Source organism: Vicugna pacos, chromosome X (genome assembly GCF_048564905.1).
Source record: "Vicugna pacos chromosome X, VicPac4, whole genome shotgun sequence".
Classification (NCBI taxonomy): Eukaryota; Metazoa; Chordata; class Mammalia; order Artiodactyla; family Camelidae; genus Vicugna; species Vicugna pacos.
Genome location: NC_133023.1, coordinates 39,634,818 through 39,697,998, shown reverse-complemented (window position 1 = coordinate 39,697,998; position 63,181 = coordinate 39,634,818). Strand labels below are relative to the sequence as shown.

The 63,181-nt window shown below is 48.5% G+C and overlaps 4 protein-coding genes and 2 non-coding genes across 19 annotated transcripts; 5 read left to right on the top strand and 1 right to left on the bottom strand.

The window, feature by feature from the left end:
* The first annotated feature begins 14,645 nt into the window (after positions 1-14,645).
* WDR45 (WD repeat domain 45) lies at positions 14,646-19,884 on the top strand. 2 transcript variants are annotated; one of them, XM_006213474.4, is made up of 11 exons: positions 14,646-14,776; positions 16,195-16,266; positions 16,395-16,469; positions 16,559-16,663; positions 17,524-17,632; positions 17,756-17,850; positions 18,360-18,439; positions 18,552-18,760; positions 18,840-18,941; positions 19,025-19,170; positions 19,423-19,884. In XM_006213474.4, exons 2-11 carry the CDS (start codon positions 16,212-16,214, stop codon positions 19,530-19,532), a joined length of 1,086 nt encoding a protein of 361 aa, XP_006213536.1. In that variant the 5' UTR covers positions 14,646-14,776; positions 16,195-16,211; the 3' UTR covers positions 19,533-19,884. The 2 variants fall into 2 exon arrangements, with proteins under 2 accessions (XP_006213536.1, XP_006213537.1); XM_006213475.4 differs by having other exon boundaries at positions 14,648-14,776; positions 17,527-17,632.
* Positions 19,885-20,075: 191 nt separating this feature from the next.
* On the top strand, positions 20,076-23,175 carry PRAF2 (PRA1 domain family member 2). Its single transcript, XM_006213473.4, has 3 exons — positions 20,076-20,542; positions 21,712-21,929; positions 22,347-23,175. The coding sequence occupies exons 1-3, from the start codon at positions 20,364-20,366 to the stop codon at positions 22,484-22,486; spliced, it is 537 nt and encodes a 178-aa protein (XP_006213535.1). The 5' UTR covers positions 20,076-20,363; the 3' UTR covers positions 22,487-23,175.
* A 498-nt stretch (positions 23,176-23,673) lies between these two features.
* CCDC120 (coiled-coil domain containing 120) lies at positions 23,674-38,151 on the bottom strand. Of its 12 annotated transcripts, none has more exons than XM_072956007.1 (11): positions 37,842-37,937; positions 30,516-30,665; positions 30,309-30,399; positions 30,032-30,165; positions 29,222-29,362; positions 28,585-28,879; positions 28,206-28,268; positions 27,741-27,915; positions 27,511-27,609; positions 25,300-26,214; positions 23,674-24,800 (listed from the first exon to the last, which is right to left on the bottom strand). In XM_072956007.1, the coding sequence occupies exons 3-11, from the start codon at positions 30,355-30,357 to the stop codon at positions 24,686-24,688; spliced, it is 1,986 nt and encodes a 661-aa protein (XP_072812108.1). In that variant the 5' UTR covers positions 30,358-30,399; positions 30,516-30,665; positions 37,842-37,937; the 3' UTR covers positions 23,674-24,685. The 12 variants fall into 12 exon arrangements, with proteins under 12 accessions (XP_072812108.1, XP_072812103.1, XP_072812106.1 ...); XM_072956002.1 differs by lacking the exon at positions 23,674-24,800 and adding an exon at positions 33,929-34,093 and having other exon boundaries at positions 24,988-26,214; positions 37,842-38,151; XM_072956005.1 differs by lacking the exon at positions 23,674-24,800 and adding an exon at positions 33,929-34,093 and having other exon boundaries at positions 24,988-26,214; positions 30,345-30,399; positions 37,842-38,151.
* An 8,879-nt stretch (positions 38,152-47,030) lies between these two features.
* On the top strand, positions 47,031-58,198 carry TFE3 (transcription factor binding to IGHM enhancer 3). 2 transcript variants are annotated; one of them, XM_006213468.3, is made up of 10 exons: positions 47,031-47,390; positions 49,659-49,772; positions 50,832-51,070; positions 51,738-51,983; positions 52,064-52,165; positions 53,643-53,760; positions 54,243-54,299; positions 54,467-54,542; positions 55,678-55,825; positions 56,343-58,198. In XM_006213468.3, exons 3-10 carry the CDS (start codon positions 50,852-50,854, stop codon positions 56,784-56,786), a joined length of 1,410 nt encoding a protein of 469 aa, XP_006213530.1. In that variant the 5' UTR covers positions 47,031-47,390; positions 49,659-49,772; positions 50,832-50,851; the 3' UTR covers positions 56,787-58,198. The 2 variants fall into 2 exon arrangements, with proteins under 2 accessions (XP_006213530.1, XP_006213529.1); XM_006213467.3 differs by having other exon boundaries at positions 47,032-47,390; positions 50,767-51,070.
* On the top strand, positions 55,122-55,194 carry TRNAP-AGG (transfer RNA proline (anticodon AGG)). The gene has a single exon. It is a non-coding gene; the product is annotated as a tRNA-Pro (tRNA).
* A 1,951-nt stretch (positions 58,199-60,149) lies between the features above and the next one.
* Positions 60,150-60,224, top strand: TRNAV-CAC (transfer RNA valine (anticodon CAC)). Its single transcript has one exon. It is a non-coding gene; the product is annotated as a tRNA-Val (tRNA).
* The last annotated feature ends 2,957 nt before the right edge of the window (positions 60,225-63,181 follow it).

Below are 63,181 nucleotides of genomic sequence, written 5' to 3'. Positions count from 1 at the left end.
CTCCAGTTCTTAAGTCATCATTGTGACTGCACACACTGCCCTAGAACTGCAGGCTGACGTGTATTTTTTTTAATTTAAGTATAGTTGATTTACAGTGTTTCAGGAGTACAGCAAAGTGATTCAGTTCCATATATATATATATATATATACACATATATATGTACATATATATATACACACATATGTAAATCTCTTCTTTTTCAGATTCTTTTCCATTATAGGTTATTACAAGATATTGTATAGCTCCCTGTGCTATACAGTAAGCTGAGTTGTATTTTTAATCTTGGGAAAGGTTGGGAGTTCTAGAGGTTCCCAGTTTGGCATGTCCAGGAGTCAGTTTCCTGTGCTGTCATGTGTGAAGCCTAGTCAAGAAGGCCTCCTCCTAGGGTTGGGTATTAGCTCAGTGGTAGAGTGTGTGCTTAGCTTAGCATGCATGAAGTCCTGGGTTCAGTCCACAGTACCTGCATTTTAAAAAAAAAAAGAAGGCCAGGGAGTGGGGTGGGAAGGGATAAACTAGGAGTTCAAGATTTGCAGATATATATATTTTATATATATGGTATATATAAAATAGATAAACAAGTTTATACTGTATAGCGCAGGGAACTATGTTCAATATCTTGTAGCTTACAGTGAAAAAGAATATGAAAATGAATATATGTATATCCATGTATGACATTGTGCTGTACACCAGGAATTGACACAACATTGTAAACTGACTGTACCTCTGTGAAAAAAAAGAAGGCCTCCTCCTTTCTCCAAATCATAATAAATTTCTTGGTAGTATCCTTGAGAAGGATATAAAGCTCCCCAGGGAAAGGCATTGTCCCTCTGGGTCTGCCCTGCAACGTGGCATCACCTGGCAGTTTCAGACAATCCCTCCATCTCCTCCATGTGCCGTGACACTTAAAATAGATCTTGCACCAGATTCCAATCTCCTAGAGTTAATGTTTCTCCTGAGCCTGCCTTTGGAAATGGGACCTGAAGTTCTTGAATATGGCCCGGTGTCCAGAACACCTAGCCCATGGCAGAACGCCTGGTCCCCCAGAGCAGATCATCAGATTTTTTTGTGTTTCCTCAGAGAGGATCCCTCCTGATCCCTCAGTTTGAGAACAGAGCTCCTTAAGTTCTGGAAAATGTAGACAGCATCAGGAGGCTTTCCCAATCTGTGCTTTGTTCATTGTGCACAAAGACTTGGTCCTAAAGACCCTTTGAGTCTGCGCAGCTTTCTCGGCTGTTACCCCTTGGGCAACGGTTACTGCAGCAACAGCTTCTGTGAGCCCATGAACTCTCCATGGACCGCTCACAAGCCGAGGACCATGACCCATACCGTTTATCCAGACTGGCTTCTTCCACATCATAGGGACTGAGCAAGATGTGGGTGCAAAAGCATCTGTCTCTTCTGCCAAGTCTCCAGAAGCTTCCCTGGCAGGGTGCTGCCTCTGTTTAAAAAACTATCCAGACACTGAGCCAGGAATTTGTGGCATCAGACTCGAGAAGCAGCTTCTTTCTTTGCCTTTCAGAGAGAAGTGGGTGATGGGGACTACTGCCTGGGGCTGACCTTGATGGCGGGTATATACAGGTAGGCTCTCATTTCTGACATTTCTTCCTCAGCTGGAGGATGCTCCCCTCCATTCCCACACTGGGGCCTTTTAACTCCCATGTTTGTAGCATCACACAGTGAGGTGAAGTGTGCAACAACTTGGAAAGCTATGTGAGGGGGACTGCGTCCTCACCAGGTGCCCCTATGGTTCCAATTCATTCAGCAAGGATCTCTGGAGCCCCTACTGTATGCCAAGTACTGTTCTGCAGGCTAGGGATACAGTAAAGCATACATCATTCATTCAACAATTATTGAGTCCCTACTTGATGCCAGGCATGATTTTCTAGCTACTGGAGATAAAACCATGAACAGAACAAAGATCCATGCCCTTGTGGAGCTGATATTCCAGTGGGGCTGAGAGATAATAAGCAATAAGCAAAAGAAGTAAATTATCCAGTATGTTAGAAGGTGCTAAGAACCATGCGGGGGGAGGGCGGGAGAAAGTACAGCAGGGTAAAGGGGATCCAGAATGGGCAGTATTCATAGGAAGGTTTTACTGAAAAGGTGACATTTGAGCCAAGATATGAAGGAAGTAAGGGAGAGTCATGCACTATCTGAAAAATGGTCCAGGTGGGGGAAACAATGCAAAGGCCCTGTGGTGGCACCATTGCTGGTGTGTTTGAGGAATAGTGAGGCCAGTGTGGCTGTATGGGGGTGAATGAAAGAGAGGGGAGCTAGGAGGTCGGGTCCGAGAGGTACTGTAGTGCTTCGAGGGCCACACTCACTGTTCTGACAGAAGTGAGAATCCTAAGAAGCCTCCATGCAGCCACGGCCAAAGACTGATGCCCCACTTCCCCCACCCCTACACAGCCACACTAAATACACCTGCACTTCAAGTGCCTTGGTCGGTCTGGCTGATTTCCACTGTCCAGAACTGATTCTTCCAGTGGGGCTGCTGGAACTTCCTGGAAGGCTTACTTCTCCATCAGTGCCAGTGGGGTACCTTCCTCAAACTTGGGAAGCAACCTCCTTCCCAGGTCTCAGAGGGATCCTCAGCACCTGACGTCCACGTACCCCCGATCTTTCACCGCTTACCTGGAAGAGTTATTGCCTGAAGATCACCAGACACCACCAGCTACAGAGGAGAGGCACTAAATGTATCCGGTTTCCCCACGGCATCTCACAAGAGGACGAAATGCCACAACTTTGCTCACTAATCTTTTGGTTGTACTGATTTTCCTCATAACCTCATCCCATCCTTGTCTTCAAAAGTTCTTTAAGTCATTAGGGAACTGCAAATTAAAACAACGAGATACCACTACACACTATGACAATGGCAAAAATCCAACAAACTGACAACACCAAATTCTGGTGAGGACGCAGTGTAACAGGAACTTTCATTCATTGCAGGTGGGAAGGCAAAATGGTACAGCCACTCTGGAAGACAGTCTGGCTGTTTCTTACAAAACTAAACATACTCTTACCATATGATCCAGCAATCACGCTCCAAAAGAGCTGAAAACATGTCCACACAAAAACCCGCACATGGATGTTTACAGCAGCTTTATTCATAATTGCAGAAACTTAGAAGCAACCACGATTGTCCTACAGCAGGTGACTGGATAAATAAACTGGTACATCCAGATAGGGGAATATTATTCAGTGCTCAAAAGAAATGAGCTATCAAGCCACGAAAAGATATGGAGGAATCTTAAAGGCATGTTACTAAGTGAAAGAAGCCAATCTGAAAAAGCTACATACTGGATGATTCCAACTCTATGACATTCTGGAAAGGGAAGTACTATGGAGACAGTTAAAAGTGGTTGCCAGGAGTTAGAGGTTGATGGAGGGACGAAAAGGCAGAGAACAGAGGATTTTACAACAATGAAACTATTTTGTAGGGGGTGGGAATAGGTCAGTGGTAGAACATCTTCTTAGCAGGCATGAGGCCCTGAGATCAATCTCAAGTACCTACATTAAAAAAATGAAATTTTTTGTTTTCTTTTTGTTTTTTCTGTGTGTATATGTATATATTTTTAATTGAAGTATAGTCAGTTTACAATGTGTCAATTTCTGGTGTACAGCATAATGCTTCAGTCAGACATGAACATACATATATATTCGTTCTCATATTCTTTTTCACCATAAATTACTGCAAGATATTGAATATAGTTCCCTGTGCTATACAATATGAACTTGCTTATGAAACTATTTTGTATGTGACTCTGACTGGATATATGTCATTATACATTTGTAAAAACCCATAGGATGCAACACTAAGCATGAACCCTAATGTAAACTATGGACTTTGAACGACAATGATATGCTGTTGTCAAATGAGTGTAGGTTCATTGATTGTAACGAATGTACCACTGGTGGTGCGGGATGCCAATAGTGGGGGAAGATGTGCATGGAGGTGGGGGCAAGGATATATTTTCCACTCAATTTTGCTATGAATCTAAAACTGCTTTTAAAAAAGAAGGCTGATTCTTTTAAAAAGCACTTTAAGAATCTTTATGAAAATTAGAGCTCCATCACCCCTTTTGCTTTGCCATATTCTATTAGTAGATTGTTTTTAAAAAGCAATTCTTTACATATTCTGGGTATAGATACTTTATCAGATAAATGATTTGCAAGTATTTTGTCCCAGTCTGTGGCTTGTCTTTTCATTCTCTTAACAATGTCTTTCGAAAAGCAGAAATATTCAATTTTGATGAAGTCAGATTTTTTAGTTTGTTCTTTTTGGATTGTCCTTTTGATGTCACATCTAAGAAATCTGTGCCTAATCCCAGATTACAAAGGTTTTCTAGAAGTTTTAGAGTTTTAGATTATATGTTTAGATTTTTGATTCATTTTGAATTAATTTTTGTGTATGGTGGGAGGTATGGAGACAGGCTCATTCTTTTAAGTACGGATATCCAACTGTTCCAGCAACATTTGTTGAAAAGACTGTCCTTCCTCCACTGCATTGCTTCGTGCCTTTTTCAAAAATCAGTTATCCACCACAAAGAAAAGAAAAAAATCAGTTGTCCACATATGTATGGATTGACTTATGGACTCTATTCTGTTCTATTGATATATTTGTCTATCTGTATATCTATCTGTATGTTTTAATGATAACTGTAGCTTTATAATGATTCTTGAAATCAGGATTAGCCCTGCAACTTTGTTGGTCTTTTGCACAGTTTCTTTCTCTTTTGCAGAGAAAAAAAAAGATAAATCTTTTGTCAGATTTATCCCTGAGTATTTCATATTTCCTGATATTATTGGACATATTTTTAAATTTAAATTTCTAATTTTTCATTGCTAATATATAGAAATACAATTGATTTTTGTACATTGCTCTTGTATCCTGCAACCTTGCTAAACTAACAATTTTATTAGCTTTTTTAAAATAGATTCCATTGGTTTTTCTATTAGATAATCATGTTTCTGCAAATAAAGACATGTTTCTTTCTTTCTTTCCAACCCAGATGCCTTTTATTTCTTCTTGCCTTTTCTGCACTGACTAGAATCTTCAGCACAATATAAAATAGCAGTGGTGAGAGTAGATATCTGTCTTATTCCTGATTTTAGGGGGAAAGCATTCAGTCTTTCACCAGCCATTAAGTACAATTTTAGCTGTAGCATTTTTTTTCCCTCTCCAACATACTTGTAATTTATTAAACAAATATTTATTACCAAGCAGGTTCAACACATGCTAATCATAAACCCGTTTCTAAATTCGGCAAAATCCCAGCTTCCTGTCCTTCTAGGGACTCTGGCCATACCTTGAATCAAGGGCTCCCTTGAGGAGGTTACACTCCAGAGGAAGGGTTCTATTACTTTGTAGTATCAGGTCACCAGTGACTCTCAAAGTATGGATCCCAGACCAGCAGCATCAGCATCACCTGGAAACAGTAGAAATGCAAACTCTCAGGGCCCTCCTGGACCTAATGAATTTGAAATTCTGAGGGTGGTAACCAGCACTCTGTTATAATGAACCCCCAGGGGCTGATGAGGTGAACACCAGTTATGAACTGCTCTTCCAAAGAAAATGGCAGAGGTAGGTCTGTTTCAGGGTCAAACCTTGGGCAATACCTCTAAGGACAAAGGCCATAGTCACAACTAGACTCTCATGTCTGTTAGTGCAAAATGGAGGCTTCCAAAACATTTTAGCCAATCCATGTATCTTTTTTTTTCTTTCAAGGAGTTTTATTTTTTAATCTTATTGTGGTAAGAACACTCAACATGAGATCTATGCTCTTAACAAATTTTAAGTATACATTATTGTTGACTATAGGTATAATGTTGTATAGCAAATCTCTAGAGTTTACTGAACCTTAATACCTGTTGATTAATAACTCCCCATTTCCCTCTCCCCCAGCCCCTGTTAACCACCATTCTACTCTTTGATTTTAAGAGTTTGACTTTTTAAGACACCTCATACAAGTGGAATCATGCAGTACTCGTCTTTCTGTGTCCTGCTTACTTCACTTAGCAAAATGTCTTTGAGGTCCATTCATGCTGTTGCATATGGCAGTATTTCCTTCCTTTTAGGGCTAAATAGTATCCCATTGTATATGCATACTACATTTTCTTTATCCATTCATCTGTCAATGGACCTTTAGGTTGTTTCCATGTCTTAGCTATTGTGACTAGTACTGAAATGAACATAGGAGTGTTTATATCTCTGTTAGATCCTGATTTCAATTCCTTTGGATATATATCCAGAAGTGGGATTGCTGGATCATACAGTAGTTCTCTTTTTAATTTTTTGAGAAATCTCCATCATGTTTTCTGCAGAAGCTGCACCCACCATTTTGCATTCCCACCAACAGTGAGCAAGGGTTCCAGTGTCTCCACATCCTCACTCACATTTGTCTTTTGGTTTTTTGATAACAGTCATCTTGACAGGTGTGAGGTGATATTTCATTGTGGCTTCCACTTGCATTTCCTTCATAATGAGTGGCAATGAGTGTTTATAATACACCTGTTACACAGATGTTCTTTATCACATTGACAAAGTTATTTTCTATTCCTACTTTCCTGAGAGTTTTATCAGGAAATCATGCTTAATTTTATCACCTTCCTTTTCTGCATCTCTTGAGGTGATCACATGTTTTTCCCTTTTGTTGTTTGTTAGTATGGGAAATTGCACTGATTAATTTTTGAATGGTAAAGAAAGCAACCCTGCATTCCTGGGATAAACTCCACATGGTCATGATGTATTATCTTTTTAATACATTGTTGGAATCAATTTGCTAAAATTATGTTTAGAATTTTTGTATCTATATTCCCAAGGGAATTGGTCTTTATTTTCTCTTTCTGTAATATCTATCTAGTTTTGGTATCAGAGTAACGCTAGTCCCATAGAATGGGCTGGGAATTATTCAAATTTTTGCAAGAATTTAGGTAGAGTTGATATTATTTTCTTTTTTTAACATTTTTTATTGATTTATAATCATTTTACAATGTTGTGTCAGATTCCAGTGTTCAGCACAATTTTTCAGTCATACATGGACATATACACACTCATTGTCGCATTTTTTTCTCTGTGAGCTACCATAACATTTTGTGTATATTTCCCTGTGCTATACAGTATAATCTTGTTTATCTATTCTACAATTTTGAAATCCCAGTCTATCCCTTCCCACCCTCCACCCCCCTGAGTTGATATTATTTTCATCTTAAATGCTTGCTAGAATTCACCACTGAAAACATCTGGGCCTGGAGTTTTCTTTGTAGGAAGAATTTTAACTATAAAGTTAATTTCTTTACTAGATATAGGGCTACTCAGGTTTCTATTTCTTTTTTTTAAATTGTGGTAAATACACATAACATAAAGTTTACCATCTTAACAATGCAAAAATCCTCACCAAAATATTAGCAAATAGAATCAAAACAGCACATGATCAAGTGGGTGGGACACAAGGGTAGATCTACACATGCAAATCAATCAGTGTAATACAACACATCAACAAGAGAAAGGACAAAAACCACATGATCATCTCAATAGATGCAGAAAAAGCATTTGATAAAATTCAACACCCATTTATGATAAAAAAAAAACTCTCAATAAAGTGGGTATACAAGGAACATATCTCAACATAATCAAAGCTATATATGACAAACCTACAGACAGCATAGTACTCAACGGTGAAAAACTCAAAAGCTTCCCACTAAAATCTGGGACAAGACAAGGATGCCCACTATCACCACTCCTATTCAACATAGTCCTGGAAGTCCTAGCCACAGCAACCAGGCAAGAGAGAGAAATAAAAGGGATCCAAATTGGAAAAGAAGAGGTTAAAGTGTCACTCTATGCAGATGACATGATACTATATATAGAAAACCCTAAAAGGTCCACACAAAAACTACTAGAACTAATCGAAGAATTCAGCAAGGTAGCAGGTTACAAAATTAACATTCAAAAATCAGTTGCATTTCTTTACACTAATGATTAATCAACAGAAAAAGAAATTAAAGAAACAATCCCCTTTAAAATAGCACCCAAAGTAATAAAATATCTGGGAATAAATCTAACCAAGGAGGTGAAAGAATTATACACAGAAAACTATAAACCATTGATGAAGGAAATTAAAGAAGACTTTAAAAAATGGAAGGATATCCCATGCTCCTGGATTGGAAGAATCAATATTGTTAACAATTTTAAGTGTACAGTTAAGTGGAATTAAGTACAGTCACATTGTTGTGCAGCCATCACCACCATCCATCCCCAGAACTCTCTTCATTTTGCAAAATTGAAATTCTGTACCCATTAAACAATTACTCCCCATTATTTCCTCTCCCCAGCGCCTGCCAACTATTTCTTCTTGAATGAGATTTAGTAATTTGTGTCTTTGAAGGAATTTATACATTTCAACAAAGTTGTGGAACTTATTGGCATAAAGTTATTCATAATATTCCTTTATCCTTTTTAGTATCTGTAGTGATGTCTTCTCTCTCATTCCTGATATTGGTAAGTTATGTCTTCTCCCTTTTTTTTTTCCTTATGTCTTCATGTTTATCAGTTTTATTGATCTCAATAACACAGCTTCTGGCTTCATAATATTCTCCATTGTTTTTCTGTTTTGTATTTTCATTGATTTCCACTTTTATCTTTATTTTTTCACTTAATCTGCTTATCCTAGGTTTACTTTGTCCTTCTTTTTCTAGTTTCTTATGATGGAAGTTGATGTAATCGATTTTAGACCTTTCTTATTTAGTCCTCTCTATTTTTGTAATATAGGCATTTAATGTGATAAATTCACCCTGAAATACTGGTTAGTGGCATTCCACAAATACTAATATTTTGAGTTTTCATTTTCATTCAGGACAAAATGTTTTCTAATTTCCATTCTGACTTTTTTGATCCTTGAATTATTTTGAAGTGTGTTATTTAGTTAGTTTCCAAATATTTGGAGATTTTCCAGAAACTTTGCTTTTATTGATTTCTAATTCAGTTTCACAATGGAAAAGAATATTAAAAAGAATATATGTGTACGTATATATATAACTGAGTCACTTTGCTGTACACCAGAAAGTAATACAACATTGTAAATCAACTATATTTCAATAAAATTTAAAAGAAAAAAAGAATGACAATTGTCCAGGCCTCACACCCATTAGGATAGCTACAAAAAAAAAAAAAAAAAAGAACTGTTGGTTGGGATGTAGAGAAAATTGGAACCCTTGTGCACTATTGATAGGAATATAAAATGGTGCAGCTGCTATGGAAAACAATATGGCAGTTTCCCCCCAAAATTAAAAAAACAGAATTACCATATGATTTGACAATTTCACTTTTGGAAAAATATCCAAAAGAATTAAAAGCGCAGCATCAAAGAGATTTTGCACACCCATGTTCATAACAGCATTATTCTTAATAGCCAAAAGGTGGAAAAAGTCCAAGTGGCCATCGAGGAATGAATTGATATGCAAAATGTGGTATATTCATACGATGAAATATTACTCAACCTTTAAAAGGAAGGAAATTCTGACACATGCTGCAACACGGATGAACCTTGAGGATGTTATGCTAAGTGAAATAAGACAGTCATAAGAAATCAAATACTGTATGATTCTACTTACGTGAATTATCAAGAGGAGTCAAATTCATAGAAACATAAAGTAGAATGGTGATTGCCAGGGGCTGGGGGAGGGGGGAAATTGGGAGTTGTTGTTTAATGGGTATAGAGTTTTAGTTTTACAAGATGAAAAAGTTCTGGAGATCTGTTTTACAACAATGTGAATATTTTGACACTGCTGAACTATACATTTAAAAATGGTTAAGATGGTAAATTTTATGTTACATGTGATAAAATACAATTTTATTACAATTAAAAGTACATGAATATCTATGTGCCTGGAATTCTGGTTCATCTGCATACCCAGTGCCTGCATATAATGGGTACTCCTCATCTTTCCCTCTCAGCAACATTTGGCTTCCTTCTTCTTAAAATTTAAAATTTAAAATTTATTTATTTATTTATTGACGTATAGTCGGTTTACAATGTCATGTCAATTTCTGATGTACAGCATAGTGATTCAGTTATACATACACATATATATTGATTTTCATATTCTTTTTTATTGTAGGCTATTACAAGATATTGAATATAGTTCCCTGTGCTCTACGGTAGGACCTTATTTGACTCCCTTCTTGAAATGCTTTTTCACTTGACTTCCAGAAATCTCTTGGTTCTGCTCCTGCCTCACTGGCTGCTCCTACTCAGTTTTGTTTCGCCAGTTCCTCCTCTTTCCCCTGAGTTTTGTACCTTGGAATGCCCCAGGGCTTAGGCCTCTAACCTCCTCATCTACATTCACTGCCTAGGTGATCTCCTCTAGTCTTATGGCTTTAAATGACTTTGAGTCTGATGCCTCCTGAATTTGTCATCTTCAGCCTGTACCTCACTCCTAATCTTTAGTCATATCCAATCACCTACACAACATCTCTATATGGTATTTCATAAGCATTTCAGACTTTACAAAACCAATACAAAATTCCCAGTTTCCTTTCTTAATCTGCTCCTCCAGCTGACTCTCAACTTAATTAAAACCTTCAGAGTCTATCCTCCTCACACCCTATATCCAACCCATCAATATATCCCTTCAGCTCCACCTTCAAAATAATTCCAGAAGACATCTTATCTCTTCCACTGCCCAGTGTCCAAGGCACCAAAAACTATTGCCTAATTTACTGCAAATAGCCTCCTAACTGCCCTCCTTGCTTCCCCTTTCCCTGCTCCCCTCTTGGTCTACACATAGAAGCCAGTGTTTTTTTGTTTTTTGTTTTTTTGGAAAGGCGAGACTGGTCATGTCTCCTCTGCTCCAAACCCTCCATATGGCTTCCTATCTCACTCAGAATGGGAGCCAAAGCATTTTATTTTATTTATTTTTTAAAAATTATTGGAGGTATTGGGGACTGAACCCAGGGCCTCCTGCATGCTAAGCACGTGCTCTACCCCTGAGATACACCCTCCCCACCCCCAAGCCAAAGCATTTTAAATGGCCTACAAGACCCTGCATAATCTGCCCTCACTCCATACCTCTGTGACTCACCTGAGAAGCTGCATTGATATCCTGGCTCTTCCTTCTGCCCAGAATGCTTTTCCCCCAAATTTCCACAAGGCTCATTCCCTCACTCCTTCAGGGTTTTTTGTTTATTTGTTTGTTTGTTTGTTTTGGTGGAAGGAGTAATTAGGTTTATTCATTTATTTTTTTAATGGAGGTACTGGGGATTGAACCCAGACCTCATGCATACGCCCTCTTCAGGTTTCTGCTCCAATGTCACCTTATTACAATTTTTTCTGACCATTAAAATCTGACCAATAAAATCGCAACCCCTCCCTTTATCCCAACTCTTTCTACCTCCTAATCCATTTTATTTCATATATAATATATATTCATTCATCACCTTTCTCCTCCAAGGACAAGGATATTGTTCTGTTTACTGTTCTGTTCCCCAACACTTAGTACAGTGTGCCTGGTGTGTTGCAGGCACTCGGTAAATGTTGGGTAACTGAATGAATGAATGTTCAATAATTAGTTGTTAAATGAAGATTAGGATGCTACCTTTCAAAACATCAGAGCAAAACTTCAACTATTTCTCAATCCACAAACAATCCATTTTCCAGGATGCATTAGAGAAAGACTGATTCATTGAGTCACATCCACAAAAGGTGAAATGTTCCTAGAAGAAATTCTAATACTATAATTGGCCCACCTGGGTCTGAGTAGAGTTGTTTTTGGCTTCAAGATTTATGTTTTGAGAAAGATTCTGACTGAGATATGGATACTTACAACTCATTCCCACAATTCCAAGTTTGGATTTCTTCAGCTGGTTACTTGGTCATTAGAACTTGGTCCTTTTTGATTTGGACACCCTTCCTCAGAACAACTTTGTATGACACGCATGTGCCTCATTCTTCATTCTCTGACTGGCCTACTAATATACAGCATTAAGTAAATAACCAGACCACTGGCTTAAAAAGCAAATTAAAAAGAATTTAAAAACTTAGAAACCCATCTTAATTCAAATAAGATGTTAAATCCTGTTTGCTCCAGGAAAAAAGGTGAGGTAAATCTCCCCATTGTGGTGATGAGGGTGGGGTGGTACTTCTATAAACAGAAGTTTTCACAGCACCAGGGACTTACACAGTATTGAAAGTCAATTACACATCAAAAGCCAACAAACAAACTCATAGAAAAAGAGATCAGATTTGTGTTTGACCAGAGGTGGGGGTTTCGGGGAGGGGGAATTAGATGAAGGCAGTCAAAAGGTACAAATTTCCAGGTATAACATAAATACGTGCCAGGGATGTAATGTAGAGCATGATAAATATAACACTGCTGTATGTTATATATAAAAATTGAGAGTAAATTCTAAGAGTTCTCATCACAAGGAAAAAATGCTCTCTATTTCTTTAATTTTGTATCTGTTTGTGGGGTTTTTTTGGGGGGGTAATTATGTTTATTTTTTTAAGTGGAGGTATTGGGGATTGAACCCGGGACCTCGTACATGCTAAGCACACACTCTACCACTGAGCTATACCTTCCCCCCTTTTTGTATCTAATTGAGATGATGGATCTTCACTAAACTTATTGTGATAATTATTTCAGGATGTATGTAAGACAAATCACTAACCCATACACCTTAAACTTATACAGTGCTGTAAGTTGATTATATCTCAATAAAACTGGAAGAAAAAAACAAACAAAAAAGATCTTCTCTGTATCATTAGTTTGGAGCAATTTTATTACAATATGCCTTTGTGTATTTTTCATCTTGTGCTGGTATTCAATGAGCTTTTTGGATTTGTGAAGTTATATGTTTCATTAATTTTGGAAAGTTTAGGACTTTATTTCTTCATGTACTTTTTCTATCCCCCCTCCTCTCCTTTGGGGATTTTATTTCCCTGCGTGTTAGGTCATGTGAAATTGTCCCACAGCTTGCTTATACTCTTTATTTTTATTTTTTCGGAATCTTTTTCCTCTGTTTCATTTTCTTTAGTTTCTATTGCTATGACATCAAGTCATTAATGTTTTTCTTCTGCCGTGTTTAGTCATTAATCCATCCGATGTATTTTTCATGTTTAAAATTCAATTTGGGATGGACCTAGAGATTATCATACTAAGTGAAGTAAGACAGAGAGACAAGTATCATATGATATCACTTACATGTGGAATCTAAAAAAATGATATAAATGAACTTGTTTACAAAACAGAAACAGACTTACAGACATAGAAAACAAACTATGGTTACCAAAGGGGAAAAGGGGAGGGGGAAGGACAAATGAGGACTCTGGGATTAGCAGATACAGACTATTACATATAAAACAAACAACAGTGACCTACTGTATTGCACAGGGAACCTATATTCAATATCTTGTAATAATCTATGATGAAGAATGATAGGTGGAGGAGTAGCCAGAGATATAGGAGGAAACCAAGAGAATGAGAGCAAGAAACTGGAATAATGCTGGGTGGTCACAGGAAGGGGTAGAAAAATGACTGCTGATTTGGGAAGATTATTACTCATCAGTGATCTGGTTAAGAGCAGTCTCAGAGACATGGGAGCGACAGAAGCCAAACTGAATTAAGTTAAAATATGCTCTGGGATGTGAGGAAGTAGAGACTGAAGGAAACCAGAGGAGTGGCTTTGCTGAGGAGCATAGCAACGGAGTCACGCCTAGGGCAGTATATGGGGCCAAAATCCACAAGTAAATATGTCCACGGATTTTGACAACACAGTACATGAAACGACCCAAATGGCCATCAGTAGGGGAATAGCTGAACATTTCTGCATTTATTCCACGGAATACCGGGAATCAATAAAAAAGGATGAGTTAAACAGACGTCCATTATATATTAATAACTTTTTAAAGCATCAAAACAATACTTGGGAAAAAGGATAGGTGGGTTGTACCAATGTCAATATTCTCAGTGTAATATTTTACTATACAACATGTTACCTTTAGGGGGAAGCATTAAAGTACATGGGATTTTCTCTGCATTATGTCTCAAATCTACATGTGAATCCACATCTCAAAATTTAAAAGCTGAGTTAAAAATATTTCCACTGTGTACATAATTGGGATCTTTCCCGTCCCCCACAGTGAATCTCTAGATACCTCTTGCCATCAAAAAACATTATTCATTTTGTAAATAAAACAAGGCGGGGCTGGGTGGGGACTCCTATCGTGTCTTCCCCTGGCTAAGGGGAGAGACTTCGCTTTGGAGGTCTCCAGGCTCGCCCCCGCCTCAAGGCTCCCTGGTCACCCGTGCCTAGAAATCTGGGAAGATTATAAATAGCTACTAGGGGTGGCCCTTCTAGCCCACCTCGGAGGTCCAAGTCTTGTTAGCCCAGAAGGTAACGCCTCTAGCTCTCCGAACAGGACCGAGTTGAGGAATTCTCGGCCCTCCCTTTTCCGCTCAGCAAGGGGAAGGCTGTCTCTCGCCCACTCGTCCTTGGTTCCCTCAGTCATGCCCTTCCGGAGCGTCCCCCGCTCCCCGCGCCCTCCTGGGAAGACGTCACGGTCGCTCGCTTTCCTCCAACAACCCAGAAGCTGGGCTAGAAGGGCCGCGGCCGTGTTTTCCGGCCAGGGTGAGCCATTTCCGGTCACAGACTCCCTCCCCCGGAAGTGAGGACTGATGTAAACACCGGAGCCGGGCGTCAAGGCCCGGGAGGTCACAAAACCGGGCCGCAGGCGGCACCGAGAGCTGGGGCCAGGATTGGGGACACGCGGAGGTCAGGTCAGTGCAGGCGGCAGGGACCTGGGACATAGTCCCAGAACTGATTGGGGTCTGGGGTAGGGAGGGAGGGGTCTTTTGAGCAGGGTGTCTTGGTGGATGGTGGATATCTAGGTATCTGGGTATCTAGGACAGGGCTCTTGAGTAGGTGCTGGCGTTGGAAAGTGTATAATGAGCGTGGTCTTGGACGTAAGCGGGGAGCGGTGTGTGAGGCATCCCGGGGCAGGGTTCTTGGGTGGAACAGATCTTTGGAATGGGGGCGGATCCCAAAAAAAAGGGATCTTGGAAGGTGGGGCTGTCCAAAGAATGGATCTCTGGGGGACGAGGAGGTCCAGTGGAAGTGGTACAGAGGGAAAGGAGGTTTGGAGGATGGAAAGGGTGTGCCCGGGCAAAGTTTTGGGGGAGATGAAGGTTTGAAGGGAGTTTGGGGGCTCCAGGGCAGGCGACTTGGGGGGTGGTTGAGTTGTCCCAGGTAGGGGATTGGGGAAGTCTGTATCCTGGGCAAGGATCTTGAGGAGGTAGAGGTGACCTGGGGCAGGGTCTTGGGGAGAGGATAGGGGGTCTGGAGGAGGAATCTTAGGGGGATGCAGTTACTGGGGGTAGGTCCAAGCCCACCCATTGTCAGAGTCAGGGACAGCAGAATGCACGCATGGAAAGGAATTTGGAGTTATGAGGGAATCCTGAGGTAGGAGGGTCTTTAGGTCATAAGGGGATCTGGGGGAATGTCCAAGTTGGCTGTGGTTGGGCAGAAGTTAGCATGTCATGAGGAGTCCTCCGGAGGTAGGAATAGGATCCTGAAAGTGTTTGGGGAAGCCTGTGAGGAAGAAAGGTGTGGGAGGGCTCTGGAGAGGGCTCCTCATGAGGACATGAGGAGGGGAGTTCCTTTGGGTGGTGCACCAACCGTAGCAGGTGTCAGGGCCAGGTCAGGGAGGTGCAGGAAAAGGTAGATGTCCTAACCCCCTTTCCCCATTTACTGAGAGGCAGAGTTAGGTGCTAGGTTCAGGTGTGAAGATGAGAAGTGGGTAGGGAGTGGTTCCAGGCAATGTCAGGCACTTGGGGCCAGGATTGGCTGGGGATACAGAAGAGATATCACTGGGATAGCCGCTACCCCATTATTTCCTGATGAGCAGTCAGTCAGGGCCAGGGATTAAGGAGGGGGGCCGGGCCAGGTCAGGATAGGCCCAGAGAGCTGGGGTCAACCAAGTATGAGAAAATGAGGATGTTCCTGGCCATGCTCTTTGGGGTCTTGGGAGCTTAGAGCGGAGACCCCAGGGTTCTCCCCCTGGTTTTGTCTTTGCAGTTCTACTGGGGTTGGATAGCAGAGTGGGAGGGGGAAGAAGAAATCAGTTGGGGACAGGAATTCTAGGACTCAGAAAACAGACCCCAGGACTCTTCCCAACCCTACCCCAATTTGTGTCCAGGGAAGCAATCCTGGACCATGACTCAGCAGCCACTTCGAGGAGTGACCAGTCTGCGTTTCAACCAAGACCAAAGTGAGAGGGGCTTGTGCCTGTGGCCTTTTGGGAGGGAGGGAGGGAGAGAATGGCCAGAGGTGGGTGTTAAGCCCCTAGCTTCCCACGTAGGCATCCTTTGAGGCAGCCCGGATTCTTCCCATCCCCAGGCTGCTTTTGCTGCGCCATGGAGACAGGTGTGCGCATCTACAACGTGGAACCATTGATGGAGAAGGGGCATCTGGGTGAGCTGTTGGTGGGGAAGGGGCAGCGGGAAGCAGGGATGGGCTGGGCATTGACACCCATTCCTACTGACACCCTGGTCCTTGTCCAGACCATGAGCAGGTGGGCAGCATGGGCCTGGTGGAAATGCTGCACCGCTCCAACCTGCTGGCCCTGGTGGGCGGTGGTAGCAGCCCCAAGTTCTCAGAGATCTCAGGTAAGTGTCCTCACCCCATCCCACCCTTGGCCCAGATTCCCCAGAATCCTGGCCTCCTGGAGGCACTGGCCAATGAAGATGTCAGAGTATCTCAGAGTCACACAGTGAGGCCTACAGCTTATAAGTCATGGATTCTATCACTTGAGGAGCTTGGTGTTTTGTCTTCATTTAACAAACACTTGTTGAATGCCTCCTGTATGCCATGTCCTTACCTTTGGAGCGCTTGCTGTGAACCTGGTGCTGTTCTAACTGCTTTACGTGTATTAACTAATTTAGTCCTCACAGTAACTCTGTGTGGGAGGAAGTATCATTATCCCCATTTTTACAGATGAAGAAACTGAGGCCCAGAGAGGTTAGGTGACTAATCCAAGGTCACACAACCAACAGGTTTTAAAATCTTGGAGCTGTCTCCTCAATGCTCTCTTGCTTTGAGTCTCAAGCACCATCTTGTTTTAAAGGGTTTTTATTGATCCCACTGGGCAAGAGATGCCCTAGGATTCCTCACAGAAATCTTCTGGGGTTATGGACTGGGGCCCCAGAAGCAGAAATAGTTACTGATGGAAATTTACAGGCCTGGGTGAGTCCCTGCTTGCTTGCTGATGGGCTGTGAGGTCCTTGGCCAGATACTCAACCCCTTCGTTCCTCAGCTTCCTCATCTGTAAATGGATATAGCAGTTCGAGAACGTGTTCCTGCAGGAATCACATCCACAAGTGCTCATGCTGTGTGAGGGTCACATTGGGTGTTAGCTAAAGGTTAAGCAAGTGGGTTGAGGTCCCTTGGGGAGTAGGGGTAGGTCTTGTGTCACCAGGGCTGCCCCTCACCCCAAACCTTGGCCCCGACAACACACCCACCTGCCCAGCAGTGCTGATCTGGGACGATGCCCGGGAGGGCAAGGACTCCAAGGACAAGCTGGTGCTGGAGTTCACCTTCACCAAGCCAGTGCTGGCTGTGCGCATGCGCCATGACAAGTGAGCCTGAGGTGGGCTGGGGGTGGGGGAGGCAGGAGGTCCCCACAGCAGGCAAGAGGGTTAGTCCTGCGTGGGCATCCTGCCCTCCCCTCATGGCCATCCTGTGTTGTGTGATGCCCACAGAATCGTGATCGTGCTGAAGAACCGCATCTATGTGTACTCCTTCCCCGACAATCCCCGAAAGCTGTTTGAGTTTGACACCCGGGACAACCCCAAGGGTGAGAGGACCCAGATAATGCAGGCGTAAGGGCAGGAGGCAGTGGATGGAGCAGAGGAGCAGAAATGAAGAGAGAATGGAGGGGCACATGGAGAGAGGAACTGGGAAAGAGAGGCAGGGAGAGAGTCTTTGCAAAGAGGTGCTCACATGGGTGGCAACGCCCATACTCCCAGTCTAGCCATTTTCCCATCCCTTAGCCAATCCTCTCTCTCCACCCTTGGCCCCACTCCACCCCTGGGTACCCCAGAGAGCAGAGCAAAAAGGCCCATTAGTGGGTATGCCAGGGATCCTGGGCCTCCCGGGATTGCCACGACTGCATTGGGAGGTAGGGAATCTGCCTTGGTCGTGGGGAGCACAGCTGAGGCAAACCCTTTGTGGATTCTGTGGATACCACGTGTCAAGGAAGGTTGAAATCTGGCCCTTATTCAGCTCTGTCCATTCTGAGACCCTGCCTGGCCCACTGCCTGGTCCAGACCTCCCCTTTACCAGCCCACCCCGCTCACACCCTAGGGCTCTGTGATCTCTGCCCCAGCCTGGAGAAACAACTGCTAGTGTTCCCAGGACACAAGTGCGGGAGCCTGCAACTTGTGGTGAGCTGTCCAGTGGACAAGGGTGGGTTCGTGGCTGGGCCGCCTCTCCCTGTGGACTCCTGGCCCCTGACCTCTGTACTACCCCAAGCTGGAACTGCTCCTTCTACCATAGGACCTGGCGAGCACAAAGCCGGGCACTTCATCTGCTCCGTTTACCATCAATGCACATCAGAGTGACGTGGCCTGCGTGTCCCTGAACCAGCCAGGCACGGTAGTGGCCTCAGCCTCTCAGAAGGGCACCCTTATTCGCCTTTTTGACACACAGTCCAAAGAAAAACTGGTGGAGCTGCGTCGAGGCACTGACCCCGCCACGCTCTACTGGTGAGCACAGGGTATGCGAGGTGAGTTGGTGACCCCATGCCCTATGACACGTAGGCGTCACTTCCGGTCCGTCTTTCAGCATCAACTTCAGCCATGATTCCTCCTTCCTCTGTGCGTCCAGTGATAAGGGCACAGTCCATATCTTTGCTCTGAAAGATACCCGCCTCAACCGCCGCTCCGCGTGAGTACTCCCTGCCCCACCCTGCCTCTTCTCCATCCCCCTGCCCATGTACCACACCTGGGCTTAGCCAGTGTTGCCTGCAGGCTGGCTCGTGTGGGCAAGGTGGGACCTATGATTGGGCAGTACGTGGATTCTCAGTGGAGCCTGGCCAGCTTCACCGTGCCTGCTGAGTCAGCCTGCATCTGTGCTTTTGGTCGCAATACTTCCAAGAATGTCAACTCTGTCATTGGTGAGTGGGAATAGTGCTTGACTCTGGGTATGGCATGGGCAAAGGCCTGCAAATTGGACCTGGAAGAATTTTAGGGTATGGGAGGCCTGAGGGAGCTAAAAACAGGTGGCTCAACTCCCTCATCAGTAAGGGGGATGGCATGTGAGCAAAGGCCTGGAGGTAGACCCTAGGCCATGGGACACCTGAGAGGATTGGAGTGTGTGGATTTGTTTGGCAGCCTCTAACCTTAACCAATCCTTCCCCCTCCTCCAGCCATCTGTGTAGATGGGACCTTCCACAAATATGTCTTCACTCCTGATGGAAACTGCAACAGAGAGGCTTTCGATGTGTACCTTGACATCTGTGATGACGATGACTTTTAAAGACCCTGTGGGTTGTACTAGGGACCTGCAGTGGCAGATTGCAAAGCCTTTGTATGGGGTGGGAGTGCTGTGGAAGCCACCAGCCTGCAAGCAATGGAGCAGGTGTCCACTTTCCACTCTTAAGAGCAACGCCTAAACAGCTAATTTCCTCCAAGCACTTCTTGATGACTGTGTGCCCACAGGGCCAGACCAGGAACTCATAGAGGCAGCAGACCCCCTGGGGCTCCCAGCCTAGAGACGACTGCTAGGGACCCAGAAGGGGTGCCCTAATCCAACCTGTGGGGATTTAAAAACTTCCCGGAAAGAGACGATCTCTGATGTGACGAATATGAATAAAAGGCCCTTAATAGTATTTTTGGCTGGACCTCGGGAGTGGGGCCCGGAGGAGTTGCAGTGAAAAGGCGCTGCAGGAGTTTCCAGGAAAGGCGTGATCCTCTTGGACCCTGACGGGAAAGAAGTGGGATCATGCTCGGGTCCTTCTCAGACAGCCTCTGCATGTCCTTTAATGTGTGGCTACAGTGTGCTTGAGCCGCCAGCACCGCCCAGAACTGTGCCCTGTGGCGCCCCCGCCTGGGGGTGGATGGGAACGCCTCGCCTCGCGGCGAAGACGTAATTTCCCGGCAGCCCCTGCTACTTTACAGTTCCGGCGTGGTGTTTGCATTGTATTTCCGGTCATGTGCATTGTTGCAGCTGCGCAGTCCACTAGGTCCCTAGGATAGCGGTGGCACAGCTCAAACTCCACTTCCCGGTGTGCTCCGCGGTGGCGCAGGGTGGAACGGGTGTTGTAGTCCCTCCGCTCCTCTGGCTGGTCCAGCTACATCGACCGGCAGGATGTCGGAGGTGCGGCTGCCACCGTTACGCGCCTTGGATGACTTCATTCTGGGGTCGGCGCGGCTGGCGGCCCCGGATCCCTGCGACCCGCAGCGATGGTGCCACCGCGTCATCAACAACCTCCTCTACTACCAAACCAACTACCTTATCTGCTTCGGCCTCGGTCTCGCTCTGGCCGGGTGAGGGAGGGAGGGAGGGAGGGAGGCGCCAGTTGGCCGGGGACGCCTGCTGGGGTTTTGAGGGGGATGCAAAGCCTGGAAGGGCGAATTCGGTAGGGATGGAAAATCTCAGGGTCATGGGAGGGAGAACTTGAAGGAAGTGGAACCTGTTTATAAGAAGGGACTGGGGCAGGATAGAGCCTAGCTGAGGGGGACTGATGGGGATGGAGGGTCTGGAGGGAAGACCGGGGGAGAATGGAGAAAAGGGTGGAACTGAAGGGGAAACTGCGCTGGGAGGTGGACTTGAAGATAAGGAGGGCCAGAAAGTGGGGACATGAGTGTGCCTGAGGGGTGATGGGGCCAGATTAAGGAGGCCCTGGAGGATTTAGGGCAGGGACAGGGACGTGGTCAAGTTGAAGGGTGGACTTGTGGAGGATCGGGGCTTAGAGAGGAGCCTGGCTATAATTGGAATGCTCTAGGTACATGTTGGGGAACTTGAGCCAAGAGGGAGGACCCCGGGATGGAAATCCTGAGACCAGGGAGAGATGGAGAACGTGGAGGAGGGACTTGGGCAGGATTGGAAGATAAGAGTGAGACTGAAAGCCTGGAAAGGGTTCTGGCAATGGAGGTTAGATTCTATTGGGAAATGGGAACCTGGAGGGGGAATTTGAAGGGGAGGAAGTCTGGAAAAGGGATCTTATGACTGGGCCTGGGGAGAGGGAAATGTATGGAGATGGAAGGCCTGGAAGAGGAATTTTCAAGGGCCTGGCCTCTGTAAAGGGTGGGTTTTGGGGAAGGTTGGAATGAGGGAGGCGGGCTGGAATGGGCCCTGTAGGGGTATGGTCAGAAAGAAAGAGCAGGAAAGACTGGGAGCCCAGAGGCCTAGCGGATGAGAGGGCCTGAAGCAGGAGATTTCAGGAAGATGGGACTGCAAGATTGACAAAGAAATGAGGGTCTGCAGTGGGGAGCCCAGAGCGCCTAGGAATTGGAGGTCCTGGAGGGTGGACCCGTTAGAGACAGGGCTGGCGGGAGTATTTGCCCGGCTGGAGGATCCGGAGCGGGCGTGGGGTTATGTGTGGGGAACCAAAGCTCTTGGGGCCCGGGATCGGTGGACGGTGGTCTGGGAGGCTTGGAGGCCGGGCGGCCCTCTTCCCGCCTGCCCGGCTAGCTTAGTTCCATTGTCCCCACAGGTACATGCGCCCGCTGCACACCCTCCTAAGCGCACTGGTGGTGGCTGTGGCACTTGGCGTGCTGGTGTGGGCGGCTGAGACTCGCGCAGCCGTGCGCCGCTGCCGTCGCAGCCACCCAGCCGCCTGCCTGGCCGCAGTGCTTGCTGTCGGCCTCCTCGTTCTCTGGGCCGTGGGCGGCGCTTACACCTTCCTCCTCAGCATCGCCGGGCCAGTGCTTCGTGAGTCTCCACACCCTGAGATAGCCTGGAAAACGGCCAACAATTGCGCTCGGCGCCAGGCCCGCCCTACTCTGATTCCTGGGCTGAGAAGGGGCTAGGACACCCGGCAGACGTGGCCTCACCTTCTTTACAAAGAGCCTTCCTTGGCTTTGCTCCCTCCTCCCCTCTGGGAACGCCCCTCTTTACTACCGCCTTTCTGGGCGTCGGCTGGTCTGAAGTGCCTTCCACTGGCCACGTCCCCATTACCGTGTGTGACACCCCCCAGCCACGCCCCTGTTGCGAAGCGCATTCCTCCGTCACACTTTTAGGATTCAGAGGCGTCCTAGCCACTGACTCCAGTTCCCTTCTGTGGGCTCCGGTTAGCTAAAGGCTGATGTTCCATTCCCACTGACCCCACACCTCTTGTATTGCCCACAGTGATCCTGGTGCACGCATCACTGCGCCTGCGCAACCTCAAGAACAAGATTGAGAACAAGATCGAGAGCATTGGTCTCAAGCGAACGCCAATGGGGCTGCTACTGGAGGCGCTGGGACAAGAACAGGAGGCTGGATCCTAGAGGCCTAGGATCTGTACCCAAGACATGGAGAATGCCACCCCCACCCCGGCCCGCATCCAGGACCCAGAGACCTTTCGCAGCCCTTCCCCCAGGTCCCAGACTGGGATATTCCCCTCATACCCAGCCCCCCATCTTAGGGAACCAGAGTCTTTCCAGCCCTTAACTTGGGACGCAGAGACATATCCAGCCTAAAACTAGGGCTTAGAGACCAGAGCATTGAGGCCAACCTCAAACTCTGCACCCAGAAACACTCTCCTGACTCCAATCTGGGACCCACCTGTCTCCCGTGCTCAGCCCCAAAGCTGGGGACTGGGACCAAGGCATTCTCAAATATTGAACCCTGGACCAAGGCTTTTCTAGACCCCACCCCAGCTTTGAACCCAGGTCAAGGCATTGCCAAATCTTGAACCCAGGATCCAAGTGTTCCCAATCCCCATCTGGGTAGAGAATTCAAGTATCCTGATCCTGTTGGACCCTTGGTCCCAGTTAACCCCAACACTCACCAGTCCCACTTGCCTTCTTCCAGCTCTTAGGGATTCTGCCACTCCTCCTGCCACAAAGTTCCACAGTGGCAAGGACCAAGGGGTGGGAATGGGGTGGGGTGGGGTGGGGATAGCCCTGACCAGGAATGGAGCAAATATTATCAGTGTTGCTGCAACAATAAAGGCTGTTGCATTGCTCAATGCCAATTTGGGCCTCCTGGGTAAAGTCTGTTTCAGTGGCCAGAAGTGACCTGCTTTTCAGTTCTGCTAGACATTCTGACTCTGTTAAATGTGTGGGCTGAACTCAGTTCCTTTTTTTTTTTAATGGCAGTACTGGGGATTGAACCTAGGACCTCATGCATGCAGATCACATGTCCTACCACTGAGCTATTAAACCACACCCCCTCCCCAGTTCTAGTCTTGACTCTGTTACCTTTAGGGCAGCATTAACATACAAGGTAGTTAAAGGCACTTAGTGTTTCCTGTCATCATTCGTATTACTAAGGGCGCTTGTTGAGAGTTGGCTAGGAATCAGCACAGGCAAAGAAGTTGCCTCACATCACAAAGCAAGTAAAACCAAAGTGGATGACATTATCACAGGCTGGTTACACAGTGCTATGTATTTTTTTTTCTGATAAAAATACATTGTCTGGTCTTAGCTGAAGATGTGGGCCCCCAAGGCAAAGCAGATAGGGAAGCAATGGATGGGTTCAGTTTACACATTTATTATAGAAATCCCCTTCCAGTGTGGGTAGTGTCTTGGGCCCAGATCCATTGGTACAAAAAGAAAAGTTTAACACCAGGTAAAGGGGGTAGGGGAACCCCCAGCTCCAGAAAGTCACAGACAGGTATCATAGAAAACACAGCTTGTGTGGATTTGTTTAAAAAGTGGGTGGAAGGAAAACCAAGGAAGACGTGACGTAGCCTGTGGCCAGACGTCACCTGAGGATTTCACTGGCATCTACCAGATGTCAAGTTCCACCACCGCAGCATCCCAGGACACAACACACCCAGCGGCTCTGCCTGTTGGCCCTCCTGCAGGGCCTCCTGATTGGGGATAGTTGGGGCAGAGGCTGCCGCTAAAGGCTGGGCCAGGCAGAGGCAGTGGGCACAGACAGGCAGACAGGGACTGGGGTTCCTGGGGCGGGGGCGAAATGAATCCAAGCCCCCCCACAGACTTCAGTCCTATCAAATGTGGGCAGAGAGCCCACCTCCCCAAGAAAAACTGCCCCGGTAAGGGGTGGCAGGGAGTTCTGTTCACACCAGAGTCTCCTGGCTGCCCCAAATGGCCCCGAGACCCTATATGGTCCATTTTGTGGAGAGGGTTCCTGAATGGAACAGGCTGGGCACGGGGACAGGAATGAACCCAACCAGGACGAGATCACAGTTTCCCTTTTTATAAAACGTCTAGTGTTGGGGGAAGACAGTGAATACCTAAATCACAACTGTAAACAGAAATGGAGGAAGGGGCTTGGAGTCCCCATGACATCATCCCCTCTTTTAAGCTGGCTGAGGGCCCCCAGTCCCCAGAACACTGCAAGAGGAGAGGCAGGGTGTCAGACACCTTCGTGGGCCCATGGGGAGCCAGGGACCTTGGAAGATCAGGTTGGTGCCCCCCAGGACCAAGAGCAACCACACCCCAGGGCTCAGCGAGGTCAGCTGTGTGCTCCCCAGACTGGAGTCATGCCCAGGCCAAGAAGGGGCATTTCAGAAAGGGTCAGACCAGTGTCCCCGGGGTCTGGGGGTCAGAACCAGAGGACTGCTCCCCCTCTAGCGTCAGGTCACTTAAACGAGCGCTCAGCTCCGGGGGGTACAGGAAGTCCGCGTAGTATCTTTGGAAGGGGTAGCAGGAATCCGGAGGACAGGGTAGGAAGACAGAGGAGAGAGGAAAAGACGGACAAGACACAGAAAGAGAGAGGAAAAGAGGCTCGTTAAAGAGGTGGAGGCAGGCACAGGACAGCACCGTTAGGCTCACGAGCAGGGGACACGGTGAAAGTAGGAAGAGACAGGCGAGGGGCATAGGACATCCCTTCCTCCCAGCACCCTGGTTTCAAGGCTCATTTTCAGCTGACATGCACTGGTTGTTCAAATGCTAAAATCCTAACATAGCGTGGTGAAGAACTGCTCCTACCAGGGCCCAAGACACCCCTCCGCAGAGACCCCACGGACTAATGCGGGTCAGGCAGGGCCCCGTGTCCCCAGACCAAGGCTGCGGCTAGTTCTCCTGTGGTCCATGTCATTTGCGATCATGACCAGCGGCCCCCGTGGCCTGGACACCTTGACTGACTGCCTCAAGAGACCCCTACCCGTCAGTAAAAGCACCCCCCATACCTGCCGGAGACAGGGGGCGCCGTGAAACTCCTCGAGTGTGGGAGCGGCGCCTGGCTGGGGGCCCCGTACAGCGCCTGGCCCACCTCATAGCAGCGAGCATGGAGGAAGGGTGGGTGCTGCGGGCCCATGGCGGGGAGCACAGGCCGGCGCTGGGGCCCCGCGGCCAGTCCCGAGTTCCGGATGTACCAGTCCCGCAGCCCCTCCAGGGCCAGGTTCTTGTGGCCACTGCGCTCAGCAGCCGGGGGAAGACGGGCGGGCGGGGGCATCCACAGCAGGGGGTTGGGATGCACCTCTGGACCCTCGGCAGCCTCCAGGGGCAGGCCACAGGGCTTGGTGCGGGCGGCACGGCTGTGGGGGTCCTTGCTGCGGAGAAGGGGGCTGCTGCCGTCAGCTGCGTACACAGGTGGTGGGCCTGGGAGCATGGCGAGGAGCCCATCCCGGCGGGAGAGGGGTCCTGGGACCTCGGCTGTGGGCAGCAGCTCCCCCCAGCCGGTCCCGCCGCCACCGCGGGGCAGGCCCCGGTCCAGGGAATAGTCCAAGAGGAAGTCCCCACACACAGGTGGGAGGCGGGGGGCCCCGCGAGAGGCGGGGGCGGCTGAGCTAGGCCGGGCAGCCCGGGGAGGGTCTGGGGGGCCAGCTGTACGGGAGGAGAAGGCAGGGGTGGGTTGGGGGCGCTCGTACAGCACCTCACTGCTCTTGCAGACCGGGGGCCCAGCGGCAGGGGGCACCAGAGGCGCAGGTGGGGAGCCAGCTCCCCCACCAGCCGCCCGGTCCACCAGCAGGGCCTCGGAGCTATTGCTGCGGCGGGTGCGAGCAGCGAAGAGGGAGGCGCGGTCGGAGACAGGGTCAGCCCGGGGGAAGCCCATCTGGGAGTCCTGGCTGCCGGACCACTGGCGAGAATGGAGGCCTTCGGGTCTGGGGGCACAGAGGTGGGGGTGAAAGGAGACGGGTCAGAAATATCAGGCAGATGGGATGAGTGCCCTCCCTACCCTCCCTCTTTCTGAGCCTTCACTTCCACGCCACCAAATGGGCCCAGGATTAGAAGCTGTGTGTATAAAGGTGTTGGGGAGTGGTATGTAAAGGGCGGCAGAGGTTCTGCCCTGGACTAGGGGGCAGAGGGGTTGAAAATCGGGGTGCCTGGGACTCCAAGGGAGATGGAAGTGTGCTTAGGGCTGGAGAGGAAATGCTAGCAGGGGAGGGCAGAGGGCTCTTCCTAACACATCTGACCCCTCATCCCCTGCTAAGGTGCTTCTTCGGGCTCCCTGCCTGCTTCATGATGAGGCCAGGAATTCAAGACCCTTCTGGAACTCTCTGTCCCATCATGGGTATGAACCACCCCAAACTATCATCCCAATAGCCTCTATTCACAGAATGCAAGTGCCACAGGGATGGGGACTTTGTTGTGTTCACGGCCTGGAAAAAGGAGGTATGTTATCTGTTTAAGCAGTGGTAGAGTACAGTAGTTAAAAGCACGGACTCTTGAGTCAAACCTGGGTTCAAATACCAGGTCTTCAGTTTACTAACATGTTACTTAACCTCTCTGTGCCTCAGTTTCCTCATCTCTAAAATGGGAATAACAATAGTACCTTCCTCATCGGGATCTTGTGATAATTAAATAAGTCTGATACCAAGGAAAGCACTGACTCCTAGCAGATGGTAGGTACTCGGTACACGTTAACCAGAACTTACTACACCTACAGTGTCTTCCCCAGACAAATATTATGATGCTCATTTCACAAATGAGGAGACAAAGATTCAGAGAAGGGAAATGACTTGCCCAAAGTGCATAGAAAAGCCCAGACTCAAACTTTGGTGCTTCTCCCCAAAATCCATACCCCCTTCCCTTCTTCTCTACCAAGACAGCTCCTATTCACCTTTCAAAGCCCAGCCTTTCTTTTCTTTTCTTTTTTGGTCAATTAAAATTTTTTATTTATAATGTGATGTCACACATATACATATATTGCATACTCCAAAAATCTTTTACTTCTGTTTCTTTAGCATGCAATAAAACGCAATGAACAAAAGCTCTGAAACAGAAATAAAATTCTTGCTTTTTCATACAAGCTACAAAGAAAATCAGAACAAAACTGATAGACTCAAAGCTCAGGCTCTCATGCCCCACACCCTTTGATAATGCTCTCCCTGATACCCCCAGTTAGAGCTACTAGTTCCCTCCTCTGGTCCTCAAACTCACCCTCAGAGTCCACTTACTTGCAGAGCTGGGGGCCAGCGCCCCGGGTGAGGACAGGGGTGGCAGGCACACTTCGTCCCTCAAAACTGGAGGCACTCCTGGGCAGCGAGCGTGTGGGGCTAGACAGAGACGGGCAGGCCCAGGTGGGGGTCCAGGTTAGAGACTGTAACCACCAGTGGGACCCCCTGCCAGCCCAGGCTTAGGCTCCACTCCTGACTCCTGGGGAAGGAGGGCAGGGGCTCACCCTCACCTGGTGGGGCTGGCCACAGAGTTCCGCCGGCTCTTCAGATCCCCATAAAGATCCGACGGGGGTGCTTTCCATGGGGTTCGCCGCTCAGGGCTGCCCCCAGATACTGCCCGCAGCTGGTCCCAGGCTTTGGGTGGTGAGGGGCGCTCAGCCAGAGGGAAGCAGCCACGGGGCTCCTCTGGGTGGAATGGAGAAAGTAGGGGAGAAGTCAATGAGAGGGTACCCGAAGGGTTGCAGGCAAAGCAAAGGGTGGGGACTAGGGAGGCGGGGGGTGGGGGGCAGAGGGCGGGACAGGCTGAGGAGGAGCTGAAGGATGAGGTGAGAACTGGGGCTGATGGGGCAGGATGGAGTGAAGCAAAGAAGATGGGGGTTCCACAGGAGGATGGGGCATGGCTCAAAAGAGCTGAAGAGGGAAGGTGAGGGCTGAGCATCAAAGGATGGGCAGATGTGGGAGAGACAGGTCCTCACCGTTATCATGGCTGGCCCCAGACTCTGAGAGGGAGCTGCTCTCTGAGTGCAGAACTACGTCCTCTACAGGTGAGAAGGGGGAGAACCGGGCCTATCAATACAAAGCCTGGGTGCCATCCCCTTACACCACTGGGAAGTCTCCTCCTCACCCCCTTTGCTTCCCAAGAATCCACCTTTATCTAAATCTAAGATCACCAAGGGCTTGATCTCTCACTTCCCTGATGCCTATTCCCAGTGGCCCCACCCTTGCCCAAGAGTCAGTTAATCATAATTCCTTAAGTTCCACCTCCCTCCCACTTTTCACTGGCTGCTCACATACCCCACCCCTACCATGCCCACCCTCCAGCTTTCACTGGTGGGGTGACAGGGCCTGGCTCACCTTGGCTGAGCTGAGTGAGACGTGTGCCCAGGCAGACTCCCTGGGTGGTGATAACTGCGCCGGTGGACAGTGGCAGGGGCTGGAGAGGCGGGAGCACCGGGAGGCCCAGGCGGGCCCGGACATCCCCCAGCTGCTCCTCCAGCTCGTGCAGCCTCCGCAGCGCATCTGCCTGGACCTGGCGCCGACGCCGGCGCTGCTCGGCATTCAGCTCGGGGGCCAAGGCCAGGCGGCGGGCAGCTGCCGTAATCTGCTGCTGCACTGACACCTCGCGTTCCAGGGCCTCGAGCGCCAGCTCCTGTGGGGTCCACCCGAGTGGGACCAAAATGTTAGAAATGGTCAAGCATAGTAAGCAGGCGGTGGCAGAGCCAGGCTGCACTGGAGGCAGGGCCTGGGTTGATTCGGGCTGAGCCTATGCATCTTGGGGTGGGGGGTGGGGGGGCAAGGGTGAAAAGCCGATCCTGACAGTTAGGGACCAGCATCCTCTCTCTCAGTCCTGGAACCCACCTCCCTCAAGCTCGGTGCCTTTTTCCCTTAGCCTCTCCTTCCCCTGGACACAGCCTGCCCTCTGCTTCCTCCCGGCTCCTCCTCCCCTGTACCTGTCCCACCCCCATCTTGCTCTGTGTGCCCATCTGCTCACCTCAGCGGGACATAAGGAGTGGTGTGCTGGGTTGGGGTGTGGTGGAGGGTAGGCTCGGGCTGCAGGGGGCCGCCGGCGGACCAACTGGGGCCGTTCTCCAGGCTCCAGTGGGCACTCGGGGGGCAGTTGGCCAGTCAGCTCCTGGGTGAACGAAGGCATATGTCAGAGACCACAGGATTAGTTGGGGAGGATGTGGCAAAGCAGCCTGAATCTACAGAAGTCCTACTAGGACCCCAGCCCTACTCGGCATCCACGCCTGTTCTCTTCCTCCTCCCAATACTCCACTGGGCGGGTGTATGGCACAGACTCTCAGCCCCTCATTGGCCCAAATCCCTGGGGCAGTGGGCATGGGAAGCAGGGAGACCTGCTTCGGAATCCGGAATTTCTTCATTTTTTATACAGGTGACACCATCTTTATACTACATATTATATGACACTCTTTGAGGCCTGGGCTGCATGCTCTGAACTGCATTATTATTTCTGGCAAACTGTGTGGATAGTCACAGCAAGAGGGGTAAATCGAAACTATAAATCACCTTATGTCAGTTCAGATCAGGTTTCACTGCCAAGTTTTGGAAATAACTTATGTGAGGGTTTTTTGTTTGTTTGTTTTTTTGAGGTTTTTTGGATTCTAAATTATTGACAGGGAGTTGTGGTAAAATATTACCATATTTTGTTGATTCTAAGACATCTGAGCTGAGCTTTGGAGAATCTACAGCTCAGACAAGTGGCTCAGTGATCACCACCTGATTGCCTACCTCGCCCCGGCTCCTCACCCCAACACCAACACCCTTAGGATCAGGCCCTCACCGCCTCCTGGAGACACACTTTTCGTAGCTCCTGAAGTTTCAGGCTCAGGGCCTCCTGCAGGGCCCGCTGCCGGTCAAGCAGCCCCCGGAGCCGCTCTGACTTCACTTGGGGGGCAGCCTCTCCAAACAGGGCAGCTGGACACGGAGGGAACAAAGATCAGGGGCACAACTGGGGCAACCTGGAGCAGCGGTGGGGCCAGGGACCAACCCTTCCCAAGTGGACAGGAGGTGACTCAGAGCTGGGGAGGAGGCAGCAGGAGAGGGAACCCAACACCGACCTGAGGCATTGAAGGTGGGAGAGCTGATCAGCTGACCTTTGACTTCCATCCTGGTGCTGTCAAGAGGCCGTGGCTGATGGCTGGGCAAGGCCTGGCAGTGATGCACGGGAGCCACTGAGGAAGCACATCCCCTGATCCCCCAATCTCCACCCAGACCCAGGTTCCCACACCCCAGCTGCAAATGAGGGGTACCCTGGCCCCACCCACCTGCTTGGTCTGCCCTCTCAGAATCTGTGTCAATGTCAAGGCCCTGGTACCTTGGTTCCCTTCCCATTGAGTGGGAGCACAGCAAGTGGGGAGCCGGGCAGACTTACAACGCCTCCTCAGAGGCCCATGGGCCACAGTCAGGAGTCTTGCCTAGGAAGGGAAAACGAATGGCATGGATTCAACCAACGATAAGGACGGTGAGCATTTATTAAGCACCTGGGTACCTGGAACAGGTAACTTCTGTGCCACGTTTAATCTTCACAACCACCCTGTGATGCCAGTTCTGTGATTATTATAACCCCATTTTAGAGACGAAGAGAGTAAGACACAGAGAAAGGAAATCACCTGCCCACAGCTGAGGGTCCAACACTCGCCCTTACTAGAGGTGCTGAACCCCACCAATTCCTCATAAGCTCACAGCCCAGCAGGACTCCAGACTTTGCACAAGCTGTGGCTGCTGTCCAGGGCCCTCTTTTCACGTCTCACCACTCCAGCCCCTGGCGCTCACTCATACCCTGGGACTTCGATGTCACTTCCAGAGGTGGGTCCCTGCATTATGTCCCCTCACAACTGCTGTCCAACAAGAGACTGTGCCTCTCTTGTACATTTAGGAGGCCAGAAAACGTATCTGTCCTTTTCTCATCAGTCTTTTTCTCTGGCACGTGGAACACTTCTGTGTACACAGCAAGTGCTCAGTGAATGTCTGCTGGGTGAACAAAAGAATGACTGTGGTCTGTGGGTCACTACTTGTCCTAACACCACCCTGCGTCCCTGGTGTGGCAGGGAGAGTGTTCTCCTGGCCTCAGGACCCCTCCAGTCCCTCCCCGCACCCTAGCCTGTCCTGCATCCAGCAGGGGGAAGTCACCCTGCTGGGACTGAAAACGACAAAGTCCACAGTTGCAGATAAGAAGCTGACTGCCTCCTGCCTCCTTCTCTACCCCCAGACGCCCTGGCTGGCGGTGGAGCCTGCTTTGGCTGGCCGCCAGTCCTGCCCTCGTCCCTTCCTCTGGAGTTTGCTCCTTCCCTCCCACATCCTGCTCAGTCCCCAGCTGGGAAGCCAGGTGACATCACCTCCCACCACCTGGCCTGACCTCGGTGGCAGGCGATTGGGAGGATCTCATGAGGCCACAGAGGTCCCATCCCCACCAACCTCGAAATCCCCGGCTTGTCATGACATGGTGGCCAGGTGTGGAGAAGACCTAGGCAGCTGAGATGGCATGAGTTCAAGCCCCTTCCCCGTCTGCATATTGGGGGATGTGGCCAAGCTATTAACAGGGTACCACTGGTATCTCAGCAGTCCTCCCACTTGCCCCATTGGGTCTGTAGCCTTCCCACAAGGCAGGGGTTCCCTGTCCCCAACATCAGGGGCAGGGTCCATCCCTAAAGCCCTTCTGAACATCCAGGCAACAGCATGTGCTCGGCAGAGGGGCTCACATGCCCACCCTCCAAGAGCTGACATTGCCCAGCATGGCAGGGTTTCCTTGAGGTCCTAGCTTAGCCTCCTCTGACCCTCAGCTCCTGGGGTTCTTTCCTCCCCAGCCCCAATCTGGGTTTGAGGAACTCTCCCAGGGCCCCCCTAAACCTTCCTCCACCCCGACAGGAACCTCAACTCCTCCCCAATGGGCCCATTCACCAGGATCAGTCCCACATCCCACACTAGGCTGCTCTGAGCCTTCCTTCCCTGGGAGCTCGTGGCATCCTGGAAGTCCACATGGGGTCCAGACAGGAACCCCGACTCCACCCTGTCAGCCTGACCTCGGGGACATAGCTAGGGCCTGAGTCATGGGGTCATTGGGCAGGCTAGACACAGGGTCAACGCCCCACACCCGCACACCTGCTCTTAAGCCTCTGCCTCTGCTCGCCTACCCTCTGCACATTTGCCTGGGGGCCTGGGGCCACCTGGTCCCCACCCAAAGATGGTGAGAAGGGGGATCCCAGCAGTCCCCTCCACAATGCACCCCTACACCAGCCCATGGGTCTCCCCACCGGTGACCCTGTGTCCCCGTCCTGTCCCAGGATGGGCTGCAGCAAGAGAGCTGCAGAGGGCACCCCCCACACCCAGAGGCGGGCCCAGCAGGTTTTTCAGGTCTGCCCTTCTGACACCACAGCCCAGAAAGAAATTCCTGGCTGTAATGACTGTTTACAACCAAGACACCTCACCTGGGTGGCACCCCAACACCTCAGTGGGACCCCCATTTCCACATCCTGCCACCTTCAGAGCAAATACAAACTCCCAGTGTCTGGCACTGTTCCCCACACTGCCCTAGAGCCCCTCCGTCCCCACTCTAGGGGAACAGATGGGGGGCAGGCAGGTGCCGGGACGCAGTTTCTCAAGAGCCCAGTATGAGCTTTCCTAGGGGGCTGGGCCCCGGGTTGAAGGAGGGCATGAGGTACCCCTGCAGGGGAGAAAGGGGGAGAGGAAGTAGGGGAGTGGAGAAGGAGGACTCTGGCTTCTCTTCTCCCCCATCCCTTCCCCTTGTCCACTTCCGGCAAGGGATCGGCCTCGTGCCAGGAAAGGAAACTGGACATTTTGGGCTTCGCCCCTCTACTCAGGCGCTCCTTCCTCGCCGTGCCTCTCGCACAGACCTGGGTCTCTCCTGCAGGGAACTTCAGTACACCCCATACTGCTCTCCCCACACCCCTCGCCCTGGGCCCACTGTTCCCAGGTGCTCACCAATGCCAGAGAGGTGCTGTGGAGTGGCCTCAGGTACCTCAAAAAAAAAATAGTCGTCTCAACAAGGCCCTGCTCCGGCTGATAGTGGCAGTGAGCAGGGGTGAGCACAGTGGTGGATGCCTAGGCCGCCTCCCACTAGGCGATGGCCCAGCCTACCTGGCCAGGGACTGGGCCGGCCCATATCTTTTAACCCTTGCCTGCCTGCCACCAGGGCTCAGGCCACCCTTAGGGGCAGTCTTGGGGCCAGGTCCCCTCAGGGTGTCCAGCAAGGCCAAGAAGAGAGCCTGACATCCCCCCTCCCTGCCAGACACCTAGCAGAGGACAGAGGAAGAAGGGATAAGGGTCATGGGAGCAGCGGCTGTCTCTGGTGCTGCCCAAGCACCCAGATCAGACCCTGGCCACCCAAAGGAACTACTTGGGGGCTGAGGGATGGAGGTCTGGGGAGTTGTTAGGCACACAGGAGGCCTTGGGTGTTCATTGGGTGTGTGTCTCTTGGCAACACATCACATTTCTGAGGCCCCTACCCTTTCCTCCCAGGGCAAGGAAGGGGTGGGAGAAGGTCTTAGGGCAAATCCTACCCTCACTGGGGTAGAAGTTCCCCAAGATGGAACATATGAGGTTACCTTTTCTAAGGAGAACATGTCTCAAGACCCTACCACCTTCTGCAGCTCCAGAAGAAATCATCTCAGCAAACGGAAGACACACACAGGCGATTTAATCCCTCCTGACCCCTACAAACCTGGGAGGATGGCACGGCCCCAGCTCCTCATAGCCAGCTTGTAGAGATGAAAGCTGGGGCTTGCAGAGGTGAAGAGGCCCGATTCTGACCAGAGAGGCATAAGAGCAGGTAGAATCAGAATTCGGGGGGGCTGGGTCCTGGGTTGCAGGCTGACAGAGGCAATCCCTGCAAGGCAGGAGGAGTGGGCATGGGGGCTCATGCTTCTTCACATCCAGGCTGAGGCTCTCCCAGTCCTCTCCCTATGCTCCTGGGACATTTCTGGCCAAGAGTCAAGGAAATGAAGGACTCTGAGCCTCTACGAGGTCCTGCTTCCTCCACACCACCACCTGGGCTCTGGGCCGACCCCAACACACACCACACATCCTGCGCTCCATTTGGGACCATCTGCTCTGTGACCTCAGGGCCCGAGCCCAACCCAGGCCCCGGCAGCCCACACATGATGCGAAAGCACAGAGTAAAGAAAGCTCCCTCACCACTTGGCAGGGGGGCCAAGCCTGGAGAGGAACTTGCTCTGTACCAGCAACGCCCAGTGTATGTGCTATTGAGGCCTCCTGCCACCCTGCCCACCTTTCTTCCTGGGTGTGAGATTTCCTGCATGGGACACAAAGGCCCCTTTCATCACCCTCCTTCTCCCTCCTCTCACTGCCTGCGGCTGGTGGAGGCAGCAGCCACGAGGTGGGCAGCTGGGGGCTGGTGGGGAGTGTCTTCTCAGCCATGGCCTCGCTCATCTCTTAAGGGACACCAAGGACATTGGGAAGAGGGATGTTTATAAAATTAGAGCCGAGAGGGAAAGGGTATCTGGCCAGCAATGCCAACTGAGTCTCAAGGCTAAGGTTTCCTCAACTGTAAAACTGGTAAACAGTACTAACAGAGCCAACAGAGGCCAAAGTAACTTTGGAAGACATTTCAAAGTGCAAGGAAACTCACACCACATTATTAACGACCGTTAGTAACTACAATCACAAACTCATGCAGAGGTGGGCTGGTTCAAGAGGAAGGAGGGAACAGCAGGTAACCGGGCCTCTTGGGCCAGGCAGATAGGTGGGGCAGAGTCACCCACACACATCACTGCCCTAGTCCACAACTTTTAATACCCTGGAGGACGGCCACCTCTAAGGCCCTCCCCAGTGGGGACCTGAGCCTCCTGTGGCCTCCTGTAGGGCTAACAAGTGGTGGGTCTGGGATTCAACCCAGCTCTGCCGCTTAGTGGCTGTGTGACTGCTTGGACATATCACTTAACCTCTCTGTACCTCAACGTCCTCATCTATAAAATGGGGGTAGTATATGCCTCCCAGGAGGGTGGTGAGCGTGACATGAACTAAGACATTTAAAGCTCACTTGGGACAGTGCCTGGCCCGAGCTGAGTGCTCAGTATGTATTGGCTGTCATACATAATCACAAGTACTCCTCTCAGTCCAAAGTCAGGATTAATCACGCACACGCACACGCTCACGCACACACACACACAGAGGGGAAGAGACAGACAGACAGACAAAGGTGGTATCTCTCAGCCTTGAAACCCTCCCTACTTGCTGCCTAGACATACTTGAAACAGAGCTGTTTTCCCTCATTATCCAACCCCTCCCTACTCAAAACCAAAAATGCAGGAACCAAATCTATTCAGAAGAATTGTCCAAACTCTCACTATCCAAATACAGCAACTGAATGGATTTGGATATATTTATGAGATAGGACTGGTATATCCGTCACTCTCTGAGCTTTCCTTACTCACCAGGCAAAATACAGGAACCAAGTACATTTCTACAACGTGATACCCTTACTAATCCCAACTCTTGCCACTGGAGCACAGGGAAATGAATAGATTTGAATACATTTTTGAGTTAGAGCCATTATCCCTCATTATCTGAACTCTCCCTACTCACTCTGTAAAATGCAAAAACAAAATATACCCCCAAATAACTTGATATCTTTCACTGTCTGAACTATCCAAACTCTCCCTCTCAGAACTTGGGTACCAAATATACTGGGACAGTGTGGGATGCTTGTGTTGTTATGAAGAGGTCTGGATAAAGGCTTTGGATAAATGAGATAGGTCTGGTATCTCGTTATTCCAACTCTCACTACTCTCGATGAGAAACACAGGAACAAAACATAATTGAATGACATGTTACCTCCTCACCATCCAAATTCTCCCTGTCTGTCCTCAAAGTCAAGGAGATTCAGATAGTGAAAGAACTCTGTATTTTTCTTGTGGTTGTTATTGTCACCACTGGATGGGCCTGATTCTAACAGTGATAGCCCCCCTACAACAGACCTGCCCCACAGAGGTGGGATGGACTTAGCACCAAGATTTGTATTGCTTATTGCTGAGAAAGGGGATAAACTCCCATCCCACTCCTACCCCTACCAAGCCCTGAACCCTCTAGCCTAGAATGGACTTTTTTCAGGCTAGGAAAACAGGGATCACTGCACCTAGTGCCAAGACTAGGAGATACGGGTAAGATGTCCTAGAAGTTTCACACATACCCCCGAGTCCCGAACTCTTACATGGACAGCCCCCAACCTAGCAAGGCTGGAAACATGACCCGGACCTCACAGGCTCCCAGAGATTCACTGAATAATTCAGGGTGTTCTTTCACACTTGGGGAGGGTGTGAGGGCATAGGACCAGTTCCAGGCCCTCCTGGGACAGGGAGAGAAATGCAAGCCTTGTGTGAGCTCACTGGGCAGGGGGGTGGGGGAAATCACATGTGAAAACTCCCTCTGCTGCGCAGGGCCCACAAGGCTGCTTGCTCTTGTTCATGCTAAGAGAAGCATTTGGGATGAATTTCAGAGATTATGGGAACCTCCAAGTTCAAATGCAGGGTACAATGGGGCCCCTTTCCTTCTGGGCTCAGAGGAGATAGAAAGTGGGTGTTACAAAGGAGGGAGATCTGAACAGCATGGAGGGGCATGGTATAGGGTAGGACAGGGGCCTGGGGTAGGGACAGGATGAAGGGACAAGACAGGAAGGAGTACAGGGAACAAAACAGAATCAGAGTCATTGCAGGATGGAGGTCAGGAGGCAAGACAGAGAAGGAGCCAGGACACTGGCCAAGGGATGGGATGGAGTGAGGCTCAGGACAAGGGCCAGAGAAAAAGTAGGGGACAGTAGGGGACAAAAGAGCAGGGCAGGGGACAGGGTCAGTATAAAACAGTAGTCAGGAGACATGACGGGGGACAGGCCAAGACAGCGGTCAAAGAAAGGGATAGGGAAAAGGGCAGGTTCAAGATGGAGGTAAGGAACAGGAAAAGACCGGGACAGAATGAAGATAGGAACAAGGACAGTGGTGGGACAGGAGAAGACAAGGGAAAACAGCATAGGTTAGGGGCAGGGGCACGGCAGGCGACAAGAGGGACAGTCTAAAGCTGGTGAGCCAAGATGGAGTTCAGGAATCAGGAGAGGGACCGGTGGGATAGTATAGGGTGGGGAGAAAATACAGAAGTCATAGGTCAGGAATCAAGGCAACCTGGATCAGACTGGGGTTAGGGGGACAGGAAGGGGTTCAGGGACTGGACAAGAGTTTAGAAACAGGACCGAAACTGGGGTGCTCAAGACAAGGCAAGATGAGCTTCAGAGATAGAACAGGGTCAGGCAAGCATCTGGGGTCAGGTCAAGGATCCTAAGAACAGAACTGTACGGGGTTTGGGGTCAGGACTGGATTTAGGGCGTGCAAAACGGGGTTTGAGAATCACATCAGGCCAGAATATGGTTGGGTTAGGGGTCAGACCAGAGGTCCTGGGGTCCGGGGTCTGAGATTAAAGAAAGATGTACTCAGGTCAGGCAGGGGTCGAGAGGGAGACCACAGGGTCAGAGGTCGCGGGTGCGCGCGCAGGTACATCCCTGGTCGGCGTTTCCGGGCCTTCACCCCGCCCCGTCTCCTCCCTTCCAACCCCAGGCGGGCATTACTCACCGAGGGTCCTCGCCCCGCGGCGTAGGCGGGGTCGATGCAGGCCGGTAGGGGTGGTGGGCGCGCCCCTCCCTCGCTGCCCCCGGCTCGTCCCCGGGCTCGTGCCTACTCCCCTTCCGCGCCCCGCCTGTGGGCCGCGTTCGGCCGCGCGACTGTTAGCCGTGGGGGCCAAACGGGGGGCACAGGGAGGGTGGAAGAGGGGCGCCCGCTCGGCGGCGGGAGGTGGACCCCGGCCCCCCCCCACCTTCAACTCGGGTCTGTCCGCTCCAGGCGGCACCGCCACCTCCGCCGCTGAGCGCGAGCCTGGAGGGGCGGGGGGAGACGGGGGGCGGGGCGCGAGACCACAGCAGCGGCGGAGACCAAGTGCGCAGGCGCCAGTTCGGGTCTTCGCTTTCCCTGCCCTGGGAGCGCCAGGAGCGAACCAGCTCGGAGCGCGTGCGCACACGCTTTCTCGAAGGCCGAGGAGCTCTTCTCCACCGAGACCACGCCCCCTCAGTGATTAGACTTGCGCCCCTCACCCCAAATCACCCCGCCACGAACATCCGAGCAGTACCCCAAACTGCCTTCTATCAGCCGTCACCACACCCCAAAATTCCCCCAACTACCCTCTGTGCCCCAAGTGCACCCCAAACCACACTCCATCATCCCCCACATTGTATCCCCAAAACATTTTCCATTGATCCCAAGCAGTACCCGCAAGCCGTCTTCCATGGACAACTAAGCTGTCCGAATAAGTTACGCTCCACTACCCCCAAGTTGTTTCCCTAAACCATCTGCAATCAGCCCTGAAACCATTAACCTCCAAAGAGCCCTTCCAAATAACTTTTCATCTAACCCCAATATGCACCCATTGACCCTAAACCATTCTCTATGTACCCTTCTAACAATGCATTATTGATCCCCAAATGGCATTCCAAAAGCCCCCAACAATACCCCAAATATCCTCAGCTACCTTTGGCGTTGCCTCCACTTGCACCCCAAATCAATTCTAGCAGTCACCTGCTCTAACTCCAAATCATATTCTATGAACCTGCCCCCTTCCCACCAAACCTTTCACTGACCAACCCCACACCCAGCAAAATAACCTTCCAACAGCCCCTATCACTATCCCATATACTGCCAACTACTCCAGGGGAGATCCCCCAACTGTGCTTAAAACTACCCTCCAACATCCTCTCCACCTCCAAACCACATTCCACAGATCCAAACTCCAGCCGCAAAACACTCTCCAACAGTCCTCAACAACACCTCCAAATAATCGCTAACTTTCTTTCTGTAGTTACCCAACTGAACCTGCAAATCGTACACCAATGGCCCAAGATGTGTACTTCAAACCCTCTAATGACTCTTACCCACACTCCAAATCATTCCTCAGTGACCCTAACATATTACAAAGCATCCTCCAATGATCTTTTTTTAAAACAACTTAATCGAGGCACAATTTACATACCATAAAAGTCACTCATTTTATGCATGCAATTCAATTATTTTAGTGAAGTTACCAAAGTGTGCAACAATCACCACTATCCAGTTTTAGAGCATTTGCATCATTCTTATGAGATCCCTCATGCCCAAATACATTTAATCCCTGTTCCCAGTCCCAGTCCCAGGCAACCACTAATCTAATTTCGATCTCTATAGATTTGCCTTTTCTGGACATTTCATATAAATGCAATATATGGATTTTTTCATTTAGCATATTTTTTGAGGTTCAGTCATGTTGTAGCATGTATCAGGAGTTTGTTTCTTTTATTACTGAGAATGGTATTCCATCCAATGATCTTTAACTGCTCCCCAAAATCACCCACTAATAACTCCTCAACTACAACTCATAATATCCAGCTGACATCCAGACCTCAAAACAGGCCCCCAAACTGCATCCCAGACTATACCCATCAGCCTTCAATTATATCCCAAAACCATGCTATTGATCCTCAAACTTCATCACTAAACTTTCCACCAGGTTCTCACCTTCACCCTGAATCCTCCTTCCAACAGACCCTACTCTACCCTCAAACTGCCCTCTAACTCCTAAAAATATCCCCAAGTGCCAGTTCAATGATGCCCAACTTGGTGGGTGGGGAGTATAGCTCAGTGGTAGAGCACATGTTTGGTGTGCACGAGGTCCTGGGTTCAGTCACCAGTGTCTCTGTTAAGGGGGCAGGGATGATGCCCAACTCTAACCCGAAACTACTCTCTAACAATTACAAACCTCACCCCCAAAATTTCCTTTTCAAGAGCCCCCAACTCTGCTTCTAAATACCCTTTTACTACCTTCCCTTGGTCCCATAGCTGCAGCCCCAAACTATACCTCCAAACCACTCTTCAATGACAGCTATACCCAACCTTATCTTAAATTACAGTCGGCCCTCCATATCCAAGGGTCCCACATCAGGGGATACAAAGGCCAATTGTACTATGCCATTTTATATAAGGGACTTGAGCATCTGTGGATTTTGGTATCTTTGCAGGGGTGTCCTAGAACCAATCTCCCCACAGATACTGAGAGATGACTGTATGTGCAACTGCACCCACAAAACATCTTCCAATTTTCTCCAACCATACCACCCAAACCACCCTCCAAGAACTTCCAACTACACCTCCAAATCACCCTCCAGTGAGCCCCCAACCCCATCTCAGTTTTCCCTTTGATGACTCCAACTGTACCCACTTTTCAATGCCCCTAATTACACTCTCAAACTGCCCTCAATAATCCCCAAACATACCCCTAAATCCCTTCAACCACCCCCAAATCTACCCCCAAGCCATCTGTATTAGGTTCCTGTGGCTACTGTGATGAATTACCACAAGTTCAGTGGCTTATAACATAAGAAATTTATTTTCTCAGTTCTGGGGTCCAGAAGACCAAAATCAAGTTGCCAGCAGGGTCATGCTCCCTCCAGAGGCTCTAGGGGAGAATCAGTTTGCTGCCTATTCCTCTTTTAGTGGCTGTCAGCATTCCTTGGCTTGTGGCCACATCAGTACAATCTCTGCTTGATGGTCATATTGCCTTCTTTTCTGTCAAATCTGCCTCCACCTTCCTCTTATGAGGACAGTGGTTACAATTAGAGTCCCCTGGATAATCTAGGATAATCTCCCCATCTCAAAGTGCTTACCTTAATCACATCTGCAAACCACAAAGTCCTCTTTTTTCTTTTCTTTTTTGTTCCATCTAAGGTACATTCAAAGGTTCCAGGAATTAGGGTGTGCATATCTTTGGTGGGGGCATCATTCAGCCTACAACAGTATACCTTTTGGTGCCCAAAGATACACATCCATTCTATGTGAAAAACACATGCACCTCATCCCAACACTCCTGTAATTCCAATCCCTTACAGCATCAACTCAAGTTCAAAAATCTGACTTTAATATCATCAGCTCAAACGTTTCAAATCTCATCATCTAAACCATCTAAATCAGATATGAGACTCGGGGGATGATCTATCCTGAGGCCAAATTCCTCTTCATCTCTGGACCAGTTAAACTAGAAAATAAGTAGGATCTGTTCACAGAACACAATGGTGGTACGTGGGGGAGGGTATAGCTCAAGCGGTAGAGTGCATGCTTGGTATGCACAAGGTCCTGGGTTCAACCCCCAATACCTCCATTATAAAAATAAATGAACCTAATTATCTCCCCAACAAAAATTCTAAAAAAAAAAAACCCATAATGATGGGACAGACATAGGATAAGAATTACAGAGTTTCCTATTCCAAAAGGGATAAAATGGAAGGACAAAAAGATGTCACTGGTCCCAAGTAATTGTGAAATCCAGCAGGGCAAGTTTCATTCAGTTTTAAGGCCTGGGAATAATCCTCTGTAGCTTGAGGCTCTACCTCTGGGCTCACAGCTGTGCCCACGGAGTCATTCTTCATTTCCCTTGAAGGGTAGCACATATTTGCTGCTGAGTAGTTTTAGACTGCATCCTTCCAGTAAAACTTTGGGAGTCCAACATCCTTCCTATGTTTCACCCTGTCTCTGTTTCCTTCAAGCCCATCATGCAGTGTTTCAGGCCATATAACATTCTGAAAACTCTTTTGGGTCACTCATGAAAGTCACAGGGGTTCACATCATTAGACAAGAGAGTCCTCCTCAAATCTTTTCGTGGGCAATCCCATCTCCATTCCTGACTCCTGCTGAGATGGTTGGTAGGATCCATGAGTCACACAGAATCTCCTTAGTACTAGCCAAGGCTGTCCAGCCACACCCTTGGCTTTCTATCCAGACCATACTTTCCTGACAATAAATCTCCAAAATTTTGTGTCTTTTGCAATCTGGACAGTCTGAGAATTTTCCGAATCATCAAATTCTGGATCCATTTTGCTTAATGATTCTTCCCTTAATTGATTTCTTTCCTTTCACATTTTACCATAAGCAGCAAGAAGAAACCAGGTGGTACCTTCAACACTTTCTTTGGAAATCTCATCTAAATATCTAAGTCCATCACTTACCAGCCCTGCTTTCCGCACAACTGTAGGACATAATTCAGCTCAGTTTTCTGCCTTTATATAAGGAGGATCTTCTTTTCTCTAGTTTCCAATAACATGTTCCTTATTTCCTCCTGAGCCCTCACCAGCAGCACCTTTATCATGAATATTTCTACCGACATTATGCTTATGATGATACATGTATTATTCTCTAAGACACTGTATGCTTTTTCTCGGATGTTGTCACTTCCTTCTGAGCCTTCACCAGCAGTGCTTTATTTATTTTTTTAATTATTTTTAATTTTTAAGGGGGAGGTAATTAGGTTTAATTATTTATTTTGATGGAGGTACTGGGGATTGAACCCAGGACCTCGTACATGCTAAGCGCGCACTCTCCCACTGAGCTACATCCACCCCGACCAGCAGTGCTTTTAATACTTATATTGCTACCAACAGTCTGTTCAAGGCAATATGGGCTTCTTCTATCATGTGCCTCAGAATTCTTCCAGCCTCTACCCACTATCCAATTCCAAAACCACTTCATTGAGGGGTGGTAATCAGGTTTATTTATTTATTATTATTATTATTTTTATTTTTATATAACAGAGGTGCTGGAGATCGAAACCATGACCTCATGAATGCTAAGCATGCACTCTACTACTGAGCTATACCCTCCCCCTCATTTTTTAAGGTATTTGTTACAACATGTTATGGACTTAGTTGTGTCCACCTCCCCCCCCCCCACCAATTGATATGTTGTAGCCTTAGCCCCCAATATGACTGTATTTGGAAATAGGGCCTTTAATGAGATAGTTAAGGTTAGAGGAGGTCAGAAGGGTGGGGCCCTGATCCAAAAGGCATCAGGAGAGCACACGCATGAAGCAAAGGCCCCATGAAGACACAGCAAAAGAGCAGTCATCTGCATGTCAGGAAGACAGCTCTCATCAGAAACCAACCCAGATGGCACCTTGATCTTGGACTTCTAGCCTCCAGAACTGTGAAAAAATTAATTTCTGTTGTTTAATGCACCCAGTCTATGGTATTCTGTTATGGCAGCCCAAGCAGAATGAGACACAGGTACCAACATCTATATTAGTTTCCTGTGGCTGCTGTAACTAATTACCACAAATTTCATGGCTTAAAAATATAAGAAAATCTATTCTTTCACAGTTCTGGGGGTCAGAAGTCCAAAACCAGTTTCACTGGGCAAAATCAAGGTGTCGAGCAGGGCGGTACTCTCCCCAGAGACTCTAGGGGAGAATCTGTTGCCTCTTCCAGCTTATGGTGACTGCCAGCATTCCTTGGCTTGTGGCTATATCACTACAATCTCTGCCTCTGTGGTCACATTGCCTTCTCCTTTTCTGTTTGTCAAATCTAGCTCTGCTTTCCTCTTATAAGGATGCTTGTGATTACAATTAGGTTCCATTCAGATAATCCCAAAATTCTTAATTTAATCATACCTGCAATTTTTTTTGCCATATAAGGTAACATTTACAGGTTCCAGGGATTAGGACATGGACATCTTTGAGGGGGGCATTAGTCAGCCTACCACACCATCCCATAACAGTTAACAACTCTATTAACAACTCCTTGAACTATCTTACAGAAGATAAAACTCTATCTCTAAACACTTCCCATAGTCCCACCAACTGCATCCCAAATTATCTTCCATTCCCCAACTATATTCCCAATTTACCCTCCAATAGCTCCCACTTGCACTTTTTTTAAAATTGAAGTATCGTTGATTTACAATATTGTGTTCACCTACACTCTTAAACAGTCCTCTAGCAGCCCCACTCCTCCTGAAGCCCTTCACAAGATCCTTTAGTTGTGTGCAAACTGTCCTGTAATAGACCCCAATCTCATCCCAAGCCATCATCGATCACCACTCACATCTCTCCATAAACATCCCCACCTTCACCAACTAACTGCCCTCTCTTCTCCCTACATATCTCCTGTTCACCCCACCCTACAGTTGTGTTGCAATGAAACCCCAGCTGCCAGAAAGAGAGAGAGAGCAGCGTTGAAAGAGTTGTGAAGTTGTGAGCAAGAGATTAAGAGAGAGAGAGAGAGAGAGAGAGAGAGAGAGAGAGAGAGAGAGAGAGAGATTGAGGATGGGCTTATTGTGCAGGGTGTGTGATGAGGAAACACTTGTCATGGTGATATATGGGATGTGTATGAGGCTGGTGTGTGCAGAACTGGGGTGTGCAACAGGATAACGAAGCTGTGGGTCTGATGTTATAAATTTTTTCTCCAAGTCTGCTGCAAGTCTTTTAACTTTGTTTGTAGCATCTTTAATCAGATTATAGTTTTATATTTCGATGTAGTCAAACTGGAGAGATAGTGGAGTGTGGTAGTAAACAGTTCCTGGGTTCCAATCCTAGGTTTTATAAATTGGGGTGACCTAGGGCAAGTGACTTAACTTTGCTGTACCTTGGTTTCCTAATTTGTAGGTTGGGATAATAAATGGAAGCCTTCTCGGAGGTCTGTTGTGAGGATTAAAATGAATTAATACAGATAGAGTGCCAAGAATGACCAATAAATGTTGCTTGTTGTTACTTTTCTTTATATCTTTTACTTTTTGTATCCGGTTTAGGAACGCCTTCTTTTTGCCAAAGACTTAAAAATATTCTCCAAAAATATTTTGTTCTGATGTTTTTTATAGGTTTTGTTGTTGTTGTTGTTTAGGTCTTTAGCCAACCAGGAATTAATTTTTCTGAATTGAGTAAATTAGGAACCTAATCTCTCCCCTGAAAAGACAGTCATTTCTCCCCAAACCATTTTAGTAAATACCCATTTCTCTTCCAGTGACTTGAAATATCACTTTTGTCACTTACTAATTCCCACAAATACCTAGGTCGATTTTTGGATTTTTTTTTCTGTACCACTGATTTAGTTTTCTATTCCCACTTCCGTATCACAATGTTTTAATTACTAGAGCTCTGTCATATATTTTAAATATGGTAAGATGATGCCCTCCTCTTTCTTCTTCTTTTATAAAATTAGATATTCTTTTTAAAAAATATTTTATTTATTTGTTGCTGTATTATTTAATTATTTTATTTTGGTGGGGGTGAGGGGAGGTAATTAGATTTATTTATTCTGAGAGGAGGTACTGGGGATAGAACCCAGGACCTGGGCCATGCTAAGCATGCACTCTACTACTTGAGGTATCCCCTCCCCCTTAGATATTCTTTTTTTATTGAAGTATAGCTGATTTACAATGTATTAGTTTCAGGTGCACAGCAAAGTGATTCAGTTATACATATATATATTCTTTTTCATTTTCTTTTTTGTTATAGGTTATTATAAGATATTGAATATTGTTCCCTGGGCTAAACAGTAGGTCTTTGTTGTTGATCTATTTTATAAATAGTAGTCTGTATATGTTAATCCCAAACTCCTAATTTATCCCTCCCCCCATAAAATTAGATATTCTTGCATATTTAAGATACCATAGGAATTTTAGCATCAGGTCTACAAGTTCCATTTTAGAACTTTTTTGGCAATGTATTGATTTTTTAAAGATTAATTCGGGAAAGAATTGTCATCCTTATTATGTGGATAATGTTTGTGTGTGAGTGTATGGGTTTGTGTGTGTTCACCAAGCCAACCTGGGAAATAAGGGTGCCAATACAAAGGGGGTAAAGCAAATGAGAGCTCATGATGGTCCAACTGATGTGAGTTTCTGATGGTCCAACTCATGGGCATGGTCTTGGGATGTTGGGAGGGATACAGGGAAGGTTGTTGGTCCGGGTGTTTTGTGAGCTGACTGTGCACCTGAAGGTATGGGTGGGACCCTCTGCTGTGTGCGAGATGGCTTGCATGTATCTAGCACACAGAGGAGCTCAATAAGTGTTGAATCAGTGAACCAATTAATTTGGGGAGATCTTCTTGTATGCCAAACAACCTACTAGCACTATTCATAAATTACCCGTAATTCTCATAACAACCTGGCCACAATGGTATTAATAACCCCCATTTGACAGTACAGGAAAGCAGAGGCTTGGAGAAGGGAAGTCCCCAGCCCATATCCAAACCGGGGTCTTTATGATTCCAGAAATCATCCATCGAAGGGACCATATCTAATTTCCGTCCTTCCACTCATTCATCCATCTGTCAAAGATTTACTAAGCACCAACCGTGTAGCACAACGAACTAGTACAACAACCGGTCTAAATGACATAGAGTAGGCGGAGCGCTTCCAGGAAGACCAGCTGGGCGGCTGGACTGTAGGTACCGAGAGGGCGGGGTTTCTGGTGCGCACCTCCAGGGAATCTAGCTTCCTAGGCCTCAAGGCTATGGGTTTGGCTGAGGAGTCACCGCCAGATCAAGTTTGGAGTGAGGTCTAGGGCGCGGGTATAACAAATATTGGCCGAGAGAGGGCGCGGTTCCGCAGATAGAAGCGTAGCCTGGAGACCCTCTGCCCGCCGACTAGCCATTGGTACGCAGGCGCAGAGGACGCAAGGAACGGCTTAGTAGCTGGCGGAGGGATAATTTGAGGGGGAGGCGTGGCTCAACCAAATTACCTCTCGCTGATTTGCTCTGTCTCTGAGGGCGTGGCCTAGGTGCCCCCTTCTCGGAATAAGGGCCCGCCAAATCTAGTTTTTTCTCGACTTCGGAGGCGTAGCTTGGGGCGGGCTCTTGAACCACCCCTCAACGATTGGCCGCCTCACCCAGAGGGCGTGGCCGTGCGAGCTGTCTATCCTCGGTGCGGTCACTTCCTGTGGAGTTTCCCCAGCCCAGGGAGGAGGGGGAAGAGGACGGGGGAGGGTGTCGAGGAGGGCGGTCGTCCGGGGTTAGGTTAAGGGGGGTGGTGTTGGTCCGTTCAGGGCGGGGGATGACTCACGGCCCATCCCATCTCCCCGACGCCGCCCGCCCGCGCAGAGCTCGCTCCATGGCTTAGCGGAGGAGGTGGTGGCGAGCAGGGGGAGGGGGACTCTTATTTTGTTAGGGGGACCGGGCCAAGGCCCGACCGGCCTGGCAGGGCTTGCCCGGGGCCGGGCGTCATGTCTCATGCGGCCGAGCCAGCTCGGGACGGCGTAGAGGCCAGCGCAGAGGGCCCTCGAGCCGTGTTCGTGCTGTTGGAGGAGCGCAGGTCGGCCGACTCGGCCCAGCTGCTCAGGTGCGGGGCCGCCTGGGGCCGGTAGTGCTGACTGGGGTTCCCGGAGGCCTGGTCTGGGGGCAGCGGGGGCCCAGGGCCGTGATTGGAGGCCCTTGGCCTAGGCTTGGAGGACGTCGGGGCGCCCGACTTGGGGGGGCATCTAAGGAAATCGGCGGTGGCCTGCTTGGACTGAGGCTTAAAGGAGTCGTGGAAGTGCACTAAGGGAGGCCTGGTTCAGATTTGGGGGACCCTCGACTGGGTCTAGAGGGCCTGATTCTGTTCTGTCCAGGAACTGGTCTAGGGTAGTTGAACTTCGGGGACTGAGACTAATTAGAGGTTGAATTTGCGGTCCTTTGAGTCAGGCATGAGGGGAATGAATTTGAGGGGGCACTCTAGGTGAGGCACTGATTTTAAGGGACTCTTTCTCTCAGAGAAGGGGTTCTGGAGGACAGAGATGCTGTCTTAGGAGCTTGGTAACTCCCAGTGGCTGGTTGCTGGAGGCTGTTTGGAGATAACATGACTCTGGAGAGATTTGGGGGTATCTCAGAAATGCTGTGGAGGACTAGCCTTGTGAGTGTGTGGGAGTGAACATTGAAAGCAACATTTATCAAGACTTGACCAGAATAATCCCTTCATCCCTGTCCACCCATCCAAGCTGGGTCAGATCCCAGGGATAGTGGAAAAGCTCTCTTCCCACACCCCCATAGGGGCTTGAATGGGAGACAGTGAGGCATACAGGCAATGGAGATGGTGCCACTTCTTAGCTCAGAGAAGGCCTCAGACCTTATTTGGAAACCCAGAGGAGGGTCTTGTTCCTGCTGCCACCTGCCTGAGCTTCTCAGCCGGCCCTTTTCACCCCCTACATACACACAGACAGACACAATTTTTTTTTATCTCATCCTTCCCGTCTGTCTCTTAGGCCCTGAAGACAATCTTGAATCTGACCCTAGAGCTGGAATGAGCACCAATTGCACCATCCCTGCCTGGGTGGGTCCTCTCTGATCTCAGCCTCACTTCCATCAGCGGGCTTGGAAGCCTCAGCCCTCTCTGTCCCCACCCTGACCACCCCTGTGCCCACCTCTTCCAACTTCTGTGCAAAGGATGTGTGAGCATTGGAGGGGGTTTTGCCTACTTTCTGCCTGGGATTGTGCTGAGCTCAGCGGCTCCCCGAGCTTCCTCTTCCTGACTTCCTGGGTGGTTTTAGGGCCCCATCTGTGGGTGAGGAAAGGAAGGAAGACAGATCCTTGGGGAGGGGAGAGAATTCTTGTCAAGTGAAGTCAACCACAATCTCAAGATTCTAAATCTTTGACAAATTCAAGGATGCATATCCGTCTGTCTACATGTTAATGTCCCTTGCACACTAAGGTCTCACACCCAATGTGGAGGGTTGAGCAAGTGCCTTTCTGTATACCAATTTACCGTTTTCTAATGCCTTTATAACAACCTAGATCATCACAGTAGTGGGAATGGCTGAAAGGAAAGGGTGTGTATGACTTCTTATTTTGTGTGTCAGAGGGTATTGATATTTGAGATGTGTTTGTTTTTTGATCTATCCAAAAAAACAGGAGAGCGCTGGTCTGGCTCCTCCGGCCAAGAAAAGAATGTTCATATAAAGCGGATCATCCACCCAAATTCTCCCTCTTGTAAATCCAGATTGTTGGACCGAGGGGTGCCTTTGTTATTTCCATTTTGGTTTTGGATGTGTGTTGGCATCCCATGAACTCTGGCTGGGGCTGGGGCGGGGTTGGGGGAACTCCTTTGCGAAGTCGTGGATCCTTCTGTAAAGTGAATCAGCGACCCCAGTTCTCTTTGTGATGCATTCAGTTTGTGTTACAATGGACTGTTCTGCTGAGGGATGCCCCTACTGTGTAGACCAACGTGGGCTCACAGTCTGCAGCCAGGAAAACAGTAGGGGGGTGTGGGGGCTGGGAGAACTCTGAATGCAAAGTCAGGAATCCTGCAAAGTGAATTGTCATTCCTAAATTCCTCGTTTCTATTTTCCTGAAACCCAGGTTGTTACGCATGATTGTTAGAGCAAGGAGCTGGGATCCAGGCACTCTTATTATTTTGAATCTTAAGAAACTATGGGTAACACAGAGCAAAAGAGAGTGGGGAGGGGAGAAGACATGGGAATTTGTAGTGGTGGTTTCAGAAGAGTGGCCGAATGTGAGGGATACACTCTGTTCTCCCTCCTCGTGTGTTCTTCTCTTCTGTCCTCTCTCTTTCTATCTGGGGAATGACATCTCCATACAATTACTGACCATTACCCCTACCCCCCCCCACCCTCAGCCTGAACTCCTTGCTTCCGGAATCCGGGATTGTTGCTGACATCGAATTAGAAAACGTCCTTGATCCTGACAGTTTCTACGAGCTCAAAAGTCAACCCCTATCACTACGCTCAAGGTATGTCTCCTCTATCTGACTTCCCTCCCAATTTGCCAGGCCCCTCCATCCTCTCTGGTTCGGCAGCGGCCCCCAGTGCCAGCCCAACCCATTCTCTCACCAGCCTGAATTTGCCAGATAGTAAAATTAGGGGCTAGTAAGAGCATGTGGAAAGCAGGTGGCCAAGCTAGGATTCTAGTATCTCAGACAAGATCTCCCCAGCTTCCTCCCACCCCACCTGCACACCCATTCATGGACAAAAATTGCAGCTTGTCTGGAGAGTCCAGACACAGGGCGTGGCCTGCTCAAGCCCAGCCCCAAGTGGGCGGAGCCATTCCCACAACCCCTGGTCACCCTCACCCCCTACTCAACAAATTCACCCACCCAAGCCCTTGAAGAACCCCTGCTGGTCTCTTCTTTTTTTTCCCCAGCTTAGAAGTCTAAATGTGCTGAGTCATGGGCCTGGGCTCTAAGAGAGGGGAGGGGACCTGGAAGAGGGGCAGGAAGAGAGGATTGTGAAATCTCTGAGATTTTTAAGACTGACTAGCTCCTGGGACCAGAGGCCCAGGCAGGGGAGGAAGAAGGGCCTGCAGTTGCTCATATAGCCTGTCCACCCCTAGGAGCTCAGGGAGCATCTCCAGCCCCAAATTGAGCTGAAGAGCTTTCTGTGTCCATGTCTAGTGCCACAACCTTAATTTGGCTTTCTTCTGCTGTCCTTTAAATGGGGTGAACCCTTTCTCCCAGAGCCGAGCAATGGCACTTTGGCTTAATATATGTACAGGCTCGAATCCAGCCTTCCCCATAAGGATGGAGGGCCCAAATTCTCCCACCAGACTGTGACCCCGAGGGTTGCGATCGGGGCTAGTTCCTGTATCTCTCCTCCATGTTGTGGCCTCTGAAGGCAGACAACCGGAGAACAGGCCAGGTTCCTATGTCGACTCCATCGCACTATGACTCCTTAGGCCTGGGCCGAGACTTTTAGCTTACCTATGGCCCCGTATTTCCCATTCCACAGCCTCCCAATATCACTGCAGGCCACACCAGCCACCCCAGCTACACTCTCTGCATCATCTTCTGCAGGGGGCTCCAGGACCCCTGCCATGTCGTCATCTTCTTCATCACGGGTCTTGCTGCGGCAGCAGCTAATGCGGGCCCAGGCCCAGGAGCAGGAGAGGCGTGAGCGTCGGGAACAGGCTGCAGCCTCTCCCTTCCCTACTCCTGCACCTGCCTCTCCTGCCATCTCTGTGGTCGGCGTCTCCGCTGGGGGCCACACATTGGGTCGTCCTCCCCCTGCTCAGGTGCCCAGGGAGGTGCTCAAGGTAAGGTGACATCCAGAGGCCCTGGGAGGGGCTCCTGGTGACTGAGGATTGGTCCTGGTGCCTTTTGGGCAAGGTCCTGGGGACTCTAAGGAAGGTCCCAGGTACTGCTAAAAAAAGACTAAGCTAGTGTCCCATTATGGTTAGGGTTTCTAAGGCATTCTTGTGGAGTTGTGAGGGGCTCTTGGGGACCACAGGAAGTCTTGGTGGACCATGGCGGTTCATGTGTGCCCTGGGTTGGCCCTAGAATCGTGAAGTGGCTTTGTAGGAAGAGCTTCATGTCTGGTGATGCATTAGAAATTCTTTGGCCATTGGAGTGTCTTGGGAAGTCATGTGTAATTCCCAGGTCTCTTAGGTGGTATCAGAGACTGGGGCGGTGGGGAGGGGAGAGTCTTGGGGACTGTGACAGGGTGCTCCAGAAACTGTGAGGGATTCTGCAAGCCACGGTTGGATCTGGGGGGCTGTGAAGGATTTCTGAAAAGGGGAATTTGGGTCCTGGGGAAGACTTACCAGTTTGGGGAGTGGGAGAGGGTTCCCAGATTCTGGGCCTGGTTTGCCATCCTCAGCCTAGGAACAGATGACTTCTGAGGGGCAGACTGGAGCTCAGAGTCACCCCTCTGAGTCCTGTTCCAACTTGTTGCCTCCCATCTCGCCTCCCCCTTTTCCACAGGTGCAGACCCATCTGGAGAACCCAACGCGCTACCATCTGCAGCAGGCACGCCGGCAGCAGGTGAAACAGTACCTGTCCACCACACTTGGGCCCAAGCTGGCTTCCCAGGCCCTCACCCCACCACCAGGGGCTGCTAGTGCCCAGCCACTCCCTGCCCCTGAGACTGCCCACGCTACTGGCCCCACAGGCAGTGCTCCCAACAGCCCCATGGCGCTGCTCACCATCGGGTCTAGCTCAGAGAAGGAGGTGAGTGGCTGCAGATGACCCTCCCATGCTCCACCTCCACTCCAGATTCTTATAACCCCCTTCCATATTTCTTCTCCCAGATTGATGATGTCATTGATGAGATCATCAGCCTGGAATCCAGTTACGATGAGATGCTCAGCTATCTGCCTGGAGGCACCACAGGGCTGCAGCTCCCCAGCACGGTAAGGTCCTGAGATGGGAAACTGCTCTAAAAATTAGCACATCCCTCTGTCATTGAGAAATATCATATACACCTGGGCTGAGTGTGTATATAGGACATTCTCACCTTGGACTGTACTAAGAGACGGAAGCTGTATGATGGGATGGGGCATACCAGTGCCCTGGGGCCTTGTATTGAACTGCAGGGAGAGGTGGACTTGTAGATTTTGATACATATAGGGCGGGGACTTCATGGAGATATTAGGGCATACCAGAGTACTCAAGTTTCACTGTGGGAGGGACCAAGAGGGGGCTACTCGCAGCATTTTGAATGTACCAGGACATTCAGGTCATGAGGACATACCCAAACCATGAAGTGACAGAAACATACCAAAGGTGTCTACATTTGATGTGATTGGACCTTGAAGTGATTAGAATGTACCATGTCTCTTACAGTCAACATGCCAAGAGGCTGGGTCTTCATAGAGAGTGGATAAAACTTTCTAGAGGAAGGGATGCACCAAGAAATTATAGGATTCTGGTTCCAAGCATTCCAAGAGTTCCATAATTTGCTCTGGAACATACCGAGTGGTTGTAGTTTTACTTCTTTCCAAGTTCTCAAGAGGACAGAAGCCTGTGTAAAAATGGTAGCAACTTATCAGAACTTTTCGTTGATTTGGACACAGCTAGAGATTGGGACCTTATATTAGATGGATCCAGCAGGCTAGTGGGGGTTTCAAGAGATGAAAACTCATCAAGAGGTGAGACTAATTACTTAGGGATTCGTTTGTTGCCCTAGGGTGTATCCAGGAAAGTTTGAAGGAGAAAAAAAAAACTAGGTTGACATAAAAACAGTGCTTGTTGAGTAGTTGGACAAGACAGATCAGAGAGATCAGAATGTGCAAGAAGATATCAGAATCAGGATGTTGGTGTGTGGCAGCCAGAGACTGTGGATGTAAGGTGGTGGCAACGCAATCACAGCAAAAGACTGGAGATGGGGCTGGAACTCTCCAGAAGTCCAGATTTTGGGTGGAATGTTGCCATGACAATTTCCCAAGGTCTGAGAAGATGGGGTTGGACTGTACCAAGAATGCTGAATTTGAATATCATTCTAGGAGGGGTTAATGGACTGAAATGTTGCATCAGAGCTGACAAAGACCAGAGAAGGGTGGTTTTCCAGCATTTTCTCCAGAGCCAGCCCTAGGGTTTGGGAGATGGGCTTCAGAAGTCACTGGGGGATTTGAGGGGCTATGGGGCATGATGAATAGGTGGGGCAGGCTCCAGTCCCCCGGCAGAGCACAGTACGTCCCCTTGACCCTGTCTTCCCTGTTGAGTTGCTGTGTGAAATTCCCTTGATGGAGAAGGAAGGGCTCTCATGCTGAGCCAGACAATCCTTACATTAGGAGGCCCATCTCTGGGGTGTGTGGAGGTTCTGGAGCCTGGTTCAGAGAAGAGGCCGAGCCTGGGGTCTCTTCCCAACCATCATTTTTCTGCCTTCAGCTGCCTGTGTCAGGGAATCTGCTTGATGTGTACAGTAGTCAGGGTGTGGCCACGCCAGCCATCACCGTCAGCAACTCCTGTCCAGCTGAGCTGCCCAATATCAAACGGGAGATCTCTGGTAAGGGCCAGGGTCTTGGCCCCGTGCGCTCGTCCTATTCCCCAGGGTGAGCCCCATATCTACCAGGTGGGGGTGGGAGGAGGGTTGGGCCTGATTCTAGGGGGAGAGGGTTTAAACAGACAAAAACGGGGGCTGTTTGCCGTCTTTGTCCATGTGGCCCACAGCCCTGCTTTCACTCCACTTCCTCTCATCTTGGGTTTAACAAATGGCCTATATCTCCACGCTTCTTTAAAAATCGTAAAAAGAAAAAAAAATAAGGGGGAAAGGTATAGCTCAGTGGTAGAGCACATGCTTAGCATGCACGAGGTCCTGAGTTCAATGCCCAGTACCTCCATTAAAAAAAAATTCAAAAAAAGAGTGGCACTTTTAAGAGTCACTTCCCCAGCCTGTGCCCACCAAAGCCTCTTCCAGCAGCTGCACATGCTGCCCTCTGGCGTCTTTCCCAGCCCCAGAGGCCTTGACCCACCCCTACTCTCTTCCAGAGACAGAGGCCAAGGCCCTTTTGAAGGAACGGCAGAAGAAAGACAATCACAACCTAAGTGAGTGGTGTGGTAGCCCGTGCCCCTGCCTTGCTCTGTGCCCCGCCTTCCTTGGGGGCCTCTCCCTGCGGCAGCCTCCCCTCTCCCACCCCCCAGTTTCTCCACTTCCTCCCTCGGCCTACTGACGACTCTCTCCCCCTCTCTCTTTCTCTCCCCTGCTTTCAAAGTTGAACGTCGCAGGCGATTCAACATTAACGACAGGATCAAGGAGTTGGGCACCCTCATCCCCAAGTCCAGTGACCCGTGAGTCTGGGCGGGGAGCCCCAGGCCAGTGGAATGTGGAGAGGGGGACCCGCTCCCCTAAAGTCGTTCCCAGGTGGGCCCACCCTACGTGGGACCCACCCGGGCAGTTCTGCTCCTTGGACCCTTTCTCACCCAGCTTTCCTTACCCTGAGCAGGGTGGCAGCCCCTCACCGTGTCCTCATCCAAAATTATACATGCATGACATGATTGTGCGTGTACCTCGTGTGGTCCCCGTGTGATATAGACACTTAGTTTTCCACTCATTTGCTACTTCCTCTATTTCTTCAAGAAATATATTGAGCTCCTTCTGCTTTGTGCCAGGTACCGTGCTAGGCCCTGCGGATACCAGAGGGAATAAAACACACAAAAATCCCTGACCTCAGGGGACTGATGTTTTAGTGGGAGCAGACAGACAGCCAACAAGATAAATAAGTAAAATCCGGCAATGAGGAGTGTCGTGGAGAAGAATTAAAGAATGGAAGGAAGATGAGATGTTGGGGAAGGTTATAATTTGGGGTGAGGAGGGTGGGGACAGGGCAGGCCTTGAGGAAACACTTGAATAAAAAGCCTAAGGAAGGGGGAGGGTATAGCTCAGTGGTAGAGTGCGCGCTTAGGATGCACAAGGTCCTGGGTTCAATCCCCAGCACCTCCGTTAGATAAATAAATAAACCTAATTACCACGTCCCCAAAACAAACAAACAAAACCAAACCAAAAAAATTAAATTAAAAAAAATTTTTAAAGAGATGAGGCAGGGGCCATCTGGGTGTCTGGGGTAAGAGTGTCCGAGGTGGAGGGCAGGCTGGGCTGGAGGCCCTGAGGTGGGAGTGATCTCCCATGTTCGAGGAGCATTGAGAAGCCATTGTGGCTGCAGTGAGCTGAATCAGAAGGGTGTAGGTAAGAGCAATCAGGGATGAGGTCAGAGAGGGCTTCCTGGGCTTGAGGTGTGATGGGTTATGGTTGGGAGGTCCCAGGCAGGTGATTTGCATCTGAGCATCCCCTACCCTCAATGTCCGCCCACCTCAAGTTCTAGGCATGTGGTGGGGCGTTCCGTCTACCTGGCGCAGGTTCCCCCTTCAGCTCCCAGGAGACTCCACATTGCAGCTCTCCCTTCTTTCCTCCCCCTCATGCCCCCAGGGAGATGCGCTGGAACAAGGGCACCATCCTGAAAGCTTCTGTGGATTATATCCGCAAGTTGCAGAAGGAGCAGCAGCGCTCCAAAGACCTGGAGAGCCGGCAGCGATCCCTGGAGCAAGCCAACCGCAGCCTGCAGCTCCGAATTCAGGTCTGGAAGGAGGGGGTGGTGGCCGGGGTGGGGGTGGGGGTGGAGGGGCTTCCTAGAGGAAGAGGCAGAGGAAGAACAGGGCAGGATTTCCCCTCCTGGCATATTTGGGAGGTCCTTGGGCTTCCTGCGTCACAGAATGATGATGATGATGTTGATGATGATAAGTAGTAATCTTAACATTAACTAGAACAAAAGTGAATATTGGCTAATGTACATAGTGTTTATCTTATGCTATGCATGTTGACAAGAGCTTTATCTCCATTTACTAAGTTAATCCTCACAATGACCTGATGAGACAGGGACTACTGTTTTTCCCATTTTATAGATTGGGACTCTTGAGGCTCAGAGACGTTAAGCAGTTTGCCTAAAGTTACACCAATAGTGAGTGGCAATGGCTGCATTCAAACCCAGGCAGCCTGTCCTTGTAACTGTTACATCCTCTGCCTCTTTGGGACTCTGAACCTGTATCCCCGCCTTTTTTTTTTTTTTTTTGTTACGTACCCCCTCCTCTTTGCAGGAGCTGGAACTGCAGGCCCAGATCCATGGTCTGCCAGTGCCTCCCACCCCAGGGCTGCTATCGCTGGCCACAACTTCAGCCTCTGACAGCCTCAAGCCAGAGCAACTGGATGTGGAAGAGGAGGGCAGGCCAGGCACAGCAACGTTTCATGCAGGGGGGGGACCTGCCCAGAGCACTCCCCATCAGCAGCCCCCGGCGCCACCCTCGGATGCCCTTCTGGACCTGCACTTTCCCAGCGACCACCTGGGAGATCTAGGGGACCCCTTCCATCTGGGGCTGGAGGACATTCTGATGGAGGAGGAGGAGGGGGTGGTGGGGGGACTGTCAGGGGGCGCCCTGTCACCACTGCGGGCCGCCTCTGATCCCCTGCTTTCTTCAGTATCCCCTGCAGTCTCCAAGGCCAGCAGTCGCCGCAGCAGCTTCAGCATGGAGGAGGAGTCCTGATCAGGCCTCACCCCTCCCCTGGGACTTCCCCACCCAGGAAAGGAGGACATGTCAGGATGAGGCCCCGCCTTTTCCCCCACCCTCCCATGAGACTGCCCAGCCCAGGTGTACTGGGGGAAGAGGAGACGCGATGAGGCCCCACCCCTGTAACCAGGCACAGAGGAGGAGTCAGATGAGGCCCTGCCCCCTTCCCCACAGGACTGGCCAGCACAAGTATTTCAGACAGAGAAGGCGGGGGTGGGGGGGGCATCAGGGTCTGTTCCCTGGAGATCGCAGCCTCACCCCTGCCCTGTGGGACCTGCCCTTGCCCAGATTAGGGAAGGAGACAGGACGAGGTTGGCCCCTGGCCCCTAGGGACTGTCCTAGCCAGGTTTCCTGGGATGAGCGGTGTCGGGATACTGCTCCATCCTCTCTTGGAACCACCAGTCTAGTCCATCCTGGCAAGGAAGAGGAGTCAAAATGATGGAGGTCCCACCTTGGGGGTTTAAGCCTGCCCCTTCCCCCGTGAACCCTGTCCTGCCCAGGCAAGAAACAGAAGTGAGGATGAGAGCGAGCCCCTTCACCTGGGAACTCAGTCCTGGCCTCCTAGCAATGGAGGAGTCAGGTCCCGCCCCTTCCCCACAGCCCAGCGCAGGTATTTCAGGTGTGGAGGAGTCAGTGAGATAAGGCAACTATGTGGAGATCACAGCCCTCGTCTCTTAGCGACATCCCATCTAAGCATTCCACACTGCAAGGAGGAGTGGTACTTAAGCTCCCCCGCCTTAACCTGGGACCAATGTGACCTAACCTAGGAGGGCTCTAAGCCGAAACCTTGCCCTCTAAGAAGAGGGCAAATCTTGAGATCCTGTGAGTTGACATTCCAGACTTAGATCAGGAGTGAGTGAGAGTTAGACTCCCACTCTTGGGCAGAGTGCTGCCTCCTTCCCTGAGGGTAGACTGGGGAGGTGATGGAGATTAGGGGCTACGGAGTCCAGGTTCCCAGAACCAGCACCCTAGTACTCTTGCAACATGCGGAGGAACAGGATGAAGGAAGGGTCCTTTCCAGGGAGTTCCCCAGCCCAGGAAAAAGCGGAAGCCTATCCCACCAAGGCAGAGGCTTGGAGGGAGGATTGCAAAAGCATATGTACCCCCTTTTTTGTTTATCTGATTTTTTTTATTGACCTCCACCCACTCAGAAGCTAGGTCACCTCCAACCTCTGCCCTCCACCCAGTTTTCCATTTGGAGAAATCCTCCCCTTTTCAGAATTATCAAGAGACACTCCCTGCCCATCCCCATCCCTGCTACCACATACACCCAAGGTTGTTGGCTTTGGATTGTTGGGGCCGAGCCCCAAGGAGGGTGTACTGAAGGGTCTGTAGGTTTGTGATTAATAAATGCTAGGCGTGTTTGATGCGCTTTTAACTTTGGCAAAGAGTCTCCTGTGCTTGCTTTTGTCTGTGTGAGCCTGGCCCATGAAGGCTAGGAGGAAGAAAGATTCTTGGCAGATTTGGGAGGGGAGGATTAAAGAATTTAGATAGAGGGACTGGAGGAAAACCATCTGCACACAAAAGCAATCGGTCGTGATCTGCCAGGCAGCCTCCTAACTGCCAGAAGTGTAAGCATTTTACCCAATTTATTATTCTAGGGACTATTCATCAAGAAAGCGCTGATTCTTATTCCCATTTCATGTTTGAAGAAACCAAGGAATGTAAGTAACTATCTGAAGATACACAGCTGGTAAATGGATGAAGTGCTAAATGGTAAAGTTAGGTAAGTGAGGGCTTTGGTTTGAAAAATGTCACTGAGGACAGAGGGGCCAAAGTTTTCTTGTAAATTCCCTTTTGAAGCTGATAAGGACGTATATGAAGATGTCTCCTGGCAGGCAGCAGAGGTACTCCAGATGGTGGAAATGGCAAAGAGAAAAAAAAAACTGTAAAGGTAGAGGAACAAGCAAGCAACTCAGTTTTAAACAGATGTTGACATTTGGGGGGAATTTAAATGGAGGTGAACAGACACAAGTATCTTCTTGAAGGCTGGGGGAAAAAATATTCCTGGAATTTGCAACCAGACTGACTCTCAGGACAGGCATCAGGTCTGTTCCTGTGTCTCCCCCATCAGACTGTGACCGCCACACTTGCTGCCTCTTTCTAGCTGACCATACCGTGAACCCAAGGGCCTGGTTACTGAGTATCACCAGACTGGTGGCTGCCTGATACCTTTTTTTTCCTCCTCAAATTTGCTATATTTTTGGGTGTTTTTTTAATCTTTTTTTTTTAATAGGGGTACTGAGGATTGAACCCAGGACCTTGTGGATGCTAAGCATATATACTCTACCACTGAGCTATACCCTCCCACCTATACTCTCTTTGTTTTATAAAGATAACATGTAATACTCAGAAGTGGTTTTTTTTTTAAGTTTGTATTCTGAAATAATTTTAGATTTACATAAGTGTTGCAAGGACAGTAGAGAGAGTTCTCATACCTGTTATCCAGCTCCCTCTAATGTTAACATCTTGAATAACCATGGCACATTTATTAAAGAATTATTGCGAAGAAAAATTACATGGGCACAGTACTAGGAACTGGAGACTTTATTTGAATTTTACTGGTTTTTCCACGAATGTATTTTTTTCTGTTTTAGGATCCAAGTAAGGCTATTCTACTTGTTATCTCTTTCTGTGTAACAAATCACCACCATTTTAGTGGCTAACAAAATCATGCACTCATTATCTCCCAGTTTTTGTGGGTGAGGAATCCAGGCTGGCTTGGCTGGGTCCCCTACTCCAGTGACTCTCACAAGGGTGCAGTCGGAAGGTGTTGGGCAGGGCTGAGGACTCATCTGAAAGTGGGACTGGGGAAGAATCTGCTCTGCACTCACGTGGTTGGGGGCAGACTTCAGTTCTCTGCAGCCTGTTGAACTGAGGACCCCAGTTCCTTGCAGGCTGTCAGCTGGAGGTGCCTTCAGTCCTGGCCATGTGTGCCTTTCCTTCCATGAGGCAGCTCACAGCACACATAGTTTGCTTCCTCAAAGGCAGCAATAGAGAGCGTCTGCTAGCAAAACAGAAGTTATAATCTCTTGTAATCTAATCATGGAGATGGCATCTCCTCACCATTGAGGCTTTCTGTTGGTTAGAATCAAGTTACTCAAGGCAGAGGATTACATAAGACCATGAATATCACTAGGCAGGGACCGTGGAGGGACATCTTTAGAAGCTTCCTACCACATTGGGTTGAGTTGTCATATCTCCTTGGACTCCTCTGACACTTTTTCAGTCTGTCCATTGAAAAGGCCTAGGCACTGTGCTATTCCAGAAGCAACAAGTATGTCTAGTACCCAGGATCTTGGTTTCTAAATGCCATTCTCCAGTAAAAGGAACCAAGGGGGAGGGTATAGCTCAAGTGGTAGAGCACGTGCTTCACATGCATGAGGTCCTGGGTTCAATCCCCCAGTACCTCCTCTACAAATAAATAAATAAGCCTAATTACCTCTCCCCCAACAACAACAATTAAAAAAAAAAAAGAAAGGTCCAATAAAAGGAGCCAGAGATCCTTGGAGAAATGGCTGGTTTTAAGGCCGGGGAAGGGAAACAAGATGACCCTGGAGCATTGTATGATGCTGGAAAGTGATGAAGTATCTAAAATAAAATAAATAAATTTAAAAAGATAGGGGCATGTCATAAAGATACAGAAGCCAACCTGAAAGAAATCCCAACAGTCAAAGCTAGAACAATTTGAGCAACAACAAAATAATGACAGTATTGTATTATAGTCTAAAAACTAAATATCTATGATTCCATACTTACATAAAGCAGTGATATGATTCGATAAATAAATGATGAAGACGGGACAAATCTTCCTTGCATAAGAATTCCAAATACTAGGGAAACTGAGGCCCATCTGGGAAAAAAAAGAATTCTAAATAATAAATATTGAAGGAATGAAGGAAATAGAAAATTACCACTAGAATACCAGAGTAATAATTTCTGCAGACTGGATCCTCTCAATGCTAAAATTAGTGGACAAAACTTTAAGGTGAGCATACAATGAGTCTGGATTCTATCTACTTTGTGCCTCAGTCAGTTTCAGGACCCCCTTGGAGGGAAGTGGAGCCTAGACAAGAGAAAAGCAATATAGCTGAGCTAGGTGGGAGAGATCAGATTTGGGGACTTGAGTCTAGCAGGCATGGTACTGGAGAAAAAAAAAAGGAGCTTTGTAGAGGCTGACTTCCAGAAATCACCATAGGTGTTGCTTTAGGTCTTTGGCCAAATACTAGGCTGTGCAAGCTTAGAGGCAGACACTGCGAGGCCAAGCAGAGATCAGCCCTGGGCTTGTATGAGCTGAATGGATGCTTGCAGAGTTCTGGCAGACATAGGTATTTTGAACAGCCTGAATGCGGAACTTTCACCCAGTATCCCCCTGAGAAATAGACACCCCAGAGAGATCATACCTTAAGAGTAGACCGCTTGAGCCCTAGAGTAAGGGTTACTATAGATGGTCTCCAAAATACCCTAAAAACATGCCTCAGAAGGATCAAGCTGAATTGTGGGATTTAGAATGTATGTAGATATAATACACGTAACAATAACACAAAGGACAGGATTTGGGAAGTGAAGCTATACTTTTTGCAAGGTTTTTCCATCTAATGTGATATGGTACAATATTGACTTTAAGTTGCATGTGATACACTAAGGATGCATTTTGTAATCACCAGCGCAACCTCTGAAGAAAACGACGAAAACAGTTACAGCTGAAAAGCCAAAATAAGAATAATAATTGAATATTAAAATATATTTGGTTAACTCAATAGAGGGTGGGAAAGGAGGAACAGGACCAAAACCCAGAAGGAACAAATAGAAAACAAGTAACAACTGAAAGAACTTAATCTGACCATGTCAATAGTTCCATAGTATGTAAATGGACTAAAAACTCCCATTAAAGGCAAAGCTTTTAAGGAGGGATGGTATAGCTCAAGTGGTAGAATGCATCCTTAGCATGCATGAGGTCCTAGGTTCAATCTCCAGTACCTCCTCCAAAAATAAACAAACAAATAAACCCAATTACCCCCCAAAAAAAGTAAAAAAAAAAAAAAAGCTTTTAAAGGCAAGAGTTTTAAGACCAGAAAAAAAAAATAATACAGGACCCAACCAGAGCTAGGATTAGGGTAAGGCAAGTGAGGCACTTGCTTTGGGTGCGAAATTTAAAGGCATGACAAAAACGCAGGAATTGGGATGAATAATATTTTAATGTGATTTTGAAAACAAAACTAAAGTAAAACAATCCATGATGCACAAAATATCAACATTTTACATCATGACAGGTTTCTACCCTGCATTTGCACTACTCTGAGAATCATGCAAGTTGTGGGGAAGCTGGCAGGCTCAATAACATAAAAAAAGCAAGTCTCTTACTTGCAATTACTTTTTTTTTTTTTACTTGCAATTTCTTTCGAAGGTCATTGTTCCATCCTGAGGGAAGTCGACAAGTTTTTTCCATTGTTTATAGCTGCAATGTACAGTATTTCACGGTATAAAGAAAAGTTTCATTTTCTTATAAATACATGCTTGTGTGATTTTTTTTAAATATTAAGAGCACTTAGATAGTTAATAAGAATCTTATTCATTAATATATTTGACTTCACAAATGAAATCTGATCAAATATCAAACATTTTCTAAACAACCTATTTTTTATCAGGAAAACAAAATTTACTAGGAAATGTTTATACTTTATTCATTTAAAACAGTGATAAATAGTTCACTATTATTAAGTTATTTTATTAAAAATTATTTTCACCAAATGTGTCTGGAAGTCTGGTACCAAGTTTTCTGCTGTTTGTAATGATTGATTTTTGTATTTTTGATACAATTGTTTTGCACACCTATTTTATTGTTAAATATTATACTTTATATGAATCTTAATATAAATTAAATACATATTATGTGTATTTACTCTAATTAAATATTGTATTAGTGAAAAATAAATATATTTTAATCTTCTACTTAAAAATTTCTAGACAAATATGGCATCTAAAAAGCCAAGTGGTGCAATGTTCAAGAAAAAAGAAAAATATGTGCAGAAATTAATCAAAATTATAGGAAGCAGTTACAGTTTTTGCTATAAAAACTCAATATTCCAGCTACTAAAAATGATTAGGTTTCTTTCTTTAATTTTAATTTTTCCATGTTTATTGAGAGATAATTGGCATATAACACTGTGTAAGTTTAAGGCATACAACATGATTATTTGATATGCATATATATTGTGAAATGATTTGTGAATTCAACTAACAGGTGGGATATTCTTATATCTGCTCTAAAAACTACATTAAAAACATGGACAGATACCCTATGGGCACCAAGATCAAATACAGTTAAGGCATTTTTCTCAATATATATATAATATGAAATGACAAAATAC

What these genes read in the sequence shown, in the direction of transcription:
- TFE3 (XM_006213467.3), top strand. Translation starts at nt 47,275, where the DNA reads ATGTCTCATGCGGCCGAGCCAGCTCGGGACGGCGTAGAGGCCAGCGCA. An exon ending in GGCTGCAGCTCCCCAGCACG is followed by an intron (nt 52,166 to 53,642) that starts GTAAGGTCCTGA and finishes TTCTGCCTTCAG; the next exon opens with CTGCCTGTGTCAGGGAATCT. An exon ending in ATCCCCAAGTCCAGTGACCC is followed by an intron (nt 54,543 to 55,677) that starts GTGAGTCTGGGC and finishes TCATGCCCCCAG; the next exon opens with GGAGATGCGCTGGAACAAGG.
- CCDC120 (XM_072956007.1), bottom strand. Translation starts at nt 30,357, where the DNA reads ATGGAAGTCAAAGGTCAGCTGATCAGCTCTCCCACCTTCAATGCCTCA. An exon ending in TCTCACTCAGCTCAGCCAAG is followed by an intron (nt 28,269 to 28,584) that starts GTGAGCCAGGCC and finishes TCTCACCTGTAG; the next exon opens with AGGACGTAGTTCTGCACTCA. An exon ending in TGGGGCCAGCCATGATAACG is followed by an intron (nt 27,916 to 28,205) that starts GTGAGGACCTGT and finishes CATTCCACCCAG; the next exon opens with AGGAGCCCCGTGGCTGCTTC.
- PRAF2 (XM_006213473.4), top strand. Translation starts at nt 20,364, where the DNA reads ATGTCGGAGGTGCGGCTGCCACCGTTACGCGCCTTGGATGACTTCATT. An exon ending in CTCGGTCTCGCTCTGGCCGG is followed by an intron (nt 20,543 to 21,711) that starts GTGAGGGAGGGA and finishes TTGTCCCCACAG; the next exon opens with GTACATGCGCCCGCTGCACA. An exon ending in CATCGCCGGGCCAGTGCTTC is followed by an intron (nt 21,930 to 22,346) that starts GTGAGTCTCCAC and finishes TATTGCCCACAG; the next exon opens with TGATCCTGGTGCACGCATCA.
- WDR45 (XM_006213474.4), top strand. Translation starts at nt 16,212, where the DNA reads ATGACTCAGCAGCCACTTCGAGGAGTGACCAGTCTGCGTTTCAACCAA. An exon ending in CAAGTTCTCAGAGATCTCAG is followed by an intron (nt 16,664 to 17,523) that starts GTAAGTGTCCTC and finishes CCACCTGCCCAG; the next exon opens with CAGTGCTGATCTGGGACGAT. An exon ending in CACCCGGGACAACCCCAAGG is followed by an intron (nt 17,851 to 18,359) that starts GTGAGAGGACCC and finishes CTCACACCCTAG; the next exon opens with GGCTCTGTGATCTCTGCCCC.